The sequence below is a fragment of the Nesoenas mayeri genome, assembly GCF_963082525.1.
Source record: "Nesoenas mayeri genome assembly, chromosome: 8".
NCBI lineage: Eukaryota > Metazoa > Chordata > Aves > Columbiformes > Columbidae > Nesoenas > Nesoenas mayeri.
In genome coordinates, this window is record NC_137554.1 from 4,793,051 (window position 1) to 4,865,139 (window position 72,089).

Genomic DNA, 72,089 nt, shown 5'->3' on the forward strand with positions numbered 1-72,089 from the left:
GTTTCTATTTTAAGAGACGCCACTCGTGCAAGGAAATTTGAAACACAGCTTGACGATGGAGTTTTGGAAAGGCCGACAGAGCCAATGGTTATTAGTGAACTGGCAGTGACCAATTATTGACTTTTCAACCCCAAATTAGAGGAAATCTAACTGACACAAAGCAGAGGGGAATCCGGGCTTAAGCTCAGGTACATGTATTGTCTCTCTTACTAAATTTCATTCTCTTGTGTTTCCCATTCCACTTACGTTTCGAGACATGCCCAGTTTACACCAATTAAAAGCCCAACGATCGCCACGCTACGAGAAAGCAGCGTTTAGAGTTTTGTGAGAAAAAGAAGACGGTGGTGGACCCAACGATGACAGTCAAGATAAACTAATTCCATAGTTCTTAGAGTAAGGATAAGAGCATATTGAAATGTTTTCAACTCTTTTTTAGTTCTTAAAAAAAGAAGTACAAAATTATACTTAAACTCGCAAATCCACGGGGGGAAAGTGGATTCGCACAGCCCCGTTGGGGAGCAGTGACGCTCTGAGAATGTCTTTTTGCCTCCAGTTCTAAAGAGCCCGTGGCAGGAGCGGGACCTGCGCCGCGTCCTCTACGTCAGGTTGTTGTTCAGATGGGTCTTGTTGAAGAACCTCCGCGCTTCGACGCTGCTCAGCGACACGGAGCAGCGCGACGGGTTCTCTTTTCTGTACTCGATGCTCTCCATCATGGCTTGTTTGATCACCTGGAAAACAGGGAACAACCTCTCATTCAGGGAAAAATAACCATTTCATGATTTATTAACTGATAGAAAAGACCCTTTCGGCTATTAACTGTTGCTCCTGCTTTTATCACCGCTCCGTCACTGAACAAAGTGATTGCTGAGTATTAATACTCTTTTTTTGTCTGTATAAAGCAACAATTTTAATGTAGTTAATTAAGATACGACTGCATACCACCAATGTCTAAGAATATACATTATTTAAACCGAGTCCCAGAGAAATTCTGACGGGTGAATCAAAACACTGAGAAAATCCATACTTAATGGATCTTGAAAATAATTATCTTGAGAAAGAGTAAATCATCGCTGTGGTGTCTCTTGTCCTCAAGTAACAAGATTTGTTCACTAGCATTGACAAAAAGTCATTTCTTTATCTGGGATGATCATTGACACTTGTGAATGTGGCAACTCAATCTGTGGATGCTGGGATCATGGTCTTGTGTTACAGTGAGTTGGGTATCGAGTACATCGGTACATCATCGAGTTACGGTATCAATTTAAAAGAATTATTACTGACTTGATACAGACATTTACAGTGATGTTTTTAAAAAAAATTCAATTTTCCTTTTTTCCAGTTAGAAAACTGACATATATCAAGAACCGAGTATAAAATCCTGATCACAATGTCTCCATCCCGCACAGACTCCTTCGCTCAGTCACCCTGCAGAACTTTTGATGGTAAAACGACAAAAACACCCCAGGAACGCAACTAAAAAGAGAATGAATTGGAACGGATCCTAACAAGCAGAGGCTCAAACATGACGAAAAGCACACACGCTACACTCCAATAGTTCTGCCATTTGGAAATGGTCACAATATTATTATACATCAATCTTCTTAGTCCCTGAAATACTGTTGAGACTTTTTTCACCTCCAGTGTCTGGACTCTTCTTCCGAGGCTGGAAGGGCGCACGTTGACCACCCCGCAGTTTGTGTATGAAGAACCTACCTCAGGTACACTCCAGCTCTCATTAAAATAAAGCCGATTTTTTCCCCTGGCTATAACCTCAATTCTGAGAGCGTACGTACGTCTATGTTATTGAGGGTATTGAACTCCATCAGGTCATGAAGCCTCTTGAACGCCTCGTTGGGATATTGGAAGTTGAAGGTGGAGAACAGTGTATTTGGATCATCAAAAATGTCAAAGTCTGCAAAATCCTTCTCTTCCTGCGTTTCTCTCGGAACGCCTGCGTACAGAACAAATACAACAATACAATCTAAACGTGAGGTCTGAGGACTTACCATCTTGTTTTGGAATGGCCCTAACTACTACAGGTAAGCTAAAGAGTTATTTCAGAGAGAAAACATTCCTCGTAATCACCACGGCATTATAAAACTCCAAAGGAACTTCTGATTTAGCACCAGACACTGTGTGCGCACCTGGAGCTTTGTACTTGCGGAAGTTGATGTTGGCCAAAACAAAATGGATGATAGTTGGACAGTCTTTCTCCGAAGAGGTATCCTTTGGTTTGAAAACATAGCACTCCTTCAGGCCCTCTCGATCAAAGACATTCGGGTCGATTTTCGGGAAAGGAAGCTTGTTCATTTTGGCCCATTTTTCAGCAAGTAAAATTTCCTGGAAAGAGGACAAAGACTTAGAATCATCTGCTGCAAAGTGTGGTTGCTTTGTAGAGAGACACAGGTCAAATTGGTCACTGGAAGTAGTTTGATTAACTCACGCTTCGTTACGGCCCAAGGACCGATTAAGTCAATCGATCTGTGTACAGATGTGGCAAACTGGGCACCTAATCCAGCCTGCCCAGTCCCCCCCATTCGCGATGATTCACAGGAAGGCAAGAGCAGCTCTGGCGCATAAATCTCGGGGCAAATTTACTGAGCTGACAGCTCGAAAAAAACCGTCTGTGATTTTGGTTGCAAACTGAGTATGAGCGCTATGGAAACCAACGCGAGTTCATAAACACCAGGCCACGCGTTGTTATGTTCCCAGTCACATCACAGCGCAGCCCGGCATTTCAAAGCATGCTAAGGGAAGAATTAAGTCTGGAAAACAGGCTTTTTTTTGCCTCCTGACAACTCGGTAAACAAAATAATTTGTAAATAATGACTCAAAAGCGTGTAATAAGGGTGTGCGAGAGGGAAGGTCAATGTCTTTAATCTTGGTTTTGAATGAAACAGGACCCTTCTTTGGGCAACTGTTTTGGATACGCAGGAGATTGAAAGATAGTGGGTGTAAAACAACAAAACAAGAGCGGAGTCATTGACTCCAGCTGGCTGATCTCCCCATGTGCTGGAGTAACGAAACATATTCGAGTGCTCCCACAGACACAGGCCAGCTCCGGAACCGCTGTTTGCTTGTTGAAACCCAACCAGAACCAATGGGATTGCACGGACAGCGGACAAAACTGGTTTCTGTCCTTTAGGCCATGAGCACATGGCCTCAGCTTGTGGCCCATGCCCAGGCGTGAGCTGGAGCTACGTCACTCGTCATTATACACAGATTTGCGCATTGGAAATAATGAACCATTCCCTTCAACGGTGGCTTCACCAAAACCTAAAGCGCCATTTAATTTTCCCAGCGTTTTCTTCTTGCGTAAAAGGATTTTTGCCTTTTTGAAATTAGAGTTTATGGAAAAACCTTCAGGACACCACTTGACTTCCACTCAATCTCTCCATGTTGTGATACATGCGGTTCAGTCAATTCAGGGAAAACGAAGGACCTCAGCACTAGTCCAAGTCTTGCCAGCGCTCTCCACTTCCAGGTAGTCCCCAAGAAACCCAGACAGTACAGAACTTACTCCTCTTGCTTCTCCTGAAGCTTCGTTGTTGCTTTTGGCGTTTGCTTTGGTTTTTTTGCATTTGACAACACTGATCTAGAGCTCATTTTGCTACTGCTGTTATTTTGTAATATTGTTTTGGGATGTTGTCTTGATAGCACAAGGAAGGCAAAAAATACTACTTGTTCTAATTGAAATTTTTCTCCAAAGTAACAACGCTGATTGTTTCTCAAACGGGCAAGTTCTCTCAGTTTCCTTAAAACTTATTTTTTAAAACCCACAGGGGTTTCAAATAAATGTTGCCACTTTGCATACCTCTCAATAGCCTCCTAAGTGCTGCTTTTTTTGTGTTAGCTACCAAAATGGTCCAACATTAAACTTGTCTAGTTCATTGGGCATGCTTGTATAGGTTTGTATAGGATGCTTCCAACACCTGCTGGATCTCTCTGTGGTTGCTTTGCTCTTGCCTGAATAATTTAGGAATCCTACCGAAACCAGTACTGGGATTATCCCCGTAAGATGTAAATGAAGAGTTATATATTTAGTTACATATTTAGCAATACCGGAAGGACCGCGGCATTTCAAGATGACGACAGAAAACTATTCATTTCCATGACAGAAGAGAACAGCTGCACAGAGCACAATGGTAAATAACTGACTTAATTGTTTAATACTGACATAACATAAAACTCTGCAATTCAGTGTGAAAGCAGGACTTCCATCAAAACAACAGAGCTACTAGTTGAAATGAATTATTTTAGCCTTCTTTGTGTCAGTTGTCTCATGTGAGTCATGTAAACAGGAACCGAGTGCAATATTGGGCCTGGATGTGGAAACAAACTGCCCTTTGGAACCATGGGATGTGCCAATACAACCAAGTCAAATCGAATTCATGAACACAAAGAGAGGAATGGCCTCTCTCACTTACTTTGAAAGGAGGACTGGAATCACTTGGCCTTGCAGAAAAATCAAAAGAGATGATGAGATCGACACCTCTTTGAGGTCTCAAGATAAGCGGGTACGGCAGGTTGAAGGTGAGCCCGCTGTCCACTATATGGATCTTCTTGCTCTTCACATCTAGCGGCTCGTATATCCTCTCAAACTCATCAGGATCTGCGCAGGACAAATAAAACAAACCAAAAATTGCCATATCTGAATTCTAAGCATCGAGTGGAATTACGTATAAGCCCCTTACTGCTGTTACCATCGTGCTAAAGGACAAAATTATCTCCTGCCTCCAGTGCCCAAAATGAGGGCTGGAAAAGATTTGGTTTCCCCTTTGATATCCCTCGGTGAAGCTCAGGAAAGGCCGAGCAATCTGTCCCAAGTGTCTTTGCGCTTATCAAGTCTCTGGATTCTACTAAACAATCCCTGCAGAGCTCAGAACTTCTCTCCTGATGGTCTTTTTCTTGCTCTAGATCTTCACAATGTTTCCAGTGCATGTTTCTGGCCTTTTGATTAATGCTCGTATCTGTAGAGGGCAGTGTAATCTAAGGAATGCTGAACAGAATAATACATTTGTTATTGTATTTATATATCTATTTCTTTATTGTATACAATATTTATTGTATAATTAGATTTCTTAGCACCCACTTATTGGCGATGGACATAATTTGAAAAAAAAATATATTTTAATGTGAAGAAAATCCATTAAAATCATTCAAATTCTCGTTCCAATCGTTTCAAGATCCACGAGAAAAAAAAATTGCTCTGAGCAGCAAAAAAATCTCAGAGCAGATATTCTGACTTTTTATTTCTGTTGTTGTTGTTATTATTATTATTATTATTATTTCTTAGAGTGCACTGTGAAACGAAGCACAAGTTTTGTAACATTTGCCTTGATTTCGAAGGGAGAAAACACTTTCAAATCATTGCCTGCTGCTAAAGGGCCAAGTGTGTTTATAGACCTATTTTAGAACCAGTTTTATTTCATAAGCATGCATTGGCATAAAGCAATAAAAATCTGTTACTGGTAAAAAAAATACACTTACTACAGATCCTTTTAGCACGAGTAAACCGGTTTTGTATTATCTTATTTTATGAAATTTGAATTTTAAGTCAACGGTGATTCTTTAAACAAGAATCGTACCGCCTGTAATAATGTTTGCGATAGGAGTGTTACTGCACTTGCAAACTTCCTACCAAAAAGGCGTTGAAGAACAAGACAGTTCCTATTCTTAGAGCCTTCATGGCTCCATCATCAAATTGACCATAATAATTTTATATTATAGATGATAAAATATCATAACACCGTCAAAAAATTGTAATGACCGCATATATGTTTTTTCTGACTTGTGGTCTTCTGCAAACGCAGGAGAGACTCAACCTAAAGGTTTTGCTTTTTATTAGAATTCCTTTTAGAAGTACATGAACTTCCAACCCATCTCATGAAAGATTTGTCAGTATTAGGAGCAGCTTTCAGTCCATCAAAGAGATGCTGAAGAGCCCAGTTCTGCCTTAAAGCAGCGCAGATCTGTCTGATCTGCAGTAATTGGATCCACATTTGCTACTGACGCGTGTCTGCTATAGCGGAGTTTCCATAAATACTGAAATAAGGAAGCAGATTCTGAGTTATTTTTTCCCCTATTGTTATTCACTTGGCATTTTCTCCAGTGATTTCGGTGTGTTGTAACATCAAGGCACAGAAACAAAACATGATGAAATCACGCAAGGGCCGTAAAGTAGATTGGAGATCAATTAAGAAAACGCTCGGCAAAACCGGAATCTGTAGCAAAGCCAAGCCGAGTTTTACTCTCAGACCAAGCCACTGCGATCTAGGCAGAGCCTAAACTCCATCCTAAGGAACAGCTCTAACATGGGCGTAGCTCTGCCACGGCTCCGTCCCTGCAGCACAACGCGGGGCTCACAGAAGCTTTGACACAATTGGAGATGTAAAGGATTATTTAGATCCTTTCTGGTAAACTTTTGTCTTCTTCACAGCACCTGGTAATAAAGGAAAACTCCTAAAGCAATTCAGACTTCTCTCCGTACTCAAGCTGACAGTGGTAGGAATACATATGCAAAGCTTAAATGCATCTAGCGCCTTGGTAATATACAGTATTTTAAATTTACGCCAAAGTTTCCTTTCTATCTACTCCCCTGGGCTCCTAGGCAAAATTCACAGCATTAAAATGTGGATATACTTACCACGCTACCGAATGATTGAATTTCACATTAACTACTGAAATTTCAAGGGTTTTTAGCTATTCTTGCTCATAATATTGCAACTACTCGCGGCTGTTAGATTTGTTAGTTGAGGATTAGGAGCGTGGGCTTCAGCTAACGCTAAAAAAATCACAGTTATGTCAAATGTTTGCCAGACGTTTTACCCCAAGAAGTTTCAGCCACTGAAAAGTCATTGTCTCGGGGTGCAGGCTCGTTCTGTCAAACCAGCATTTTAGTGCAATTTAAATGAAAGCCCAGGAAGTTGAGAGTTGATTCTGAAGATTATCCACATGTCTTAATTATGCAAAATTCTCATCAACTGCCATTTTTTCCAACCATAAATTTACTACCCTCTTTCCTGCCTCTTTTACGACCACTATAAATATTAAGATTACCCAGCTGTAAACACCTCTGAGATGACAAAAATATTTAGAAAGTGGAGTACAGATGGAAATTGCTATAGAGGCACTCAAAGGGATTTGTTACACGGACAAATACACATCAGAGCGCGTCTGCTACTTAAGCTCTTAAACGACATCTGGTATTTACTGTTGCATAATGACCAGGCAGGACAATGTCTTTCCTCTGGATAGGGAATAAAGGCTGCAGGGACTCCTGTTATTGCGAGGGATGGTTGGCAGCGCTGTGCTGCTACACAACATCGGGGAGAAACACCATTGTCAGTGATTTGTAGCTCCTCCACTCGATGGATGGCAGGAATAATCCACAATAATCCAGAAGTTAGTTAGTTAGTTTGTATCAGACACTATACATGGAGGCTCCACCATGTGTGCATCTTCATTACGACGTAACTTTTCTATAGGGAAACTCACAGCCTTAACTCAGGGCTCTGTTGCCTACTGAGGAATTTAAAAAAAGCACCAGCGCTGGAAGAATACTAAGGAATACATTGGCTCTCATTAAGAAGATTGTCATGATTGTCTATAGCAAATCTTCAAAATACTACTTAAACATGAGTCCTAACTCTCTGCAGCTCCTGTCCCAGACACCTTAGACTTCATGGAGTAGGGGAAGACCCTGAACTTCTTTTGCAAATCAACGTTTTTCCCAGAATTCTAATTTTCTGCCCACATTCTTGCTTATGCCAATGTGACCTGCCCATCAGTCGCAATCGAGAGGTGGCTGCACCTGATGGAGCGGGGTCACTGGGAAGAACACGCTGTCAGCAAGCAAGGATCTATGAGTAAAGCAACGTGTGGCCTCCACAGGTCTTTCAGAGGAAGACGAGGGCAGCAGAAGAGCTGCCGCTCAATGGTCATGACTGCTACTACAGAAACATACAACAGCACATACCTGCAGGCAGGAGAAAGCCACATGGTTCACAGAATCACAGGGTAGTTTGGGTTGAAGGGCTGTTCCCAGCTCCCCCAGTTCCCCCCGCCATGAGCAGGGACATCTCCACCAGCTCAGGTTGCTCAGAGCCCCGTCCAGCCTGGTCTGGGATGTCTCCAGGGATGGTTCATCCACCACCTCTCTGGCCAACCTGGACCAGGCTCTCACCACCCTCAGGGCCAACAGTTCCTTCCTCATGTCCAGCCTGAATCTCCCTCCTTTAGTTTAAACCATCACCCCCTGTCCTGTCACAACAACAGCTGACATCACCACGCTGCAAACTCGCCGTTTCTAACCTGCAACGGCGGCATCGAGCTCGTCCTCCTCCACGGACTCCTGGGACAGGAGATCTGCCAGGGGAGAGAGCGGGTAGCAGCTGTTGAGGTTCAAGCCCAGCATGAAGTTGTGCACTTTTCCAGCGCGCCCTTCCCTGGTGTTGAAAAGGGCGCTGTCGCCCACCAGCGCCATCAGCATCCGCTGCACCCAGCTCTCCTGGCTGCTGTTCTGATACTCCTGATTCGCCTCAGTGTTTTCAGTGCCTGTAGAGGAAAATCAACATAATCCACGGTGAGACAGTTCATACGCAAATTGTAAAACCAAGATTTCTAGGTCTACTAAAATAAAGCATCTATTATAATAGATGACCTGAGCCAGACTTAATTGGTCCGGATGGCGAGGGCGATGAGGATACAGCTTTATCTGCACTAGTGACCAAAATGCAAACAATCCAGGCTCAGGGGACAGATTTGAGTCTCCAAGATGTACGTAGAGGTACATTCACCTGGCTGTGTATTGACACCCATCTCCATCCTTTACTGCCTGCTAGAAACCCAGCTTTCCTTAAGAAGGCAAAGTTAGTCTGCATAAAAGAGAATGCTACAGCATGGGAATTCTAAAATATCTCCAAATATCTTTTCAGTGAACTGTAGACTACAATTAATATCTGGTTTTAATTAACTAAAGAGTACAAAAGACTTAGATGTCTACTGCTAGATGTCGCAGTAAAAATGACTTGGACTGCTGTCAAAACTTAACTTTTTGGGGTATTTTATACAAGAGGATAATTCAAGTTCAGGCTTGATACTTTAACTCCAGCACTGAGATGTGCCTCTTTAAACCAGGCTTTAACAAAGCTGGATTTTATATAAGTAGAGAGCAAACAAGCATCAAACACCACCAAGTTTAGAGGCCCAACATCTGTACAATAATATTCTCTAGAAGTGCGAGGGATGACCAGGTGTTTACAAATGACAGATTTGTAGGCTGCCCACTATGGCTACAAACTATGAGAGAAATGCAGCGTTTCGTGCTGGCTGTAGTGCTTACACAGGAAATCCACAAACAAACACACAACTGTGCTATCACCCGCCCCCTATTATTTTACACAAGAAGAAGTAATCGTTTAACTGAGCTAATGACATAATTCATCGTCTCATCGCACAAGATCTTTTCTTCCTGGAGATCCCAAAATTCCCAAGAGCTGAATTCCCTTATTTGCTTTAGTTGTTAAAAATACCATCGATTTCTCCAGGTGAAAATCACTGTTGTCCCCAAAAGTATCATCAAATACAAAAGCATTATTAGGATGAAACACAGATCCTGACTAAAATCCCAGCAATCCCCAGGTGCTTTAGGTGCCTGAAGATTATTTTCAAGAGGATCTTTTCATCCCCCTGCCCCATGTTCCCCTTGTGGCTGCACCTTTTCTGGGAAACCGGATTTGGGCATTATTTAAAACACCGTGTAAAGGTGCTAGAAGTTACCTATGAATGCTGGAAGCACAAATTAATACTTGATCAAGGAAGCCCTGAAAACAATGGACATAATTGGCTGGGCTGACTGCAATTCGTCAGCAAAAGCTGATGAAAACAGTAAACTACGAAAGAAAATGTGAGCATTTCCTTACCTTTTGGATGCTGTGATTCATCTTCACTGTCTGAACTGTCGTTGCTTACGAGGTGCTTTAGCCTGATATTTTCTGTTGAAAGAAATAGAAAATGACTTTAAACAGCTGGGCTTTAATTAGCAGAAAAGCTAAGAATTTCAAGACAATCTGAGTCATAAACACTATCGTAGTCTTCATCATAGAAAAATCCAGCTGAAGAGATTCGAGCTGCTGGGGATCTATCTCTGTGTACAGAATCTGATCAGCATATACTTGCGTCCATCTGCAATTTTAACAAAGCTCCTGCGCTAAGGAGACTGAGCCAAAGGGCTGAGAAAACAAAATGTCATCCTATAGCAGGACCTACCGCTCACCTCTGCACCACACATCTGCCTCATTTCATTCACCGGGATTAAAATTTAGATGTATAGCTTCTCTTCGCCCAATAACTCCAAGTTAATTTCTATTAATTACCTGCTAATTGGCAAAAACAAATGCTGAACCTTATTCATCTATAAATGAGCACCACCCAAAGCAGTGGGGAGAAAACAAAATCCAAGATGGTTAGGGAAGTTCTACTGGATATGTGTGAAAAATAAAGGTCAATGCAGCTACACGGGTAGAAAAGACCATTTCTTCTCATAACGTTAAGTGAGAGAAATAAAGCAAGAAAGGAATTAACTTCTCTGGCAAAAATCGGAGCTTTGTGAAGGTCAACAGTTTTGTCCACAAACTCTTTGTTACCTGTTCATTGCTATCTCACGGAATTGTTTCAAATCAAAACGAGTACTGAAGAGCGACACCTTCCATCCCTTGAGTAAGCTTTGTAGTGGAGGTGAATACATGTAAAAATGGATTATAGGCTGACAACGTTATTTTCACTCATTATGGATGGCATAATTTATTGAAATATAACAGATTTGCAATGTTTTATGAGCGGCCTTATCTTGGAAGCGTAGAGCCTACAGGCAAGGGCATCCAAGAGAAGACTTTGGAAAACTAGCACTCTTTAGTGTATTGTATGCTGGGATTAATCTCTAATCGAAATCTGAAGCCAGTTAAAATAAACTTAATGAGGGTTGTTTCCTAATGAACTTGAACGTACTATAATAACTGTTTTTTCCATATAAAAATGAAAATACAATCTGACAGAAGGACAACATTGGTCTCCGGTGGCTCATCCCTGCCTTGGGTTGGTATTTCCCACAAATGCTGTGATTCCTACCCAATGCAGTAATTACAACGGCAATTACACTTGCCGCTTTTTGCTTAAGTCTAAATCCGAGAGAAAAGATTAATGAGAGAGTCTCTGTAATATCAAGTGTAAAAAAGCCCAGCTTTATTACTCTAGGTAATGAATGCTGGACTCAGGTGACCACCACTGTCACCTTGTTTCCACAAAGGAACATACAACACTGTAAAACCCCCACAGAAGCAGAAGAGCATAGTCATCACGTATTTTGCCTTAAGTACTTTTTCTCTTTAATACTCAGCAGGTCCTCAAATACCGTCAATGGACAAACATGCGCCAAAGACAAACACACACAAATTCTTTGGCGATGACATAGGAGACAGGTCAAAATAAAAAATAGTGACCAAAAAAGGAAGACAAAAACCCCCAATAAATCAAATTTTTGGACATCAAATCATCTCTTTAAAGCAAAATCTCTTCTTTACTGTTTCTAGGTGTGGTTTTCTATGTGCTCTGCGCACAGTGGCTTTTCCGATGTCCCCTGGAATTTTGTCATTGACTCTGGTGGTACCAAAGTTTCACTGGGACATCTACAGCTCTGGTGGTTCAAGTCACGTCACTATTTTCACATGTGATCCCACTTCAAAGCCTGTTTTTCTACATATCTGAAACGAGCCATGGATGAGAGCTACCATTCTGTGTCTCAGCATGTCCAAAAGCAATAAGAGACATTTCCACTATCAGATTTATTGACAGAGATCACAGAACCACAGAATCCCAGAATGTCAGGGGTTGGAAGGGCCCTGGAAAGCTCATCCAGTGCAATCCCCTCATGGAGCAGGAACACCCAGATGAGGTTACACAGGAAGGTGTCCAGGCGGGTTGGAATGTCTGCACAGAAGGAGACTTCACAACCCCCTGGGCAGCCTGGGCCAGGCTCTGACACCCTCACCAGGAACAAGTTTCTTCTCAAATTAAAATAGAACCTCCTGTGTTCCAGTTTGTACCCATTACCCCTTGTCCTGTCATTGGTTGTCACCCAGAAGAGCCTGGCTCCATCCTCCTGACACTCACCCTTTATATATCTGTAAACATGAATGAGTCCCCCCTCAGTGTCCTCTTGTCCAGCTCCAGAGCCCCAGCTCCCTCAGCCTTTCCTCACACGGGAGATGCTCCACTCCCTTCAGCATCTTGGTGGCTGCGCTGGACTCTCTGCAGCAGTTCCCTGTCCTGCTGGAACTGAGGGGCCACAACTGGACACAACATTCCAGGTGTGGTCTCCCCAGGGCAGAGCAGAGGGGCAGGAGAACCTCTCTGACCTACTGACCACCCCCTTCTAACCCACCCCAGGTCCCATTGGCTTCCTGGCCACAAGGGCCCAGTGCTGGCTCATGGTCACCCTGCTGTCCCCAGGACCCCCAGGTCCCTTTCCCCTACACTGCTCTCCAACAGCTCGTTCCCCAACTTACACTGGAACCTGGGGTTGTTCCTGCCCAGATTCAAGACTCTACACTTGCCCTTGTTATATTGCATTAAATGTTTCCCTGCCCAACTCTCCATCCTGTCCAGGTCTCTGATGGCAGCACAGCTTCCAGTGTCAGCCACTCCTCCCAGCTTGGTGTCACCAGCAAACTTGCTGACAGTCACTCTGTTCCCTTGTCCAAGTCATTGATGAATATATTGAATAACACCGGCCCCAGCACTGCCCCTGAGGCACTGCACTGGATACAGGCCTCAGCTGGACTCTGCTCATTGACCACGACTCTCTGGCTTCTTCCCATCAGTAGGTGTTAACACTCATGAGCTGTATCAGAAATCTGAACGTGGAGGCACAGGTCTCGTTTTCATCCATAAAAGTACATTTTCACACAGCTGAATGCCACCTATTAGGGGACTCAGACAGATAAGGGGCTTGGTTTTGTTGTTGCTGTTTTAAATCAACTCAATCTGCATTTTCTCTTTACGCTCTTCAGAAAAAATCTGACTGCCTAGTACAATTTATTTATTGGTTTTATACGTCCCTGTGTCCTGAATAGCAAAAAAAAAGTGTAAAAAACCCCTTCATTGTCAACTGCATTCTCAAATGAAACACAAAAAGTCTATCCAAACCAGCCCACGATGAATTCCTTACAGTCATTTTGCCATTTGCGCATTAGGAATGAAACCAAAATTATTAAGTAGTAAATAAAGGATCAGGCGATCTGTGGTTAGAATAGAACAACCTAACAATCTAGAGATGCTAAAATTTGATTTTACTAATCCCTTGAATAATACAGTTCAGTGACAAGAGGCCACACAGTATTTGTCGACTTCCCATCTCCAAAAACCTGCCTAACAACATAAGAAAGGGAACTGGACTCTCTTAACTGTGTGAAAAAAGCTGGATACACACAGGTGACTTACAGCACCTCAGATACTCATCAGAAACCAAAGTGAGAGAAAGAAAATCCAATTATGAATGTTCTTTCCCTGACCTCATTCAGCATTTAGCAATGTCAGCAACTACAGTGACTTCATTCCACATTCTTCAAATGACGACCACAAATGACTACCGTCCTTCCACAAGCCCTGCATCTTGCTCATAATTATTTTGCATAGCAGCAGAATTAGTTCTTAGTATTACCTAATTCTTCTTCCATGGTGGGACCTTTATTTTGAGAATTGGAGACGCCAAGCACTCTGTTAAATAATATAGAAAAGGCACTGCCCCAGACACCTGAAAGGGAAAAATAAACAGTGAATGGAGGTTGGTAGAAGAAAAAAACTCAAACATATACTGCGGTATTTAAGCAATTATTGGAGCACACCTCTGATTTTGGAACATGCTACGTCATATGCTCAAAAGCAACAAGGAAACAGGGAATGCCAACCCATGTCTGTGAAATCTTTCAAATGGATGTCTCCAAACAAACTGAGAACTCTGCTGCTTGTTGGACAATTTATGGGATTGCATTTAAAACCCCCCTGTGTTGTGGAGTCTCCTTCTGTGCAGACATTCCAACCCGCCTGGACACCTTCCTGTGTAACCTCATCTGGGTGTTCCTGCTCCATGGGGGGATTGCACTGGATGGGCTTTCCAGGGCCCTTCCAACCCCTGACATTCTGGGATTCCGCGAACTACCAAAATTAGATTTAATTTAAAGTCTCGGTCACATACTCACCCATCAAGAAATGCAGGGGATTTTCATTATACTTCTTCACCACTGTCCCCATAAAAAATTTGCTTCCAAACAAATCAGGAGACATGAAAGTGCCATACTTGGCCATACCAATCTCATAGGGACTGAATTCCACCCAGTCTGCAAAACAGGAAACGCATTTGATTTAATTAGCAATCTCAACCTGAATAGAAGCAGAGGATATTCATCCAGTGTATTTCATTCATAAATGAATGAAACCTCGGTCCAAACAGAGACATTTTAGTTACACAGGAAGGTAAATAACCAAAAGGAATATCTCTGAGGTTGTACAGAAGTCAGAATTGTTTTATTTCACATGACGGACAGTCTAATGTCACAGCAAAGAAGGAATTGTCATTCTCTCGTATCACAACAAACTATGGTGGAAGAACATGAGGCTGTAAAAACAGATGTCTAAAAGTAGCGATCGCGGAGGAGAAAAACAAAACGACATCTGGTTTCCATCTCACGCTTCGCTGTCACACGAAATGCCACGTGGGTCCAACTTCCAAGTTTCTTTCATTGTGATCCTACAACAATGTGGAGGGCAGAGAAAAAGGCGGCAGAAAAAATACTTAATAGCAGAAAAGTTGGGAAAGATTCTAGGAGAGTCATTTTGATTCCGCCAAAACCTGGAGTTTCTAGTGAAATCCAACTTGATAAGGCAAAGCTGGGAGGCACCTGAGAAACTTATTAGTACTAAATGACGCAAAATACATTTTAAAAGTACATGATTGAATAGAGAGCTCAATAAAAATATGGCATAAAATGTTCAAATGCATTCTATGACCTTAGCAGAACATTTCAGCAGTGATTTACATTCTGTGATGTATGTATTTTTTGAAAACGGATTTTAGCTGATTTTGAAATGTCTTCTTTGATTAGGGAATTCATTTCAAAAAGGGAGCAATGGCAAACAAAGAATACCCTATGTTGTTAGTATTTCACCCATTCATCTATTTGATGGTCTACATTTTTAGTAGCGATTGATTTGTGAACAAATCAGAAATAACTCTGAAATAGAAAGGTGAAAGAAACAGCTTTGAAAAATGCCCACAAGTGATGGGACACCATCCACTCCTCGAGATATTCGGTGTTTCTGTGGAAGCGTCAATACCAGCGTTAACCACTCGTCCTGAAAAGGAAAGGTTTAATCACGATCGCTGAGAGTTCCGTTTCACGGGGCAATGCTTATCTACACTAAGTCAAATAAAACATCCTATTTTCCAAATAAACCACCCACAGGTCTTCGCATTCATTGGAACAGACGGAAATTCCTTCCTTGGGGAAGACCCAGTCTAGGAATATAACAGTATTTCCCTTTAGATGCACAAAGAGGAACTGGCAGATAGGGATTCCAGAAGCATGTTGACGGCAAAATGGAATTTAGAATTAGAATTAATTTAATCTGTGATAAATGCCGGTGGCCGGGAAAACACGCAGAGCCTGAGGCACGAGAGCTCTGAGCAGCTGCAGGAAACCCTGCTCCAGCGCTCCCGGAAATTATCTGCTATCATTAATGCATTTCAACTTGCATCCACATGAAAGAGTTCATCTACAGCTGTCATCTAGTAAATAAGAAAGTGTAAATAGTCCTGTCCAAATCTTACTATGACTTTCACATCAAGCTGTTCCGTTCTAAAAGGAAAAGAAAACATACAAAAGAAAGGATCAAGATCTAGCTTCCTATATAATGATATAGATGACAGCCTCAAAAAGCAAAACCAAGATCCGCGGGTAGAGGTGATGCCTTTATTAGACCAATTGGTAAGGTCAGAGAAGTTATAGACCAGCCTTCAGGTACTTCTGGGTTCGCTTAGAGAACATCATTATTAATTAAAGATAATTTTATTTTTAAAATGGTAAGCAAGTACCTCAAATAAAACTTTTCATAAAACAGCAACTCATCAAAACCCCTAATACTTTCATTTTAAGCAAAAAGCTTTCCATTTCCTAAGGAGGAAAGTAGACTTTCTCCCATGAAAAACGTAACCTAATTTACACCCTCATTTTCCATTACAAACAAAGTTTTGACAGCAGCTTCTCCAAATAATCATTTTAGGAAATGTGGATACAATGCCTGACTTATAAACCTTGATCCTTACATTCTCAGTCTTGTATATAACTATATATATATATATAGTTATAGTTTTATATATATATATATATATATATCTCCTTTTTTTTCATACAGCATCTAGCACAATTGGACTCACTCTCAACTGAGGCTACTAGGTGGGATTAAAACCTACAGCATAAATAAAAGCAAACCCCCCTTTTGTGTTACTAACAGTACTTAAGACTCTGTACAAGTAAAAAAGAGGTAGTAGATCATCTTTGTTTAACTTTATTTTAACTCTTATTAAAAAGAGGGATACTTCTGTCTAACTGAAGACATTTTTTCCCTGTTTCATACACTAATGTTAAGCAGTTTTCTGCTGTTGGAGAAACAGCAGCTTTCTTGTTGTCTTGACTCAAGCAATGTACTTATTAATAGCTACTTCATGGAATAGCAATATTCTTCACAATGGGCAGGAAATAATCTTTTTGTCACATATACAGAATAAACCTTGGTTGCCACTTAATATTTCACAGCAACCTAAAGTGTTAGACTTATTTTCAGGAAAAAAAAAGAAAGGTTACAAAATAGTCTAAGAGTAAGTCTCCAAACCCAAGAAATAAAAGGCCATTGACCTATAATGAAGTGTGTCTTTCCATGGACAGGAAAAAATGCATCTTAAAAGCCTAAAATAGGCCATGAAAAATATGTCTGTACGATAGTTGATCTCCACAATCTTGATGCAAATACTGCACCAATTGTATAAATATGCACCTACTGAAGTATGTGATCCCTGAGTAACTTTGTGTTTTCAGAACCACCAAACACAAATGTGTCCCTTTCCCCATCACCTTTGAAAACCCCTTGGAAGTGCCCATTTGGTATCTCCTTCGACATGGTATCTCCCTTAACATGGTATATCCTCTGACATGGTATATCCTTCGACATGGTATCTCCCTTAACATGGTATATCCTCTGACATGGTATATCCTTCGACATGGTATCTCCCTTAACATGGTATATCCTCTGACATGGTATATCCTTCGACATGGTATCTCCCTTAACATGGTATATCCTCTGACATGGTATCTCCTCTGATATCACACATTCCTATTTTTGAAATAAATTCAAATCTCCCCATAACTCAGTTTATAACAACACCAATTCTGTTAAGCCCCGAAGAATGTTTTCATATCACAGCAAATTCTTTCCTAATCCTCACCATACGACTAATAACTTCAACGTGTCCCAAGTTGCAGGGTACAATTAGTCTCAGAAGTATTAAAAAAAACAATAAGAAGCTCTTTTTCAGCCACGCGCTGCTTTTCACAATTGACTCATCCACAGCTGGAAAACACACCTGCAAACATGAGCTCCGAGACATCTGGTTTGACGTGGAGACACGTGAAGAGTGGGAGAGCGCACTGGGCACGGTTGATTTTCTCTTTCATGTCGCTCAGGGTGGTGTCCATTCTCTGCACGAAAAGAAAGATGTTACGTCCAAACAGATCCTGCCCATGTCTGGGAAACTACCCACTGCTCGAAAATCCTCCAAGAGAAGGAAAATGGACAAGCTCAGTTACTGCCAAGAAAAACAGAAGAACTTGTAAAAGGAAGTAATTGACTTGAATATCTTCTAAGTGCACAATTCAGGAAGGAAGGAGTGGGAGTAGACATGATGTGAAGATGAAATAAGCATGAATGATATAAAAAATAATGTGACCAAAAAGCAAACAGCACTGCTGGATGAAGTAAGTTCTTTGCTACACTTAGAGGAAAACGCTCTTAGGCAGAACCACCATTGATCATAATGTATTATTTGTATTTAATCTGTGCTGCTTCTGGAAAGTCAACAAAGATCTTTAACATCCCTTCAGCATCAGAAACTCACCTTAGGGATCACAGTTACTAAAAGCTGCGTTGCCCGTTTTTCAGTATTTTAGAGCATTTAAACCTAACGGCATTGCGTAGTCATGAAAAATACAGGTGTAGAAAACACGTCTGTGAAATACAACAGTATGAAGCCCTCTTATGGTCTCTATTTTTCAGGAAAACATGTAATAATAAATAGAGATGTGGATATTTCACCTTGAAATTAGTATTTTGTTAAGCAAATGTTGCTTTTCTTATAGTAAAATGCACATGAAGAGGTGATACCATTCTGTAATTTTTGTTGCAATGGCTTGAGTGGTGATTTTAATGGATAATACACAATGTTAAGAGGCTGCTGCAAGTACCCAGCAGTTGAGTTCATTTCTGTTGCACACGAATGCACAGTGTTTTCCTGGCTCTTAAATAAATTAATACCATTCACAAACATGTCCCAGAGCAAGGAAAGCCTTTTAGAAGTGTCTTTTCCAGTATTTGTTCAGCTGTAACTTTAAACATTCCTATTGCTAAACAATGTCACCAAGGTAATGTAAAAAAAATAGTATCAGTGGTTATTATGCAATAGTTTCACAGCCCTAATTACCATCAAGAAATGAACTCACGTTATGGATAAGTGTTTCACCTATCAGCATTCCAAAGATATCGGTGAAGGTGACGGGCTGGCCCGAGCTTTTCTTATTCCACAGCGCTTCGATGTAGCGTTTGACTTTCTGAGGAGTGAGCAGCAGAAGTGGGTTGTGACTCACAGAGTTCATCAATTCTTGATTAATCTCCTTGGGTCCTTTCTCTGGAAAATCCGGGTGCGAATACAAAGTCGACATGTACCTGCAATGGAAAATTTGCTCTGTAAGTACCGAAGCCCAGTTCAAAGTCACCTGCCTGAAATGCACAATAAGTAATTTGATCCAATTACTGAATGAATCAGATTAATTCACTCACCATTTATACAGTAAATGGTCATGTCTTTTTCTCAAGACATAGAAAGCTAAACAACTCGTTCAAAATGTAAGCATACAGATACTCATAGATTTCCATAATGTGGATGATGTAAAAGATCAGAAAGTATTCCTCATATATTTATTTAAGGGAAAAGAACAGAATCATCATAAGCAGAAAAAGCAGCTGTCAGGGTGTAGGTACATTTTGCAGATGGGAGGTCCTGTAAATACACAGCTCTGTAACTCTTAAGATGTACCTCTCTCTGTCACTCTCCGGTTTATTATCACTATTCAAAAATCCCTAAAACATGAGAATACCGAGATGGCTCCATAATCAGATGAAGCACAATAACTACAGTGTGCGCAGAGATTTAATTGACTCTGGAGATTCAGGACAGGCAAGTCAGGCAAATCCTGGTTTTCCCACTAACTCTGGAAACTGCAGTTTTGTGTGCTCAGACACACCTGTGGACACGTGTGGTTCGCACTTGGTTGTCTCAAGTAACACGATGGGTAAAGACTCAAGATGGGCCGCTGAAATCTACTATTAGGTTGGTGCAAAACTGATTGCCATTTTTGCCTTGTTGAAATTTGCCATTTTGGAATACATTCTTAAAGAAATGTGGTTATGTTATACATCATTTTAATGCGCTTTTCTCACTTTATGTTTTTTTGCTGCTGACTTATCACTTTGTTTATTTTAGATTTATTTTAGGCTACGGAAGTGATGTGAGACAGAAAGAAAATTCGAGCAATGTTCTTATTCAAGATGGGTCACAAAGCAGTGGAGACAACTCGCAAGATGAACACGGCGTTTGGCCCAGGAGCTGCCTGGGCTCAGTGGTTCAGGAAGTTTCGCAAAGGAGATGAGGCCTTGAGGATGAGGAGCGGAGCGGCCGCCATTGGAAGGTGACAACGACCAACTGAGAGCGATCATGGGAGCTGGGCCTCTTACAGCTACACCAGAAGCTGCCGAAGACTCAACGTCAACCATTCTATGGTCGTTCGGCATTTGAAGCAAATTGGAAAGGTGGAAAAGCTCAATAAGTGGGTGCTTGGTGAGCTGACCGAAAAACAAAGAAATTATTGTTTGGAAGTGTCGTCTTCTACACAACAACAACGAACCATTGCCCGATCGGATTGTGATGTGTGACAAAATGTGGATTGTACACAACAACCAGCTCAGTGTGTGGACCGAGAAGAACCTCCAAAGCACTTCCCAAAGCCAAGCGTGCACCACAAAAAGGTCACGGTCACTGTTTGGTGCTGCCGCTCTGATCCGCTCCAGCTTCCTGAATCCCGGCAGAACCGTCATACCTGAGCCGTCTGCTCAGCAAACCGGTGAGATGCACCAAAACTGCAGCGCCGGCAGCGGCATCGCTCACCAGAGAGGGACGATTCTTCTCCACGACAAAGCCAGAGCGCACGTCGCACAAACAACGCTGCAAAAGCTGAACCAATTGGGGTATGAAGTTTTGCCTCATGTGCCACATTCCCCTGAGCTCCCCCAACCAACTCCACCTCTTCAAGCATCTCAACAGCTTTGTGCTTTCCAAGAGTTTGTCGAATCCCAAAGCATGGATTTTTACACTACAGGAATAACCAAACTTACTTCTCATTGGCAAAAATGTGTTGATCATAATGGTTCCTACTTTGATTGTGTTTGAGCCTTGTTACAATGGTTTAAAATCCATAGTCCAAAACCGCAATTACTTTTGCACCAACCTATTAGCTGCTAATTTCACTATTACTTATGCAATTAGCTGGCTCGGGTATACATACCACATTGCAGGCATAATGCTATAATTGCGCAGAGCGGTGAGGTACACGCTGCGTGAGCTCAGCCCTGAGATCACTGCCCGGCGCTTTGCTGGGCAGCATGACGAGCCCTGGCGCGGGGTGATGTAAGAACTTGACTCATGAGTCCGTGCGCAGCCGCTGGAGCCGAGCGCGCACGTCAGCCCGCGGGCGAAACGCACGGGGCAGCGGCTTCCAGGTGAGCGGAGAAAGGGAAACACAGGATGAAGAATTCAGTGCAAGGTTGAAGCCAGATGACAGAAACTATCGGAGAGGTCAATGCATTGCTCCAAGGTTAGGCATGCAGCTGGGCAAGTAAGCAAAAACCTGCCTCTGTCTCCAGAAAAGGAATTCTCCAGCCTTCAGGAAAGAAAAAGAAAAGAGCATTATTCCCAAGTATAGATTGCATGGAAAAAAAAAAAAGAAAAGAAAGGGAGTGCCAAAGTGTCAATTTATTTATTCATCAAGCACGGAAAGACTGAATAGGTGACATCACCAAGACAGCAAAAGCAAATTTGTTTAAATGCAACTGCTTCCAACATATGTTTCTGACTGAATCAGTTCAGATAATCTTGCTATTTTAATACCGATTTTATAGGTGTACATTACACCAACTACGTATTCACTCCTGGGCTTTCCCAATAAAAGGACGTTGTGGCCAGCTGACTGACATCTTTGCAGACCGTGGACTACACACCGTTCCCCAGGAACACAGTGGAGACTTTCCACACCGCATCGGGATACACTATTGGTCTTTATGCAGCCAAAACATACCTTCCACTTTGTGCCAATCGGACAAAAGCACATTCAGGTCTCTCAATAGACAGTGGTAAATCTGCCCCCAACAAGCACTACTGAGAGAAAACCCAGGTTCCAGGGATGCAAACTATTTAGAGCTACATCTGAACAAGAAATTTACTCTGGCTGATGAACGCTCACGGCATTTCAGAATCTTCTGGCATTCTGAAGGATTTCTGTCTAGTCCGGGAGAGGAGAAACAAGCCTCATACAAATCAAAAATAATTGAAAATAAACCACACAAGGAACAGAATAGATCATTATCTATTCCAAAAGACTTAACGACTTTGGGGTTAGAGTGTGTGGAATCAAAATTCATGTGCTTCCTTGGTTAAACCGGGGGATAAAACTCATCCACACAGATTCCCTGCTCATTTATATTTAGCTAGTCCAACAGAAGTCTTTTTCCCTTACTCTCGAAGAAATGAGACCTTCATTTAACCTTATAATTTAGACTGCAAGGAACCTCGAGCTCTCCAGCTGAAGTCAGACGAGGTTGCTCAGGGCTTTGTTCAGTCAAGTTCTGCTTTCACATGAAGAATTCACTGAGTCAGAGAAAGAGAACGACACCTCACCCAGTTAAACAAGGATGCGGTAACACATCCCAGAGCTTGACCACTCTCGCTGCAAAATCATTTCCCTAATAGCTAATCGAATGTCCCTTGCTGTAATTTAAGGCCATTACATCTCATCCTCTCGCTGCCCATCTCCAAAAAGAGGCTGTTACAAGTTTAAAAGTTCGACTGTAAAGTTAGTCTGTAATTTTTCACTCAATGAAAAAGAATGTAGTGTTAAGGATTCCAAACAGTTAAGAAATTTGGACTGAATTTGTCAGATGTCTTTGGCTGACGAAAATTACGCGGCTTTTAAATGCGTTACATCACGTCATCGAAGAAATATCAAGACAAATAGTTTCAATGTTTGTAGTAAGTGTGATTTGGGGCATTTTTTATCAAAGCCGAGAAGACAAAAGGTTATGGTTTCCCAGCACTGGGCAGGGAGAAACCCGCTCAGTCAGAAGAGTAAGTTGATGCAGCCACAATCCCGGGGTTCAAAGCGTTCTGCTGCCCACAAACGCTCAGCTCACAGCACTCAAAATGCCTTTCACACAGTGACATCACTCTGATTTTTCCCTGTTGATGCTGTTTCTCTCAATGGTTTGAGGCATCCATTGAATCAGACACGAGGACATCATCACTACCTGCTTAGGACATTCAAACTGAGATGTCTCTGTAAATCTTTTCTCCCATCTGACAGGGAGAACTGTTTGAAAAATCGATGTAATTTCTAAATTAAACAGTGACAATAGGAGCGATATGAGGCAACCCACAGCAGGACACTCTGCAGCATGGCAGTCCATCGATGTGCTTTCCTACAAGCTGAAACACACCTGCTCAAATCTCCTTACGCTAAGAAAGAATTAGTGAACAGGTCCTATACATCCCCAGTAAATCCACTAAGAAGGGGACTACTGAGTCTAAAACGGAGCAAAAGATCTTCCAGTGATGTTGAGAATCTCTGAAAAGTGCCTCAAAATAATATAATGCACTTTTGGTTGCACGAGGCATCATTTTCAAATCACAATGCTTTTCTAAATTTCATCAGGAAAATAAAAAATATGTTGCATTTATACCAGTGGCATGAAGTCTTTTTTTTTTTCTGGTTATCAAGATGAAAGAATCAGCTACAGAATACATAAAACATCAGCTGTTGATTCAGAAACGTGGGTGCATACGTGTAGCATCTTTTTTCATCCCCTCCTGCTGTCAGAACTCCTTGGAGATGACCTGGAGATGGAGCCATTCTGGACCACCCCAACCAGCAGACTTGCCCCACCAACCTGCTACGCTGCCGGGCAGCCGCTCCGTATGTCTCTGCTGCACTGATTGTGCATGCATAAAATTGTCTGTGAATTAGAAGCTTAGAAATAAGTCAAGTCTCACAAAAATTCCTTCTTGAACTGCCTGAAGAAACAGTGAAGAAAAACAAAGGGAAAAGCCCCTTACCACGTGGATCCCGAGAGACCAGCAACGTACGTTGCGCAGTCCAAAACTCCCGATTCGTAAAGCGCTTTCATGACGCCAGCAAAGCCGACCATGGCGCGAAATCCACCTCCTGAGCCCAGCACTGCGATCACTGGCACCTGCAGAGACGAGAAGAACGGCGTATCACCACATCAATGCTGATAAAGACTTAAAAGTACTAAATAAATGTTGTTCATCAACCCCCAGTCAAACATGCTTGTGCAATTCATAGGTGACCATCCCAAGATCCTCACAAAAAGACCTGTGCTTTTCCAAATCGGGGCACAAAAGCTCTAGCACGCCAAAAAGAAGGTATTCTGCAGTCTCGCAGTGGTATGTGTGTAAGAGACAACAAAGCACTTTAACAAAGCACTTTGAGATGCGACTTTTAAACAGTGTGCGTGGAATGGAACAGTACTGTAATCCCAGCCATGAAGTCACCTGTCCCCAAGAGTGACGCTCAGTATCGGTATGTCATTTACTCAGGCCTTTCTGCTTCACAAAGAGCTGGAAAAGGAAAAGGTTCTTCCCCCAGAGGTGCTGGACACTGAACAGGCTCCCCAGGGAGGTGTCACGGCCCCAACCTGACAGTGTTCAAGAAGAGACTGGACACCGTCCTCAGACACACGGGGTGACCTGTGGGGTGTCCTGTGCAGGGACAGGAGTTGGACTCCATGATCCTGTGGGTCCTTCCAACTCAGGACATTCTGTTATTCTCTGATTTTGGGCCTGCAGCGCGGGAGGAGAGCGCTGCCGACCACGAGCAAGAGACGCCAGAACCCACCGGCAGCACGAGAGGTCCTGTCTGCCGCGGTGGAAACCTCACGTTGGAGCAGAGCATGATTCCTTTCGGCTTCCTACTTATCTTATCCCTACGGACACCCAGGAGGTGAAACAGCACATAACAAAGCACCTAGCAGGCAGGGACATAAAGGGCACTTAAATGTTTCTAGATGGTTACTAGAGTTACCTGAAAGGAGGTTGGACCGAGCGAGGGTCGGTCTCTTCTCCCAAGTGATAAGACAAGAGGAAACGGCCTCAAGTTGCGCCAGGAGAGGCTGAGGTTGGATCTGGGAACAATTTCTTCCCCAAAGGGCTGTGGGGCATTGGAACAGGCTGCCCAGGGCAGTGCTGGAGTCACCATCCCTGGAGGGTTGGACAGACGGACATGAGGTTCTCAGGACATGGGGCAGTGCCAGGGGTGGGGTATGGGTGGAATCAATGATCTTAGAGGTCTTTTCCAACCAAAAAGACTCTGTGATTCTAAATGCACCTGGCTCCTGTGCAGGCAAGAGGAAGATCTGCCTGAGGCAACACGAGGGCAGGACAAAAGCAGGAATGCCCAAGAGAAGGGAGCTGCAAGATTGCTCCTGCTGGCAGTGACAGACACCTCCCACCTGCAGCTCTTGGCCTCAGTTCAGAGTTCTGATGACACAGGAGCAAACGCTGTCAGGGAGGATGTGGGACTGCTCAGCACTGCAGGCAGCAGTGACACAGGCAGGGGATACCCCCGCCAGATCCCCCTCAGAGCAAGAACGAGGGGCGCAGGCACCCCAGATTGCAGCCTTGTTCTTTCCAGTCTGAAAGAGGAACAGCTCCAGCAGATGCTATCAGGCTCAGGCAGTGTCACCAGTGAGACTCTTGGCTTCTTGCTCACGAAGCACTGCGTGCTCATGCAGACGGTCCGCAGGAGAAGAAAGAAACCACCAGGCCAACAGAGTGAGGAACACCTACATGAACGGACTTGCTAAACTAATGAGGAAGACTTCAGACAAACTTCAGTGACAAGGACCTAAGCGAGGAAAGGCTGCAAACGTTGTAAAGGCAGGAGGAACGCAGGGGAGAAAACGCTGGAAGTGAGATCTGTGTGTTCCTGCTCCAAATGAAACATCCTCCAGTGTCTCTAGACTGATGCACAAGAAAAATTGGAAGTTCAAGTGCAGCCACGGGCCTCTGACACAATCAGAACGTCCTAGATTTGGTGGGACAGCAGGGATGCTTGGGACGTTGACATGGATGGGTGGAGGAGGGAATGCAGGCAGGGAAAGCATACAAGGGGGCTGTGTTCTACGGGAAAGCAGCTCCTTGGTTGCACAGAACATCAGGATACAACCAGACACACGTCTTTTGGGAGTTTCTGGGCTGCGATCAGAAATAAAGCACTGCTGGGGATGTGGTGGCGCTGGGATTCAGACTGGGATGAGCCAGCCAGGGACTTCTCTGAAGACCAGAAGTGTCTCGATCCGGCTACGGTGCTCCCAGGGCATGTCAGCGCCCTGTCTACTAAAATAATGTGCAGAATTTCATGTTCAGTTCACTCGCACAGATCTGTGGCACCGCTGCAGACCTTAAAATACAACCAATAAGTCTCCATATCGGGCGAATAAACCGCGCCAGGTCTCAGCATTAGTAAGTGGTCGCCTCCGTGACGCCCTGTTACGCTGAACTCTAATTGCCTGGTATTTGAGGAATTAGAATTGATTTGAAGAAGTCACCGCTTGTAGCAAGATTTCTAAATAAAAATATACTCAGAATTTCTTTAGAATGCCTGTCCTTCTTATTCATAATCCCAGATATTAAATTTGGTTATTAAATAAACTAGTTAGTTACAAGACCACAAATTTTTAAAGCATTCCAAGCACCAAATGACAACTTTGTGACAGAGCCAAAAGCAGTACAAGTTACTAATCAGAACCAGAAGAGAGACAAATAATATTTTGGCTAGGAGTTTAAAAACACGTTTTCGAATAAAAATATGCTATTACTAGATAGCATGCAAACAGTCTCAAATTCAGAATAACCTTGCAAAAAACTACAGGAGAGGGAAGGAGAATTTATGTGTATCTGTGCAGCTACCAAGAGACAGTAAAGTGAGGAAAAGCAGGGCCAGTTATATGTGATGCCACATTGAAAATGTATCTACAGGGGGTTTATTTTACACTTCTTTCCTTCTTACTCCCCAGTCCTGACTTCAAAGCTGTTCCCTTCCACCGCACAGCTTCCCCAAGTATCTAGAAAGAAGACAAAATACAATCCAAATTCAGTCGCTACCATCATCAGAGCGTTTTAGACTCAGCAAAGCTCCCACCTGGTTCCCAGTTTCCGAAACCTACAAGAATTTTCCACTGTTGAGCAGTGATAAGGGAACAGCCTCTTGGTTGTTACGAAGCGTAAAAAGAATTACAGAGTCGTGCAGAAAGTCCCTATCTGATCAAACCGGTCATCAGTCAAAAATTTCACTGAAACGCAATTTAAGGTGCCAATAGATGGGATTAGTTATAAGAAAAGGACCGGTGTGGCTACTGAGTTGCGTTTCGTTCTGTGGACGCCATGTGCCAAGCCATGAAACTGCCCTGCGGACCGAAAACACAGTCACAGGGACATAATAACGCACGGTGACCAAATACGTTGAGACACTTCTCGCAAAAACTGCTTATTTGTTATGCGGTGAGATGATTTTATTATCTTCTTCATAAGCGTTAAGCTTTAGTAATAGAAACCATAGGTATTTCTGGCACTGGATTGCATCTCGCGCCTCAGAGATAGCTATCTATCAAAAAACGACAAAACAAAGGTAAAGATTTAGGACGTGCCTGTTTTGTTAAGCCAACGCCCCAATAACGGAGCAATGGCTTTGAACAGAAGAGCCGCATTACTAATCACGAAGTTCATAATGTACATCAGGCTTTGAAAGCTCTTTACAAACACTACCTAATTAACCTCCGTGGGCAAATCCCAACAGGACCGAGACTGGTTTGCAGGTGCAAGCCTGGAAAAAGTATGTGAGAGCAATTCCAAAGCACCCCTACTCAACAGCTCTATTCATCAGCAATGAACACAAGGGAAAATCTGAGTTTTCTTCAGGATGCAGAGGAATCTGTAGGGAGGATCAACAAAGACAGTCGAGAAGTCACGAGCATCCTGGCTGCAAACACGTATTTCATCCACAGGTGTACTGGCAATCACCGATCCATATACAGGAGGGCGAGTTTAACGGGAGGCCGGTGGATGTATAGTATAAGATCTCTTCTTTTCTTCTTGATAACAAAGCAAAGTACAGAGTTGCCATTGCTACCTTATTTCCAGGAATTCAATTCAACTAAAGAGCTCTTCCCGCAGGCTTCCTGCAGTAAAGAAAGCTTTTCAGCTATGAAAAAGGAACTGCAAACAATCATCTGCTGCGCATTTACCTTCATTTATCTCAGCCAACTGAACGCACGTTGACTTGCAGGCAAAAGCCGGGTGCGGAAGGTTGAGTTCTGAAGAGGGGAGCACATTTCCAAGTGGGCAGGTTTGTTAAAGCGGCCCTTTAGCTGCAATTCAGTTTCCAAAACGTTTAAGGACAAGAAATGGTAAAATGTGAAATGACGTCTATTTTACGAGTTGATGTCTAAGACAAACGGGATGGGGGGAAGAAGCTGCAGAGAGAGAAAGAACCAAGAAGCCGTTTCATGGCTAGAAAGAACAGAGCAAAGATGGGAGATGGAGGCGCGGAGACTTCTCCATCTGCACGGGCTCCGCTCTCGGGAGCTCTGAACCCAACAGCCTTCGTACAGAATTGATAAAACGGGGGCAGAGGTACTAAACCCATTCGAGCAGATTAGTAAACTCAGATCCAAAACCATTTTGAAGTGACTCACAAGATAACGATGTGGTGAGTCAACGGCCAAGATGGGAATTGAACACAAGGCTAAGGGACCCATGCTGGTTTTGGACAAAGCTGCTGAGATACCATTCCAGCTCCACTGAAGAGGATTTAATGGCGCAGACCAAGTGTTTTGTCAATATCTCTGTGCTGTTTCTCAGATCCATGGGGCGCCGCGCTGTGTGGACAAGCTCAGCACCATATGGGTCATCTCAACAAGTGCTTCATCACCAAACTGGGCATGAAAATGAAAAGGATTTGGGAAACGAGATACGTTTCAAGAAAAGCGAGCTCTGAAAAAAACAATCTCAATCGTAGTATTTTGCAGTATTTTGCAAAAAAAAAAGCAAAGCTAAAACATATTAAATCTTGTTTTGGGAACGAGTGGTGTAGGTGTTTTTATTCAGATGCCCTGGAAACACAGCACACAAAATCCAGACCTGTAGCACAAAACAAAATGCCATGGGGTACAGGGATGATTATTAAAAAGCGTTCTGCAAATGCAATCTTTGGGAATAGACGCTTACTTTAATTATGGCATTTTTAGAAATTTGTTTAAAGCAACAAAAATTATAGAAATAAGCTGAGCGGTAACACAGAGATGAGAAATCTCATCCTCTGTGTTTTCAGAAAGTGCCTCAAGATGAAGTAAGGAAATTTGGAAGTACTCACTTCCCCAGGCAGGGATGGATAATTATTTCACAGGTATTTAAGTTTCCCGGCATTCCTGCAAGGCACACGAGTTGCTCTTCACAGATGAAGAAACTTGGGTGAACTTTGAGCAAGTAAGCGACTTGTTTAAGATTAAACAATGACTCACAGGCAGCTAAGAATATTCACGTCTCCTGCCTTCTGATGCCATGTTAAGACTACAAACACCCTATAAATCCTCCCGCTATCTCTCATCTGTAGCAATAAAAGCAAAAATGATGGGCTCTAAGGATAAAACTGTATTTTAATTTGAACAAAAGGGTTTTCTTAATTGCTAGAGGCAGCTAAAAATTCTGACGAGTCAGCTTAAAAATACACACTCGGCGTATGAAAATGGAGAGGATGGCATTACCTCAGTCCTCAGATAAACCTGCAATTAGAGATTGCGGTCTGGTCTTGGAAGATGCAGTTGAACTGAGAAACCTTCAGTATTTGAGACAGCAAGGGATACGCAGGGAAAACGATGGGGAAAAGAGTAGGAAAGCTTGCCTAGCGTTTGCAATAATTCCTACACACATAGCAGCTGCACAGAACTGATTCTTTAGGCACCGAGTATCGCTCCGGTCCTCACTGCATCTGGGCAGAACATCTGTACCCTGAGAAAGGGACTATTCTGCTCTAGGAGATCAGCGCAGCGTCACATCCACAAATGTCTATTCTGATAAGATCTGCCTGTGTTAAGATTAAAATAACTGAACTGAAAACTAAAAAGCCTTGAAAATGTTCCTTCACAATATGGACGGCTTATATCTCTACAAATAAAATATGTACAATACTTGTCAAATTCTTTCATCTTCCTCAGAAAGTACACACATTTTACCAGGCAAGACAATTCCGAACTAGATGACAACAACACATTTACCCCCTGCTTTAAACTTCAGAGAAATTACAAAGGAATTCCTCAGTGTCGGTTCCAGTTTCTGCAAAAGAGCGTCATGTTCTGCTTATACTAAAAACACTCAAAAGGAATCAGTTTGGATTAATTCGCTGACTCTGTTCATGGCTTGACACCCCCACATACACATGGTCTTCCCATCACAATTCTGGGAGCAGAACAGGATGGGGAACAAGCAGGGAAGACAGAGGAGAATAGAAACGTACTCCAGAACCAGGGAATTTGTACCATGTGCATCCTTTTATGGTTGGACTTGATGATCTTAAGGGTCTCTTCCAACCAAAATGATTCTATGATTCTTAATTAACTCAAAATAACGTGGGGATTTAGGAAATCGCTGGAAAGATGGTGGGGTTCGGCTCCCTTCCTCGCTTTGATGTGACCCATCTTCATGCGCTGGCTTGGTCCAGAGCACTCGTCAGCCAACAAAAGCTGCATCTGTACACATTCTTGAAGAAATAAACTTCATAATTCTAACCATATAAAACAGGCCAAAGGAAAGGAAGGAAAGAAAATCATTTCTAAGCTGATGGTGTCATTAAACCAGCTCATTTTCTGCCTCCTCCCTCCAACACGAAGGCCAAGGCAGTTTCAGGAGGGGCAGAGCAGGCAGGGGCAGGTCCCGCAGCACCGCACGCGCCTCGTGCCGCCGATATTTCACGTACCCTCCGGGCATCCTGCGCATGACGAGCTCAGCTCAGAACCAGCGCCTTAACAGAGCACGCAATTCAGAACCAGAGCAAAAAGGAAAAGCGTGGATTTAGCTCCTTTACCCAATTTTAACCCAGGCACAGCCTGCAAAGGGTTCAACCAATAAAGAACCAAGTAAAAGTTACGGCAGTTTGTTTACCTCGCCAGTGCAAATGAACAGCTGTGATTTCTGTCCTACAGTGGCATTTACCTCATCTTGTCATTTGTATATGATGGATATATATAGTATTTAAGTGAATCACAGAATCACAGAATGGACTGGGTTGGAAAAGACCTCAGAGATCATCCAGTCCAACCCTTGGTCCAACTCCAGTCCATTGACTAGATCATGGCACTAAGTGCCATGTCCAATCTCAGTTGAAAAACCTCCAGGGCCGGTGAGTCCAGCACCTCCCTGGGCAGCCATTCCAATGCCTGACCACTCTCTCTGCACAGAATTGCTTTCTAATCTCCAGCCTAAATCTTCCCTGGCAGAGTTGAAGCCCATGGTCCCTTGTTCTATTGCTGACTGCCTGGGAGAAGAGACCAATCCCCCTCTGGCTAGAACTGCCCTTCAGGTAGTTCTAGAGAGTGCTGAGCTCACCTCTAAGCCTCCTCATCTCCAGACTAAACAAGCCCAGCTCCCTCAGCCTCTCCCCATAGGGCTTGTGCTCAAGTCCCTTCCCCAGTCTTGTTGCTCTTCTCTGGACCCGCTCCAGCACTTCAATCTCTTTCCTGAAAAGTGACACCAATCCTCTAGCCACTTGGTAATGAGTGAAGCTTTACTTTGGCACAGGATTTTGTCTCCTGAACTGTAAACTCAGAGCAAAACAAAAACTTATTGTCCATTCTAAACATTCGATGTGCGTAGAGGAAATTGTTCTGCTTCTGCCATCTGCCTTTCCATTGAACCCTTCTGCCGTTCAGAGACAAATGCAGAAGGTGATATTGATCTTAATGGGAACTTTTCAAACTTACATCACGGGAGCTGGTCAAGTTCTTGCTGTCTTCCTCTCCTAGAAATGATTTCATGCTGTGCATGATATTCTCTTTTCTCTGCTGCCGAAATTTCTTCTCCTCATCACACAGAGCCATGCTGAACCGGAGATCAGTCGAAGAGCTGTTTTGGAAAACAGACAGGCTTTAAAAAAAGGCTTAATTCCAAACACAGTTCAAGTATCACCCAGGGAAATGACTGGAAGTTAGAGTAAATTCCTCATTAACTTACATAAAACACAACAAAACCCAAAATAAAACAAAAGATGTTTCATGTAACGCAATTGCAACAGCTGATTCCACGGAGTGACGGACACAAAGAGCAATGGCAAGCTGCGTTTTTAAGGCATTTTATATAGAAACCTCATTGTTCACATAGTACTGAAAACAAAACCTGCAGTTTAAAGTGGTCTGTTTTGTGGCCTAAAATAAATATGAGAATATAGCAAGTGGGTTCACGACTCACATACAATTATACATTTCCACAGTCTAGAAATTTGAATTCTCTGCTAATCCACGGAACAAAGGACTGCAATGAAAAATGTGCATACATTTTTACTAACATTTATTCTTCCTAAGCTACAGGTTTGTGTTAAGGGAGGAGAGAGTAATTTTGCCTCTACATCCATTCCATCTTAGAGTCAAAAACTGTGTGTATCTCAGCACTAATTGTACTGGCTGGCCAGAGGAAAAACTATTTTCTCTAGCTTTTTCCCCACAATGTGTGATCAAAAATGTACATAGGGCTGCATAAAGACCCCAATACTGTACTTAAACAAAAGCTACAACTTCACCTCATTTGGACTTGTTAACTCATGGAGCCCGTATGTCGTTCCAAGGGGTTGTAATGTCAGAGAAATAAAAGTACAAGCCCTGCGTGATCTAGGAGTGGTCTCAGGACCACCCACATATACATCTCTATTAGTACAGAAAGATAAGCAGGAATGATCCCTGGGGGATGTTTGGCAGTCTGCAGAGTCATTATTAAAGAGTTCTACATTTACAGTGCTCAGCGCTGCTATTTATAGTTACACATTAAAAAAACAAACCCAACAACAAAACTTTTAATGCCTTGTTCTCAGTAATTCATTTTTAGGATGAAAAGAGATTTTTCTGATGATGCCTCAAGGTGATTTTTGGCCTTTCACCGAGACAGGTTGAGAAAGCAATGTGGAGATGGTGAAATCCTGGCCCTGCTGAGACCTTCGCCTTTGGCTTCAGTACCGTGTGGTACCAACACTCTGTTGGTACCAATCTTCTGTTTCAGGGGCAGCTTTGTAATGAGCACCCACACACGCTGAATGTGAACGTGAGGCACAAAGCTACCACAGAAGGTAAAATAATGAGGAGAACAGCTGAACCCAATCGGTATGAGTTTATTAAAGAAAAAGCCCTTAAAAAGTAAAGCACTTAATATAAACCAGGATGAGAAATTCAGATACGTTGGCCTCGCTCCTGCAAACATTTGGAAAGGGCACAGCTCTTAGTACAAGCAATGGCGTTTAAGTCCATGACAGAATATCCCTCCATTTTAAAGTCTCCTGACTTTACAGCAGTTGGTATTTCTTTGCTAAAACAAGCAATTTTTGCACTATAAGTGACATGTTTTTAAGAAAATTCTAATGCAGTAAAATAAAAAATATCTTTGCTGCTAATCCACCTTACACCCTTTTCTTTTCAATAGGAGATACTCACCATACTTCAAGAGACAATTCCAAGGTCATTTCTGTGACCTAAACAAGAAATATTTAAATATGGTTACACCACTTAGGAAGGGGAAAAAAAACCAACACACCCGAACATAAAATATTGCTGTCAGGAGTTTTCTTTAAATCACTGTTTTAAAAAAGAGGACATTTCTGAGATATATGAATGTGTTTCTTTTCTACAGAAAAGCACACAGTGTGATTCCAAAACACACCACCAGCACTGAGCGCAGTAGAAAACGCTGCTGGGTGCTGCTTGGTCCTGACTTTCATTCACCAGATCCCATTTTCTTGGCTTTCTTCCATGGACTTTCAGCCAGTGTTATTCATCTTTGGCCTGAAGGGATCTCATTATCTTCATGCCATTATGATCCTCCTGCCAGCCACGGTCTATCTGCCATTTCCTTCTCAGTTCGCCGGGTAAACTTCAGACTCAGCTTGTGCCTAAATCAAAGACTTGTAAGGGAACGGCTGCTCCACATGAGCCACCGAGTGCCCTAACACAGCTAAATACGTTGAAATTATCAAGCAGGAAGAGCAATCGCTTACTAGTTTCTGAAAGATGCAAGTAATTTATTAATAATGGCACTACATCATGATTTCACTCGCAGGCCACAGAGAATGACCTGAGCCATAAGCGATGGGTTGGCCTCCTCTGCCTTTCACTTAAAGGGGTCGCCTGAAGGGAGATAGTTAAAAAAATTATGGTTATAGCACCAATAGCATTTGTTAGGCAAAATGTGAGAGTACGAAGTTGCTACCACTAAGAACAGACAGGCGTTTTCATCTCCCCGAGCTCGCTCTCATGCAATGGCCACCAACATATCGGTACAGCCTGGTAGGTGTGGAACAGTCTCACACGGTGTCGCCTCACTCTGCCTCTGCCTATAAACAGCTTATCATAGAATTATAGAACAGTTTGGGTTGGAGGGACTGTCCTGGTTTTGTTAAAAACAAGTTTCTCTTTCAGTGAATTTGCCTGTCAGCTAAAGCTTCATATGAGCTGCATTTTCCTGGAGAACCAGACACATGTTTTGGTAAATATAGCAATGGAATGTGAACTTATTGATAAGCACGGATGGACATCTCACGAGAGGGGCGACGAGAAACAAGTGACCAAGAAACTGACCAACTGTGTATAACATTCCATTCACGCGAATACTTCATATCAAAGTGGGAGATCACGAGGATCTCGTCCCTTTTTTCCCTATGGCCGACATTAGGAGAGGACCTTGCGAGTCGTCCTTGCGAACTGAGGCCAGTGATAGACTGAATCCAGCTCCGGTTGGCTGCAGAGTCCAGTCCAGGACTTTGGGTGCCGGCTCTGCAGTTGCTGAGACTTTCAAGATTGGTTTTGTATATTTTGTATTATTTTCTCTATTCTTATTAGTAGCATTAGTAAAACATCTTTAATTTTTTCCAACTCTCTTCTCTCTGTCCTTCTTTCCCTCCCGATCGCCTGTCCTGAGTGGGAAGGGGCGAGAGGGAGGGGCAAAAGGGGGAACTGGGGGGGAGAGGGGATTAACAATACATCTGCCAGGGTTTTATTGTCACCCCACAATCTAACACTCGACAGGGACCTTCCCAGCTCCCCCAGTGCCCCCTGCCATGACAGGGACATCTTCAGCAGCTCAGGTTGCTCAGAGCCCCGTCCAGCCTGGCCTGGGATGTCTCCAGGGATGGTTCAGCCACCACCTCTCTGGCCAACCTGGGCCAGGCTCTCACCACCCTCAGGGCCAACAATTCCTTCCTCATGTCCAGCCTGAATCTCCCTCCTTTAGTTTAAAACCATCATCCCTTGTCCTGTCACAACAAGCCCTGCTCAAAAGTCCGTCCCCATCTTTCTTATCGACCTCTTTTAAGGCCAGAAGGGCCATGCTAAGGTCTCCCGGAGCTTTTCTTCTCCAGCTGAAGACCCCAGCTCTCTCAGCCTGTCCCCCAGCAGAGCTGTTCCAGCCTCGCATCATTTCTGTGACTCCTCTGGCCCCTGTCCACGTCCCTGGCAAAACCCCGTACCCCGCTCCTCCCCTCCGAAACGGGAGTTGTGCATGAGGGGGTGGGAGACAGAAAAGGCAAAGAAATAACAAAGGGAGAACATGAAGAAACAGAGTGAAGAGTCACTTACAGAAATACTTCAAAGGCAGGGCAGTAATTACATTATTCCCGCACCTGATATTACTAATTTAGAAAGCACTTTGGAAACCACGCAGCGATCCAGTGGTTGAAAAAAAAATGTATGCGCATGGTATTAAATAAACCCTTGGAATGAAGTGTTCCAATCGGGAACCAGCAGGGCATTTTCTATACCTTATACAGACTGCCACTGTATGAGCTTTGCAAACTGGGTGATAAAAAAGGTACTGCTCTTTCTCAGTACCTCCCGTCGTGTCGGCAGAACCAGGCACCAGCAGTCAGTCTGTGCTCTGGAAGCCCACGAGCTGTTAAAGCACTCAATGAAATAAGCAGAAACTTCAAAAAATGCAGTAAATTTGAAAAAAAAGGAAAAAAAATAAGGAGGGTATCAAAATTCCAATTTCCCTAAGGCTATGAAATGCTAAATCTTACATATGGAACTGTCTGATTTGCAACTAATAGGCCTTAAGCAGTTATTTGTTGTAGCCACGCTTTTAAAGTTAAACTACACGGAAAACAGTAGGCACAAGTCCTTGATCATACAATAAACTATACCCCAAACAGAAATACAGACAGTATTTATACATACATTATAAGCATTTTATATATATGCATATAAATAAAAAGATAACCAGATGTGATAGATACACTTACAAATACAGAATTATGTTCAGAATGGCCTGTGACATGTTACTCTAATAAATGACAGCTATTTTAATACGTGCAGACCAAGTTCAATTACATACATTTTAACAACAATTCCCAGGAGTTAGCGTGCAGGCAGACAATCCCCATTAAACCAACAACTCCATCCGTTTTGTATTATATTTAAAGAGAATGATCCAATTCATCTGCCTTTTATTTGGAGCGTTCACACGAATGCATTATTGCATGTCAACTAGGGCTGTGTTACAACAAGCCATTTACTGAAAGGGAAACATATAATGACAAAAGAATTTCTGTTAGCTTTCCGGGAGCCACAGGCACCAGGTAATACACTGAGCAGCATATTCCAATCCCTTCTGGAATTCAAAACTTCACTCTATATTAAGAACTTTCCCTCATGTTCAAAGCTGCACCAACAAAGGCAAAGCCGTGAACGTTGCAACTTACGTCGTTGAAAGTTAACTGGACCTCCTTCTTCTCTCCCAGTTTCAGAGAAGATATAGGAAATGTGGATGTGCCAAGAGTCTCATCCATCACGTAGTTGGCATCCATCAAAGTAACCTAGAAAAGATACAGGGGTATTCAATTCTGTTTCAATAAATCTCTTTTAAATTCCATACAGCCTATGCCTTAAGTAAAAAAAATATATATTTTTTAATGGAAAAGGAATAGGAGCGGTTGAGGGACCTGGAGAACAGGAGCTGAGGGGAGACCTTCTGATCTCTGAACTGCCTGAAAGGAGCTTGGAGCCAGGGGGGTCGGGCTCTGCTCCCCAGGAACAAGCGCCAGGAGCAGAGGAAACGGCCTCAAGTTGCGCCAGGGGAGGTTGAGGTTGGATCTGGGAACAATTTCTTCCCCAAAGGGCTGTGGGGCATTGGAACAGGCTGCCCAGGGCAGTGCTGGAGTCACCATCCCTGGAGGGCTGGACAGACGGACATGAGGTTCTCAGGGACATGGCGCAGTGTTGGGTTAATGGTTGGACTCGGTGATCTTAAAGGTCTTTTCCAACATAAGTGATTCCATGATTCTATGATTTACAAAAGGTTTTCCATCTGAGCACCTCTCTGTCACTAAACCCCAACATCTTTTTAAGCAGATATTGTAACTTCTAAATATACATATAAAATATACAATTATTTCACATTTCCAGTTAGTAAAACTTCTCTATGGAGAAACTTATGTAGTTTAAAACGTGATACACCAAAAAACACACAGCGACTTTTCAGTGAAGACAGAATCCACACATCCTAGCCTTGTATCTACAGACTGAGATTTTTATAGCAATGAGTTGGCAAAATGTGCAGCATTCCAAATGACACAGAGCTTTTCTCTGTGTCCAGATGGATCTTCAAGTCTCTTCTCATACTCCCCATGTCAGAGCATATACCTTTGCAAAATGCGATGCTATCCAAAGCTGTACATGGATACCGCAGAGCAGCGTTCCACCTTTTTCCTCCTACATCTAGGAGTCTTTTTTCTCAGCGTCAGCCTTTCAAGCTCTCAAGCAAGATATTCAGAAAGAATTTCATATTACCATTTACATAGCTTCTATTAAATCAGTTCTCCAAACTCTTTTGGCTTAGGAACTTTTCCCACTTTGTGGAACTGTATATTCTAAAACATATGTTTGCGGCTTGGATCATATATCTTTTGCATAAAACAAAAGGAATGAAGATGCAATCACTTGAATAACTAGTTGCTACATCTGGGTTCAGCCTCTTCTCAGCTATAAAGAATCCTCTTTATCCTGTGCCACAAGCAACTCTTTGAAATGATGAGCAAAACTCATTGTTTTAAAGGCATCTCCTGGCAGAACTTTATGTCCATTGCTGCAATCTCCGAGGGCTGCCCTTTAAAACCAATATTAACAGCAACAACTTCTCAATGAGATTTTGGAGAGCTTCTTACAACTCCGAGTGAAACCCGCACTCGGGCCAGAGTTAAAGATTTAGATTAAAATAAGCTGAGTTGAGTGGATTGTGGAGTCTGTACTTTGTAGCGAATGCATAAAACCAGGCTGAAAACTGAGAAACATCGTACAAAATGTTAGTCAAATTATCCAAGATGCTTTGGTAACGGGGGGTTCTCGGCCTGGTGGGAAATGAGCCAGTCACATTTTTACTGCAGAAGGAAGCGAATGACCCACATGTTCACAAGTGCCTGAGATCGTGTAACAGTAAGAAACCGATGGCTCGCCAGCATCTCAACTTCTTCACATCAAAATGCATACATTTTGCAGAGTATAGGAGGCGGTACTGTTCCCAAGAAGGCAACAAGTAAGTCAACGGCTGCTGCTGTTTGTGACTTCAATAATTTATCCTTTAAAAAAGCCCTTGAAGCAAACTTCGTACTCAACAAACTCCCACATTACCAGGGAAGCCGCCCAAGTGTAACTCCAAGCAGAATCTGGCCCAGTCTTTACACAATGCCAGTGAAACCAAAGGAGCACATTTTAACTATTATTTCCTATTCCTCAGTTTACCATTCCACTCATCTTTTGAAGATCACGAGAGATACCACAGATCACCACAATTATTTAGCCAGCCATAGCTCCTGCAGATCTGCCACAAAAGCACAGGATCTGCAAAGAGATAGGCAAAACTCTGCCCCCGGAATCCACAAAGGCTTTATCAGGCCAAATTCAAACCATTTTTGTTTCCAATACTGCAACAAGGGTAGGTTGATGAACCCAAGTTCTTCTTTTCTTCTTCCTGTTGCAACAAACGCTTTCTCACGAAGAAACCAGAAGCGCCCCATTCCTCTTTCCAATTCCTGATCCCTATTTGCATGACTTGTCATTAGAAAGCGAGAACTAAGCCAGAGATTTCGAACTTCTCTCAAGGTTCTTGCGGTTGGTTTGCATGTCTACGACCAAAAGGTTTGGCAAGAACCAGCTCAGGTGACTGTTGCACCAGCCCAGCCGGTGGAAGCTGTTTTGGGTACTTGTTTTCTGCAGAGCTGAGTGAGGCTGTAGTGAACTCCCTACTGCTGTCTCTTGTGCAGGACGCGTATGATGGTTCTTCATGTTCTATGGAGGTGACTGTGGGATCTTTCCTCCCCAAAATGTAGAACCTGCCCCTGTCCCCAGGAACACAGGGAGCCTTGGAGGAAGCGCAATTCAATTTTCAGATCTGGAACAGTTTAGCCCCAAGAAATTATGGTTACTAGCTTAACGAAAAGCTTCACAGGCCTCTGTCCCAGTTGGCCAATTTAGTCTGAAACTCCGTAAGTCAGAAGACTTCACGTATTAGGTCATTTCCTACAAAGAACCAAGCTAACAAAGGACGATATATCACCTTAAATGCTTGCCATGCCCACTTACAAAATAGTTACGCTTAACACTCACCTTCTGTACACAATCTGGCAAGGTTTAACATATTAAGACTTAACGGTGGCTCAGTCAATAAGCCTGTGTATGGAACAAGAGCACCCAAAGCATCGCTGCGGGCTGCTCAGCCCTTGGCTCCAGGCACAGGGGAGACAGGATCACGTTTCTGCTTTCTGTCTCCTCAGGGAGAAGCAGGGAATGGGCAGAGACTTGACTTTACCCCCAGCTATTCACTGTTCGGAAGAGTTCAATCAGTGGAGGAACAGACAATAATTTACGGCTGATGTGAAGAGCAGTAAACTCCTAATTCTCAAAGCCAGTCCAAGAGGTGACTCAGAATCAGATCTCACTATGACTCTCAAGGCTACTCCTTGAATAATACAATTTATACAGCGCCTCTAGCTTCGCACCATGCCTAAAGGCAAAAAACGGCCTTTAATGTTTAATAAAGAAGTGCCATCTTGAGACTAACAGATGCCATACACACACAAGCTACTGTTATTTTAACCTTCCAGACGTTGTACAACTCAGACATGAGATTTACCTCAAGAATGTTGTCTTGGTTGGGGTCCAAAATGAACTCAAAGGTCTCGTCCCACACGGGATTGACATTGTTATTGAAATGTTTGGTTCTCTTCCTGCAGTCAGGGGCGGATGGGATGAACAGCTCCACATAGGGATCCGGAGTGTCAACTGCAGAGCAAAACACATGTTCCACTCAGATAAAACTCAAGTTTGGGTTGTAATCATCAACACAGTCAAGCTCATGGTCTTGACTTCACAGTCTATGACAAAGAACATTCAACTATATAAATTACATTAATATAATGACACAATACAATGATATTGACAATCTCCCAAAAAGAAACAGACACGATGCTTCTAAGAGGGAAGGAGAAAAAAGCCTTGAACAAACAGACCAGCATTGGGACTGATTCAATTTTATTGGAAATACGTATTCCTTTAACAGTGTAAGGAGAGCTGCTCCCATTGGAAGCCCCTGAGCTATGTGGGGGTCACCAACACAGTGTATTTGAATAACAACCACACAGAACACTCACCAAAAATATAGAAACGTTATGCCAACTATAATAGACGATAGTTGATAAATGATGATAGATGAGGTTCTTAGGGACGGGGGTTAGAGGTGGACTTGTCAGTGCTTGGTTATGGTTGGACCCAATGATCTTCAAGGTCTTTTCCAACCAAAACTTTATTCTGTCCAAGGAGGTTTTTACTGCCCAGTTGGAATTTCCTTTCTCTCAAACTGGGCCAAGTCCTTCACAGATTTCTCTAAAACATCACTCAGATGCTTCACAGGAAAGCAAGCAAAGTTATTTCAGTGGATTTGGTGATCACGAGAAGCCACCTGCTCTGCTGTGGTAGAACACATACATCTTTCCAGCTTCCCCTCTTCAAAGCGCCTCCTCTGCTCTAGTGAAACATCTTCAAGCAAATACAATACCTGCCATAAACAAGAAGCGTTTTCCTAAAGTCTCTTTTTCAAAGAGGTTAAACCCCGTTACAAGGTAAAACAGGTCTGAACGTTCCTCCTTGGACATGCTTTATGTCTAACAAACCTTTTTTAGCAGCGAATATTTTTAGAGACTCTTGGATTTCAATGTAATGCTGTCAGAGAGATTGCTGAGGCTTAGAACCATATGGGCATTTCAGTGGGGAGAAAGGGGAAAAGAGCAAAACAGAACAAAGGTTGATAGTGTCAAATGGGAATTGATCATCTTTGAGGATGAAAAGAGGAAAAACCTCCACTCCAGAGGTTCTGTATGTGCACCAGGGCCACCCAGCAATTCTGGAGAACGTCAGCCAGACCTAAAGCACCTTCCGATGCCATCGCCAAACACAAGAAATCCTGAATTTACCCACAGAGCACCCCAGATACCTCTGAAGATACAGAATATCACGCAAGGGTCACGCTGCAAATTAAATATTCCTCTAACTAGGGAAGCTTTAGGGACAGTAAAACAACCTCCTGCTAGACTAAGGCTCCCTCAATTAAAATTTTGGATGTAAATAGACTTTACGATTCAACGATTTCACCGTGTGAGAGTTTCCTTGAACTGCTCCAACCCTCCCCAGACCTTCTCGGGGAGTTTTACACAGGATCTACAGGGCTTTGCTAATTGCAGGTCGTGCTGTCACACAGGTAATTAAGAAGGAGCTATTTAAAGTCGGGGATCCATGCGGAAAACCTTTAAATAGCAACCTTAATTAGCTCCGAAGAATTCACGTCTGATCTTGTCTCTTCTTTTAAAGTCAGGGGAGTGGGGTGATCAAGCCCCAAGTACCTTTTCCATCTGTTTTTCTCAAGCTGATTGCTTTTACTGAATACATTAGTGCTCTTGAATTCTTACCCAAAAATGTGCCAGAAATAAGGGAATCGAGCCTCCTTGAAACTAAACAGCAAAATACCTGCCCAAATCAGCAGCAACAAGATCTCACCTGGTAAGCCTGGCCATTATTTGTCAATAAACACCACAGACTTGCTCAGCCAAGAGACCGAACCTGACCGCAAAAGCTTGGTTTTTTAACCAAAAATACCGGCGCTAAACAGTGTTCTGCGCAAAACGTCAACACGTCCCTTTCCATTCAATTCTGTATGTGATCAGCTCTAACAATAAGATATAAAAGCCTATTGTTTTGGTTTGAACGCAGGCAGCGAATGGTTTGGTGTGTCCGAGGGCTCCTGGCTGGCACGCCGATGCCATCGCTCACTTCCCATCAGACACACTCAAACAAGTGTTGAAATAGAAACTAAACCCAAGGCCTGGAACAACTAAACTTAGCAAACTCACTCCTTGCAAGCGGGTATTGCCAAGCCGCCCCCGCACTCCCTGCCTTTATTATCTTTTCTAACCCGCGGCAATGAGTTAATCATCCGCCCTTTCATGTTTGAAAGTTTACTTTGCGCTATTTTCAATGATGGAAATTAAAATCTATTCTTCTATAACTTCCTTCTTCCTCAGAAGAGGAAAAATACTGGAAGACTGTGTGTTCTGATTAAGATATTGCTATAAGCTATACTATGTTCATCAAAATCTTATGCCTTGTTGTTGGTTGGGGACCAAAAACTCTGGCAAGTAAAACAAAAGCATTCACTTAACGTGTTTCAAAATATTATCAAACAGAGATAAAATAGATGGTGTGTATCCTTCTGTGTGGATGTATTTATTACCGTTTGCTAGTTGGTTTGCCAGGTATGTTTAAAAAAAAAACTAATCTGAAAATGTAAGTGAAAAAGTAACTTGACCCCTGCTGCTATTTGTGATCTGGAGTAGAGGGATAAATATTCCATTAGTATTTATCACGAAATAATGAACGTGAAGCGACAATTAAGTATAAGCTTATCTAAAACCCGAGCTTTACGCTAAACAAAGTGTCAGCATTGATGCCAATGGAACTAACAGAGGGTCCTGCAACTAGCAGTTTATAGCCAGATGAGTTATAAAAGTAATTAACAAAATGTTCATAATAATCCTTTCAGAAGATTGACAAGATACATCAGGGCTGAAGACCAATAACAACAGCAGAGTCGGCATCTCAACTGTTATTTCCACACACGCTGGCTGAAGAAATGGGTGAGAGGTAGAAGTGAGGATGCAATGACTTTTTCCTCGTTTGATTTATCTCCTGGTCAAGTAATTGCCATAGAATTCTCTCCGTGCGTTACATTATGAATCACGAAGCGAAACACACAACGGACAGTAATTAGGATCAATCATTTTCACATTAAAAATGAGTAATGCTTTAAGCAATCTGTTAAAGAAACCTCTACAATTTTATACAATGACTGGAAACCATTTGATCTTGTGTTACTGATTTGGTGAGATGACTGTCATCAGGCCTCCATATTAATATAATTAATTTATCAGGCATATAATTTATATTTCAATCATTGCAACCTCAATTATTTCAATAGCGTAAGAGTCACAGAGAAAGCCTGTTGAAATACAAAGTACCAAGGATGAAGCCACTACCATCATACATTAAAATCTATCTCATTTGTCCATCAAAAACTGAAAGAAACGCAAAGTTCTCCAAGTATTCCAAAATCTGGTTTGCTACCAAAAAATCCTGCACTGTAAGAATTTGAGGGGTTATCTTTCCATGTGAGCACATCCTAAACACTTATGTCCATAATGGATGTTAAATAAAACTATATTAACTTTAATTTCAGTTAATATACTCATCACCATTATAGAAAGTCAATTTTAATTCAGAGATTTTGGACCCATGATCTCCAGATACCATGTGCATGCAATTATAGGAATACTCCAGCAAATACATAGCAGAACTTCTTTAAAGAATGACATTGGTTTGGTTCATTGAAGTGTTTTGCCTTCTGATTAACCAACACCCTTCACCATTAGGTACAACGCCATTCATAAAACCTTACTAGACCTCAAATTACCATCTTCGTCTACTTTCCAGTAGGTTGAACGTTAACTGGTATCGATCACAGCGAAGGTATTGATCACAGCAAACCAGCATGGCGTGAGCTGCGTGAACCTCCTTCTAGGCCAAAAACCTAGTTCTGATATGTGTTTAAAAACAATCACCGAATTTGTCAAAAATCAATGATTCCCCGCAGAGGTTGAGCGCGGGAATGCCAGGAGCAGAACCGCACGTACCAACACACCTCGTCACCCTCCTGGGTCACCTTTGCGTTCAAAACCCAGCGGGGCCGCACGCCCGTAAGCCCCCCCACCAGCACCAAAACCACCGCGACAGCCAACAGCAACACAGCCACCTCTTCATCTTCTTAGATCTGTTCCGAATTTCCATCTTCGGAGGACTGCAGCTGAGTCCGCTACAAATGTAGGCCTCCCATTTATTTGGACATGATACTTGAAAGCCTTCAAATGGATAAATTGAGTTTAGCAGCGCTACAGATTCTAGACTAAGAGCCTGGAGACACGCCAAAGGGCCACAGGGAACCTAAAATAGCCAGGAGTACACAGAGTAGGTGCCTTTGCTCAAGGTGCTATAGGGAACGTTAGAGCTTTTGACTTCTAAGAGGGATTTTACAAGGGGGATGATGCGGTGTGAGGTTTCACGAGTGGAAGGTGACTATGAGTGAAGGAAGGCAGCTCCCAAAGCGGCAGCTACGCTATGAGAAATCCTGTGACTTGGTAGTGTGCTTATTAGAGATTACTAGTGCCTTTTATTACAGTGCTTTTCATCTCCGGCCTTACTTAAGCGACGAACTGAAGTTCCATGCACTACTGCCCAGTTTACGGGGCCAGGACACCACTAGTAGTTTTGCTGATCCAGCCCTGACAGGAACAAAAAAACCCAAACAAATCAACAGAATCCTTCAGTAGGTTCAAACTCAATTGGTAGAGGTGCCAACATGAAAAAAATCTTCACTTCTCCAGGTTATTTATACAGTTCCATTTGCAGACGGCAGTGAAAAGCAACTAAAAAATTAGCTTGCAGTAGCTCAGAGAAAAATCTGCTTTTCTAGCAGATACCAGAATCAAAGGGGTTTGGGGCTTTTTTAATTAATTGAAATGCCTATTTCCAAAGAGCTTTTTCAGTGTTGAACCTGTGGAACATTTCTGTGCCAACAGACACTGGCAGGAGAGGAGGAGCGGGAGTCCAGGTAACGCCAGATCCGGGCAGTGATAATTCAGTCTGGAGTAGGTTCAGGCACATCATCACATTCCTGGCCCATTACTCAAAGCCTACAATCTGACTTTTATTCCAGATTCATGTTAGCTGATGGAGTACAGATTACTCCTAGTCTGGCAGAAAGGTTGCTAATGCGAATTTAAACTGGCAGTGTTTCCTGAAGCCGCAGAACACGTTTACACTGGATCCGTGTTTGGTATCATAGGGCGTTAGAGGTTTTGGTCCCAGAGCTTGATTTACTGTAGTGCTAAACTGCAGCCTCCAGGGCCTGGAGGGAGAAGAGGCTCTTCTCTTGATTTTTTAATTCAGACAGTTGTCAGGAACGTTTTAAAAACCTGGAGCTGTCCCAGCTGGGGAGAACCATAGCTAAGTATAGGTTGGATATGTAAACATGACATGCTGGTAAAACCTTCAACATTGCTACTACAAGCAACTACAGGAAATTGAGAAGTGAAGCGACACCTGGGAATTGTTTCCTTGCTGTTCGGTCGGGTTGTTACAGGCATTTCCCCGAGGGGCCCAAAGAAGAGATTGCAGAGCACTGAGTCAGCGACGGTAACAGATGCACCGAGGGAATGGGATGATTGTGCATGTGAATTTATCTGTCACAGCATTGAGCAGGTGGGCCCTGGGTGGCACCTGTCCTGTAACTTGGATAGCGTTGGTTATGGTGACAGGCTTTACAAATGCATTCCTTTTTGCGCCAATGAAGATAAGGAAGGTCAATGAGGGTGGGTTTTTTTCCTCCTTTTCAGAACATGATCAGTCAGACATACATAAATGAACACATTTAGTTATTTTCAAGAACTTTCTTTGGTATAGAATGATACTTGGGACAGCTTCACAGATTCACAGAATGTCAGGGGTTGGAAGGGCCCTGGAAAGCTCATCCAGTGCAATCCCCCCATGGAGCAGGAACACCCAGATGAGGTTACACAGGAAGGTGTCCAGGCGGGTTGGAATGTCTGCAGAGAAGGAGACTCCACAACCCCCCTGGGCAGCCTGGGCCAGGCTCTGACACCCTCACCACGAACAAGTTTCTTCTCAAATTTAAGTGGAACCTCTTGTGTTCTAGTTTGTGCCCATTGCCCCTTGTCCTATCACTGGCTGTCACTCAGAAGAGCCTGGCTCCATCCTCCTGACACTCACCCTTTATATATCTGTAAACATGAATGAGTCCCCCCTCAGTGTCCTCTTGTCCAGCTCCAGAGCCCCAGCTCCCTCAGCCTTTCCTCACACGGGAGATGCTCCACTCCCTGCAGCATCTTGGTGGCTGCGCTGGACTCTCTCCAGCAGTTCCCTGTCCTGCTGGAACTGAGAGGCCACAGCTGGACACAAGATTCCAGGTGTGGTCTCCCCAGGGCAGAGCAGAGGGGCAGGAGAACCTCTCTGACCTACTGACCACCCCCTTCTAACCCACCCCAGGTACCATTGGCTTCCTGGCCACAAGGGCCCAGTGCTGGCTCATGGTCACCCTGCTGTCCCCAGGACCCCCAGGTCCCTTTCCCCTACACTGCTCTCCAACAGGTCATTCCCCAACTTACACTGGAACCTGGGCTTGTTCCTAGCATCCTGCTAGCATCCTGCAAAAGGCAAGACAGTAACCAGAGGATGCTTCAAATCACACTATAAAAAAAATTCACAACAAATTAAAAGTCTTATTTATGCAGTAAATAGCAGGCTGCAAAACTCCTTATCAAAAGTGCAATGGGTGAGAAGACTTCTGTGGATTCAAGGAAAACCAGTGACATTTATGCCAGAGAAACTCAGCAAGGGCTGCTAAGGGTATGAGAAGCACATGCAGCCCTGATTGAAGGCAGCCGAGCGCTTGGAGAGGATCAGAGGAAAGCAACACATGCTCACCCTGCTCATGTTTTCCCTTTATATCTGACTATGACTGATGTTCTTCTTGATTCTCCCTCAGAAAGAGGCGTTAGCCCAGCCCTAGCACAACTTCAAAGCCCTTCCTGGGAATGGGGAGGAGAGGGAAAGGAGAAAAAATTTTAAAAAATAAAAATAAAGACAGGAAAAAATCAAATTATACAGAGGACAAATGGATTAAAAGGAGGGAGATGGCTCAAATTGGGGGAACAGGGGTGGGCACAGCTCCCTGGAGGAGACAGCCCCACCACCAAGTTCTGCCTGGAGACACCACAGCATATGAAACAGGAGCAGTTCCCAGGGAGGTTCTTCAACCAGAACACTGGGCAAGACTGATCCGTGGCCTAGGCCAGCATGACTGCTTTGATGTTATCGTGTAATGGACTAAGAGAAGAGCCTTCCCCCGGGATGACAAGAAGTTCTCATTAACATTACACAGAAACAGTCCCTCTCTCAATAACTACAGGGCAAGTACTTGGTTCTCATCAAAAAGCTATTTTTGCAACTGGAAAGAGCAGCAGTTTCACTGCAGAACACAGGAGCCTGTTTCCAACACGACTTCCACCTCCCAGCACTGCTGCTGGCTCACCCAACACCACATGTGGCCAGGAACCTGAAATCATGTCTATAGCTGCCTCAACATTAGACTGAGATTTGCAGTAGACATTTCATGAGCAGTTGTTACTCATACTGTTCATTTTTTAAGACGCACAGATTTTAAGGAGGTGTATTTCCGTACCAGCAGCTGAGGCTGGTGATGGAGCATGGACCAGCACAGGGCTGTTGGGAAGAGAAATCCAAAGGAGCTGCTGAAGCCCACGGAGCTTGGCCACCCTGGGACTCACCCCGGCACAGCCTGCAGCAGTATGGCCCAAAGGGGAATATTTCTACCTCCTTCCTACCAGACAGCCCCAGTGTTGGCCTCTGGCTCCTGGCCACGTGAAGATCTACGCATGCAGCCCGGAGGACCTGGAAGATTGGCCAACTCCGACCTACTTTCTCCCGATTGTTAGGCTGACAAAGGGGAGGAGTATGGCTTGGTTTTCCTCCCTTGCAAAAAGCAGGTCCTGCTTCAGGGCCTTGCAGGAACAGCATTATCTGATGACGCTCCGAGACTGAAATCAAGCCTGCTGTAACTAAGTCAGAGCACAAGACTGGCCAGCTGTGCTAACAGACCAGATGGATTAGTCCTGGATGAGCTCCTTGTGTCCCTGCTCTAATACAAGCACACAAGACTCCAATTCCTCCCCTTTTAACTAGCCCAGGTTAAACAGAACATGTGCACATGTAGGCTGCTGTGACTGGGCTTAAATAAGCCAGTTTAACACCAAGAGGCACAGCTCATAGCAAGCACAACCCCAGGGCAAGGGCCTACAAAGAGAGAAATAGTGACTGCAACAACAGACTTGATGTAATTCTTGCCATGTCACCACATCAGCAACACCACCACAGCTGAAGAACATCTCCTTGTCCTGCAGGGAACGGCTGCTGCTGTTTGCAGAAGCTGTTTTCCACCTCTGCATTCGCAGGTTTTGCAGCCGGGGCTGAGCTCTGTTGACACTTGTAACGTTTATCTGAGCAGCTGAACTACAGTGGAAATGCACCATTAATTCCAACCAGATGGACAGAAACCGGGATAAAAGCTGAGTGCCCATGCCACAAACTATCCAAACTTTAAATGCTTCAAAGAAAAGACTTTGCCTTAAAATGCCTGGAATTACACTGTTTATTATCATACCATTGAAAGTAGATGAGGCAAATAAAAGCTGCAAAACCAAAACAGGATTAAGTGAGATTAGTGATCATTAAAAGCAGAGTTACACAACTGGTTTTCTCTGTAGATGCTACCAAGTGTTTTGAAAGATGGTACTCTTGTAAAATTTGTCTATCTGTAAAGAGCTATTTTTTTCAATGCTTTATTTGGCCCAGTTTCTCACCAACCCTCCTGAAAATCCAGAAGGGGGCAGATCCTACGGAAAGGATTTGAAAGCATTTCTCTTCCAGAATGCTGCAGTTTGGGATTCTAGTCCTTTTCTCCAAGTTCTTGTACTGCCATGGGAAGGCTCTACAGTACAGTGCGGTACCTGGAATAGATTCAAAACTAAATATCTGCTATATAAGAACTCTGGAGTACTGCTATATAAGACTGGAGACAAGATCTCTTCCAAAAGCTTGGGGCGAAGAAGTGATTTTGCAAGAGCTGTTGACTCCTGCAAGCAGCAGAAAGCTAAGCTATTAAGATAAATCCTGGCCAAAAATGTGCAGATTTTGAGACAGTCCATCTTATCTTGGTCTTATGTGGCAGGTTTTGGGCAGCAGGGCTGCAGGGGTGGCTTCTATGAGAAGACATCAGATAGAGGGACCAGCTGCTGGCCAAGGCTGAGCCCATCAGCTCAGTGGTACCTGTGATAACGTATTTAAGGAAAAGGTAAAAAACCCAGCGCAGCAGCCACAAAAGAAGGAGAAAACACCAGAGAAGCAACTATGCAGACACCAAGTCAGTGAAGGAGGAGGAGGTGGTTCCCGGTGCCAGAGCAGAGGTTCCCCCATAGTGACACAGATTGGCCCCTGCAGCCCATGGAGGACCACGGTGGAGCAGAGATCCACTGAAGCCCATGGAGGACCATGGTGGAGCAGAGGTCCACAGAAGACCTGAAGGAAACCACAGCCTGTTGTCCTGGTTTTGTTAAAAACAAGTTTCTCTTTCAGTGAATTTGCCTGTCAGCTAAAGCTTCACATGAGCTGCATTTTCCTGGAGAACCAGGTACTTGTTTTGGTAAACATAGCAATGGAATGCAAACTTATTGATAAGCATGGATGGACATCTCATGAGAGAGGCAACAAGAAACAGATGACCAAAAAACTGACCAACTGAAGTATTCCATCCCACTCACGTCATACTTCATATAAAAGTGGGAGATCACGAGGAACTCGTACCTTTTTTCTTATGACTGACATTAGGAGAGGACCTTGCGAGTAATCCCTGCGAACTGAGGCCTAGTGACAGACTGAATCCAGTTCCAGTTGGCTGCAGAATCCAGCCCAGGACTTCAGGTGCTGGCCCATCATCTGCCAGAGCAGTTGCCGGGACTTTCAAGATTGGTTTTGTATATTTTGTATTATTTTTCTCTATTCTTATTAGTAGCATTTGGAAAAATTAAAAGTGTTTTACTACTCTCTTCTCTCTGTCGTCCTTTCCCTCCCGATCGCCTTTGCTTAGTGGGAAGAGGGGAGGGGCTGAAGGGGGAAGGAGAAGCGGTTAACAATACATCTGCCACGGTTTTGTTGTCACCCCACAATCAAAACCTCGACATCTGTGTAGAGCCCACACAGGAGAAGATCCCTTGGCAGGAGCTGCAGCCTGTGGAGAGGAGCCCACGCAGGAGCAGATTTTGCTGGCAGGAAGTGTGGTCCATGGGCGATCCATGTTGGAACAGTATATTCCTGAAGGGCTCTATCCTATGGGAAGCACCCATGCTGGAACAGCTGTTGAAGGGCTGCAGCCCATGGGAAGGACCCACATTGGAGGTCATGAAGGACTTCATGCTGCAGGACTCCACGCTGGAGCAGGGAAAAGCGTGAGGAAGAAGATGCAGCAGAGACAACACGTTAAGAACTGACCACAACCCCCACTGCACATCCCCTGCCCCACCTGGAGGAGGTTGTAGAAGAGTCAGGAGTGAAATTGAGCCTGGGAGGAGGGAAGGTGGTTTTAGTTCTATTTCTAACTACCCTACTCTGTTACAATCAATCGGCAACAAATTAAAGTAATTGAGTCTGTTTGGCCTGTGATGATAACAGGTAAGTGATCTCCCTGTTCTCTTGACCTGTGAGAGATTTTCATCCTATTTCTCCGCAGCCCTGCAGATGGAAGGGGAGTGATGGAGCAGCTTGGTGGGCACCTGGCAGCCAGGTCAACCCACCACACAGCTCCTGCAGCTGCTCATCGCATTAAACTTCCAGCCCATAAAAAGACTTGTCCACAAGAGCTCAGCCCAGTTATCAGAGCAGCAGCCACTAAAACAGAATATAAATCTTTCATAAAGATAAGGCTCAATTGATTGGATGTTGATAGGACAGTATCTAGAGTGTGAGAATCACCTGGAAAGGGACATCGTAAAATTAAACCAAGTCAAAACAGTAAAGGAAATATTCCTATACAAAGGCAATGGTAAACGAGCAGATACTCGAGACAAGGAGGTGCTTGAATATACTCCTGAGTCTACCCTCAAAACTTTTACCCCCCTCCCAAACATCCTGGGTCATCCTTTCTTACAGGAAATCTCATTTATCATCCCCACACACACTCACGGAATGATAAACCGGTGTAAGTAGATTAACTTCATATAAAAAAAGCATTTGCATGGAAAATTTCTATGATGCAACTAGTGTCATTTTTGTTTATTTTGATGTATCATTGAAAAATGAAAGCAGCTGCTGTAGCTCCTCAGATCCTGGTATGACCCAGCTTCAAATGTGATCACTCGTCTTTGTCAGATCTCTCTACAAACATTTTAAAGCTTGCAGAGACAATGGGAAACCTCAGCCAAATAAAATCAGAACTGAGGGCTGGAAGCTATCCTAGCTGTTCCAGCCACCCAGTACACCAAAAATATGGCTTGAATCAGCAGTGATGTGTGTGTGAGCTGTTCGCTCGAGGAAACACATCACCTATAGCAATCACAGTGCAGTGGGCACCTCTTACCTAGTTTTAAGGATGACACAGCCATTTGTGCACTTCATTAATGAGGAGCTCAAGAAACCTTGAAAAACTTGCTTAAAATTCTGCATATCTCCCCAGCCTGGGCTTGAGGAGACAGAATTGTGGGTAACTATGGCAGAGAAGTCAGGCCCTCCATGCACACCAGACCTCTCACCTAAAACTCCTTGAGCAGAGGCAGAACTCAAATCCTTCAGGTGAAAGAATATCACACAAACAGCAAAATTATAAGCACTTCCACATATTTAATAAACTTAGATTTACTCTGATCTCCTGCAGCTCTTCCAGAAAGTCTTGGCAAGACTGATATGAAGAGAAAAAAAAAGAAAAACCACACAAAAATCTCTCATGTTCCCCAGGACCTCCATCATCACCACAATGTAAAATTACCTCCACTGCCCACAGAGCACTCATTGTCTATACAAACTAGAGCAACAACAGCAGAATCAATTAGGAGAAACCCACCAGAAGAGTCACCAGCTTGGTAGTGCCCACCATGGGAGAGCAACACCCACGTACCCAGCCCAACCAAGGCTTCTTACATTGTGTATCGCAACCACGCTCCGTGGAAGTGAATCTTATCCTTGCGGTCAGAAACCCAATGCAAAAGTTTAGAAATTGCTTCAACAAGTTACAGTTTTGGCAAATAAAATTGAAAAAATAATAATAAAAAAATGTATATATATGTGTGTGTGTATATATATAGGCTCAACTGTACAGACCCTCCACCACTCACAGCTTCCTGTATCTTTAAGTAATTCCCATGATTACTGATTTGATGAAATAGCTTCCAGGCTCCAACACACCGAGCTTTGTATATACCTGGGAAATAAAAACATTTTTCATTTTCCCAAAATAAAACCAGAAGCAATGAGCTGTTTGTTTCACTCGGGGGGATTTGCCAGGACTCCAGGAACAAGCCCCAGACCGCAGGTGCCTCGGGCTATGGGGCACTGGCAGCTGCCTGACAGGAAACCGAGCAGGTTCCACTGGCCTTGAGCACAGTCCTGTCAGGTTTGATGGAAATAAAAAGCTCTTCCTGAGTAGCTGTTTGGTTTTGATGGTTTGGCGAGATAAGAGTTTGGTCTGGAAAAAAAATTCCAATTATACTGATGGGTAATATTTGGAATTTATACTACAGGGCCATACTTGTCCTGTGGTGGGGAGGGAATGCCACGGTCTTCTGGCTTTCTTCTTCCTTTAATATCATATTATGGGGTCCCCATTGCGACCGCTTTTCTCCCCTTCCCGTGTTCCCCACACGGCCTCTGTGTCTTTCATTTAACCCATTTTCTTACACACGCAAATGTGCAGGCCCTTTGTACTCTTTACAACTGAGGTCTTTTCCTGGGCTCTTCTTATGCAAAGACCCTCTTGGGGACCATCAGGATAACATCCCACTGCATCTTCCGTGTACTCCTTTCCTTCATCACACAGCAGAGGCTAAATAGATGCCAAATTCCTTGTTCCCCATCTGCCAGGGCTCTGCTCATACTTGCAATGGGAATGTTCAGGAGCCCCAACTGTCCCTCCCATTTACCCCCAAGTTTAATATCAACAGTAGACACTAATTATGTAAAAAACCAAAAAAGTTAAGCCACATAAGCAAAGCTGTGTGTGTCAGAGCAGCTGCTGTAGCTTGACCTGCAGCAGTTTCCAGGAACGTGCTGGGAGCGAGCTAATTGCATGTCAAACGAGCCTGATGAGCAAGCAGGAGCGAGGCACCATGCTCACCCCCAGCCCCAGCTGCAAGTTCTCTCCTTATTCCCCCCTTACAAGCAGACAAGAGTTTTCACGGGTCACTCCTGCTTGTGGTTTCCTGCTCAGCTACTAAGTCTGGAGGCTCAGAAGCATCAGAAAGGCAAAGAAGTGCTGGTGTCCTATATATACTTCCACCATGACATCTGCTTATCCATTTTAGGCTTTTTTTTTTCTTCTTCTTACTGCATTGACTCAGCAGAGCTCTGCACTTTTCTTCTTACGTGTTCCCACCACCAAACCACAGCCTTTTGAAGGCTGCCAGTTTCACTACACTCAGAACAGCACTTCCGACTGAGCCAAAAAACTAAGTGTAGGTGTTGCTTGCTTGTAGGCAAATTGTTTACAACTCGCTCAGCTTTTCCGGATCAATGGAAAGAAGGAGCGGCAGATTGGCTTTCTGAGTTGGAGTTGAGTGAGCAATGAAATGGGTACGTCGCCCCAGCTTTAACAAGCGAGACATACACAAAATAAAAAACCACCAACCCACTAACAATCATTTAACGCGTGACAAGCTCGATGTGTCACCTCCCCCTGCCTGTGGCAACAGTCTCCGAAAAGAAAGAGGCAAAGTATAAAGAGAAATACTCACGCATGTCACCAAATGCTCCCTTCGTGACATTTGTGGCTTTCCTGACTGTCACAGTGAATATGTGTGAATACTGGTGTTCCACCTGGAAGTCAGAGAGTTAGAGGTGATTAAGCTCCAGAACCAAAAACCACCTATCAAAACAGGTTTCGTTTTGTCCAAAAACCGAGAGAGAGAAATCACCCAGTCAAAATATAAGAGAAACTCATACTGGATAGAGCATCTTAAAGCTGAACTGCGCCCTGTAGCTTTGCTGAAAGGTCAGAGACTTCATATAAGGGTTACTTGATTTTCCTGCAGCCACACCTACTCATCTCAATGAATAACACTCCTCCTCTCCACAGAACCTGCTCTAAGGCATTTAGTCAGGCAGGGGCAACTTGGTACACTAAGAAAAAAATTAAGAGGGGACTATTTTACAGTGCGCTCGTCTTTGTAATTATCTTTCCCCAGTAAAAACAATGGCTGCAATTATTTCCAAGTATACGTTCTAGAACAGATGTATGCATACTGCACATGCAAGGGATAGAGTTAGTAATGCCTGGAATACACCGGTTTAGTGCACAGCAATATTCAAAGTGCAAGTGTCCTTAAGGCAATGGAGAGAAGGGTGGAAAGCGAGCTGTTAAAACATTCGCAGCCAAATTTCGTGAGGTTTCTGGAGGTTCCTGCTCCCTGCAAAGCCCAGCACACAGCAGGAGCTGCCTTTCTAAGAGCAGGTCTGTCCTGAGCAAAACAGGCACGTAGGAATAGGCATGAAATTAGGCAACAAAACTAAAACCATAATTAAGAGGTCAGTAACTCACACCTGTTTTTACTTTATCTGCATGTAACTTTGACCAACCTACTGAGTTCCATTGTGAGGATCGGCACTGCATACGGCAAGGCACAAAAACTAAATATTAAGTATTCTAATCAGAAGGAAAAGGGGAAAAGACCAGAATCAGGAAATCCATTGAAGTTTATTTAAAATGATAGACAATTCTCTTTATATCGGACACTAGACATCCTTAATTCAGTCTGTGCCTCACGCTGCCTTCATATGTTTTCATCTGGATAGTTCCATTTTTCCTTTTTTAAAGCTCTTTTTAAAGGAACAGAAAAGCCAACAATACATAGTTTAGTTTCCAACAGTGGCACATGCCTCCATTTGAGCTACTGCTGCTTTAACTGCTAGATCCCTAACTGCCTGCAGGTCATTCTCATTTCAATTTCAGAACTGGTTGCTTCAGCCAAGCCTCATTATTGCGCATCTACAACATGCTTACACCCAGAGACTAGAAACAAACTGGATCTCTAATATAAAAACAAAATGGTGGCAGTTTCTTATAGGTAATATATCATTTTCTAAATTAATAATAAAAGAGGGGGAGCCAAAAACAATCCCCTAAAAAACATTCACAAGCACTTTTGCTGTTAAGTCAGAACACATTAAGTAACTCTGCAAATGATCCCAACACAAAGTCCTTCCCAAGTGTGTGCTCCAGGTGTCTGCAAGGGCACAGCCACATCACCGCGGCAAAAATAACCGGGACAAAACGGCCACGGCGATACCGAGGGAATGACTTCACTGCAGACACGGGCTGGCCCAGACACCGCATGGTTGCATCTTCATTAAGGCTGGAATCACCCACATGTGACGGCTCATTTCACCATAGTCCACCCAGCAGCAAATTCCAGCTCTGTAATTTTGCCCCTGTAAGCTGTAGGAGTCGTCTGGTTCGCAGACCACGTAAGCAGGCAGGGGGAAAGCTGTGGCCAAGTCAACTGTCACCTTACAAGTGGCACACTGGAATCAGCGCTGCACAGCAAGTGCTTCACCAGCCGCAGGAAAACAGAACCCAGACTGTTACCTCAGACCCATCAACCCCAAGAAAAAGGGCTTAGATGTGGGAATTTGAAGAAGTTAAAAAGCAACGTGTGTCTGGTGCTGACATGAAGACATAGGAATGATTTGGTGACATCCACCACCTTTTGCATTGTAGCCTCCAAGAGTGGACAGACAGATGGATGGGAAGGAAGGTGGGAGATCTCCCTGACAAACTTCTGCCTCGGCCACATGGCAAAAAGAAGAAAAATGTCCATAGTTTTCCATCCCAGCAAACAGGGATGGGTATCTGGGAACAGCTGGTACAACTGTAACACAGCTACACAAAGTTACCCCAGCCACACCATCTACCCTGCTTCAAAAAACTTCACAAGCTGTGAATCTCCAGAAAACGATGACTGTGACTGTCCCTCATTTTCAGTTCGCTTCTTGCAAGCGCTCGAAGCTGTTTTATCGGTGTGTGCCACACTTCACACGCTGAAGCGGTGGTTTCGCAACACGGCGCTGGCCTCAGTTTGCTCACACAGACTGCTGCAGCTCCTCTGTCATACAGAACCTTGTAATTAAGAGAAACAGCCCACAGTACAAACACACTGCCCTTCTCCTCAGCTGTTAAGAAAGAGCCTATTCCTCACTGGACACTACACATCAGGGAACACTGAGCATTTAGCAACGGAGAAAAGGATGGAGTTATAATTAAGTTACAAGCACGGGACACAGACTTAGTTCTCAGCTGCTCTGTGGAACTCGTTGCCCCAGAGTTCTGGCTGTAAAATGGGGACATGACAAGATGCTCACTGACAAAAAGCACTGCTGTAATTTTCTTGCATCCCCTAGTCCTACAGTTGAATCTCGCAAGCTTAACTAAAATGCCTACCTTCAAACCACCACTTATTAGTGTATTCTCATTACAGCAGCACAGAGATCATCACTACTCTATTATCAAGTCCACAACTGTTTTGCTAATACCACCACAAGAATTGCTTTTTATTGACTTAAGCAGCAAACCCCATCACTCCAGCTGTTGTTCTGCCAAGGGAGTTAAGTCTGGCTTAAGATCTGGTATCCTCTGAAATGAGTGCAAGCACATAGAGGTCTGGCAAAACAAAAATATTATCTTATTCCCCCACGCCTCACCCAAAATAATATACTGAAGCTTATAATTACGAAGTTAATATTTGGCCATAATCACATGTTTGGAAGAAATTTGCAGCAGAATGGTACTAAAATAAATTATCTCCCTCTTAGTTAAAAAAAAATACACAGAGAAACACAGGAAGCTCACAAGTCTAGATCTTTTCTTACCCCAAAACCAAATGTTTTTCATGCAACTTAAGTGCAATCGGAAATTGAGGCAATTTTCCACTTAGGATCCAGTTTCTAAGGGAATTAAGAGGCCTAAACGTCTACATCAACAGCTAACACAACTTTCAGAAGCATTTCTTGGTTAGTTTTTTGGAAGAGTGAGTTCTACAGAATTCAGATACCCACTGCAAATACCACAAGAAATCTATTGACTCTAAATACCTCCCTAAATCCAGCCCTTGCTGCTTTAGATGACTAAGCTGCATTTTCTAAAGTGACTTATGTTCACCGTAAGTCTTGATAAACATCTGTACATTGCCAACTCCTCAATCACTTCTGAAAAAGAGACAATGTATTATATAAATCACTTAAACATTGCAACAGTGAGTGGAGCAACACCTGCATACCTTTAAAAATCTAAGCCAGGTTGAAGGTTTCAGAAGCTCATCATTAACTCAGAAAACTAAATCCTATCATCCCACAGTGACCTAGCTTGACATATGTGCTTCATTTCACTTCCTACTTCCCCATAAATTTAGAAAACAAAGGAGATTTTAAAAGTTTTCAATATGGCCTCTCTGACCATGGATTTTCTGCATTATGGGAACTCCTGCGGACAGTATTGACTCTGCGGGTCCCATCCACCCCTTGTAGATCCACCCACAAGTTTTCCCAAGGCTCCTCATGATTCAAGATGTCCTGTTTTCACACCACAGCCTTCCAACTCCTCCTCCTTTCTCCTTTGTTCTCCTCCCACCTTTGCTCTTTTTCCTTCCAGTAAAATTTCCCTCATTATCCGATTTCCTCTGTTTTAAATATTAATGCATTCGTATGTACACATCGCCTTCCCACTTCGGGACCGGGAAACAGAAGAACACGCCAAGATCTCCTGTAACACTATCAGGTTTTACCCACAAACTTTCCATGCTTGCTGGGATTTGCATGCATTGAATATAATATATTTCCTATCCCAGAATGCTGAGTCACAAAAGGTAACTCAATCAGGAGATATACTCGCACACAAAATACCCCTCAGGAAGCTCTGGTATAGATAAATTGTGCAATTGTGTATTACTTTTACTTCCTTGGCATCAAGTACACTTGAGTTGATGACTGGGTGGAGAAATGAAGATGTTTGCCTGTTTTCTTAAGTAACAGCTTTTCATATAATCCATGTTCTTCTTTCACAGAGTATTAAAATTATGATAAACATCTGTGCTCTCACACACGAATTTTATCTTGAAGTGATTCTTCCCATTGTTATAATATTTATCCCCCATATCAGTGTAATTGAAGATGTATTACACACTTTAACTCTTTATTCTCCGAATCTAAAAAGCGTTTTGGAACAGTCGGTTCTGTCTGTACGTGGAGTAACTTTGTGAATTGGAAAACAAATCATAGCTAACAGAAGGGCTGCTGGAATATGCAGAATTCTTTTGAGTCTTTTAATGTCAAATATTAAACAATTCTACATTTTTGCATTGATATTAACCTGCTACCCTTGACTTATACATTTTCATACAACTTTCCATACAATTTCAGTGTTTCAATTAAGAAACCTCAAGGACATCCATTCACTTTTCAAGCAATTATAGGATCAGCTCTCTCCTTTCCTGCATCAGCAGCATTCCTAGAGAAGCAGTTCAGGACTGTAACTACACCTATTTATAATGTTGCATTTTGTTCATTATGGAATATACATCTGTATATAAAAAGATCTTATATGAATGATTTGATGAAATACAAGTGACTGCCTTATTCTTCCATAAAGGTACAGACCAGTTCCAGCATTCCATCCAGGAGAGGGCACTGATGCAGAAAGCAGTTAACATATTATTCTGACAGCATTAAACACAGACATCAACCCCAAATTTGCCTTCACAGCAGCGCTCATGGAACTACAGAGCGAGTGAAACACAAGTTTGACATCTGCTGGCTGCAGACTCATGTGAAGGATGTGACTGTGTGGGGTAGAAACCACAGAATTGATAAGAGATCATTTCAAGGAAGCACACGCTGTATTTTTAGCAATGTAAAAGTTCAACACCATAAGCATAGGGTAACTACCTCCAAGCACATATCACTGTTCCTGCCATGAGATTCTGGGACTGTTACGAAAACGGCTTGATAGGAACACACCCAGCTTGTTTCAAGACTTCAGCTTGAGGAGGAATTGCCATTTCAGTGTTTACTTTGGAAAGTCACTGCAGCAAAGATCCATGTGAATGTTACAGCCGGCAGCCAGCGCCGAATGAGCTGCTGAGCCGCTCCACTGCCTTGCTATACAAATGGAAGCTTTTCTTCCCTCACCCCTGCTTTCTGCTTTACAGGCTGTGCTCACATGTTGTCCCCTTCCCTTGCGCTCACTCCAGCCCCATGGTTTGATGGCTGGTACAAGGGACACAGCAATAACGCTGGAACAAAGAGGGAAGGAGGGAGCAGGAGTTCTTGGCAGCTGTGTGTAGCTGAGCGGCACGGAACACGGACCTTCACGTAGAATTCGGAGGCTATATTCCAAAGATTCTCTTTGAATCAACACCACTGACACACACTAGTTCAAGATCTAAATTTGCAAAAATTGCCAACTTATCCCTTTATCTACAACTATGAAAAGGGGGGAAAAAAAAAATCATTATTCAGCAAGTAGAATTGTACAAAAACCAAATTATGCCATAAAGGAGAGAGCTAAACACGTGATTTTACTGTTGTAGGCTACAGTTTGACAATCAGCATGTGGAAAAGCTTGTATGAAATAGTCAACTCCAGGCACTTCGAGGAAGCACTTTGAACAGGCAAGTCCTTTATAACAAAGCCCCACAATATCACACCCATGAGGCTGTTAGGAGCCCGGATTCCATTGTGACTTACACATGAGCAACTACACTCCAAGCCATGACATGCTCTTGAAAACCTAACCTGAATCTCCCAAATTCTATTCAAATACATTTCTGAAGGAGTTTGCTCTAACCACACTTACCACTTCTTTAAGGAATGAACAAAAACTCTAATGCTGCATACTCAGAGTAACTTCTAACAGGATACATTACACAAGACAAATAATATACACAATGGTATACACAGAAGATTCAAAATGACTTACCACAATGTGTTGATAGGGATCTATGATGGACATTTTTGCCTTATTTTTTCTTCAAGACAACTGTCAAATGTCTCCTTCAATTCTACACAGAAGAGGCTTCTCAGTTTTTCAAAGCAGAGTTCAGTATGACGGATCCTTTAACTGTTAAACGAAGAAAAAAATATAATTAGAATCATAAAAATCACAGAATAAAAATTCGTATGTTCCTTTTGAACTATGTTTTGTAACAGAGCAAATTAGTCCCTCCACTTTAGGAAGGCTCCCACACTTCACTTGTTTACCAAGAACTTAATTTCATATAAGTTATAGAGGTATAGCTATTTACTTGCCTGAACTAGAGAAATTTCTTGTGCTTATATCTTCTACCATAGTGTAAGAGTATGCACTAAGTATCTTGAATTCCAGTCATTCAAGTGTTTCTAGCAGCTCTACAGATAAACAAAAGAATCAAGCAATCACATTTATCTATTACATCCAATCAAATGTATACGCTTCTATGCATTACATTAGTTAAAAATTAATAATCAGTGTTCAGGTAACAGCCTTTTTACTGTAGTGATAAATTCTTGGTTCCGATGCTAACACAATGAGGAAAAGACAGAGATGAAGCTCCTTTTTGTATCCCCTTCCCACACAAGGTGAGGTCCATGGATATATCCTGCATTCATACCAAGGGATGTGAAGTTTAGAACTGAAAAGCCATAAATGAGCAGCAATTAGTGCCCTCTGTAATGTGGGAAGGGAATTCCAGCCCAAGCTGTGGGTAACCCCCCCAAGTTGTCCACACAGATCCAGGAGAGGCTTCGGTGGGCAAACTGCAAACCAGAGGCCAGGATTTATACACACGTCACTGTTTTCTGAACACTTTGTGAGGGTTTCCACTCAAATCAGGGGACTTAAACTGCAGAATCATTTCCAACCACCAAAGTAAAACATATTAGGAGAGATTATTCCTTTCTGCATCTCTAAAGACCCAAGGAAACTGCTGGATAGGACCTGTTCTCAGATTCAGCTGGACCACAGTCAGACCTGAACCATCAGCAGAAGCTCCAGAGTGAAAAGACAAAAAGCACCACGTGTGGGTTTGGTCTCAAGGAAACGATTCCTGATCCCCCAATTTTGAATAAGCCCTCAAGAATGATGCCATATGTCACTCCCAAAACCCTTGCTCTTGTGCAATTATGTGCAGGTATTTCCATTAAAATTTTGTTTCGTTATGATCACTAGAACATTACAATATCCCTTCTTTGATCCTCCCAACCCTAACAATAGCTTGAGGCTAGAAGTTACCCTGGGCTTATTTATTAATCTGAGGAAGTCTGAATAAGAAGGGCTTGAACATACATTCAGTTCACAGTTTTCATTCAGTGCCACCTTTGTCACAGAAAGCAAGTAGCTTTTCAGATTTAAAGGAAGATCTCCAAGCCACCATTATTTCTCCTGCTGTAATAATAATTGCAAAGATTTATTTGTATTAAAATTTTATTAGCCAAACCGAGTAGTGGTGTAAACAAGCAGATAGAAGGGAAGTAGCATTGTGTTTACACACATTGTATAGCTGGCTTGTTACATTCAGGTTTATTCTACCTTGTGTCCTGTTTAAAGTATGACATTGGAGAACCTTGGTAAACAAGCCCTGCTGTATCAGTTTGAGGAAATACTGCCAACATCAAAGGCAATCAAAAAAAGGGAACAGTGAGCGTTATCCAGTCGCTGTAATGAAGAGGAAATTTAAGTTGCAAACCAGCAAATACACTGTTTCCCCCCTAACTGCACAGTCAGTTCCTCTGGTCATTTTGAGAAATCACATGAAATTAAGCTGAGGATACTGCTTTATCTGCAGAAATAAGAAAATGGGTTAGGCCTAGGACAAGAAGCCTAATTTGAGTTATTAGGCCAGTGTCTTGGAGGCAGAGTTCCAGTTCTCCAGATAATCACTCCAATGGTCGACTGGCTGAGACATGAGATCATCTTCTCTTCTGCGATCGCCCCCACCTCATTTGTCTCAACATCTGCAGGAAACACGTTTGTGATCCTGCAAACAAGAGTCTCTTTGAGTACAGAGCCCTAATGAATCCCTGAGCGCCGGCTGTCCTGCACGTTGAACGAGGCAAGGATCATGCAGACAGATAAATATGCAATCACGTAATTAACAGCTGGATCACACACACAACCTGCAAGCTAAGGACACGCAGGCAGAGTCGCTGAATATTGAGGAAAAATGGCCAAGGATACCTACCAGAGGCCAGCAGGACATCTGAAGTAGTAGCAGACATTTAAGTGACTTGAATACTTATGTCCTTTACAGTGGGTTTAATTCCAATCAGAGTTACTCGACCCTAACATAATGACAGCACACCCTTTGCAAGCTTGCAGTACATTGTCAGTGGAATTTGGGTTAAGCACACCAATATATTTCTAGATCTAAAATCTCAGTATGGCAGAGAAGCCAAACATAGCACTAAGACAAGCTGCCTACTACACTTATCAAGAGCCACAAAGGCTTGAAGAACATTTAATTCAAACATCTGCACCAAATAGAGCCGTGAACCCAAAATTATCTCCCTTAATGCCGCCGCTACGCACTCTTCAGCCCATAAAGCCCAATGTAAAAATCATCAGCTAATGAAGGACTGCATCACAAGCGCATATAAAGAAACTCGAGCTGAAGCTGGTGCCAGACCAACGCTTGGATTGCAGGGGAAGCTGCGCCTCTGAGCCCATCTTCAAGGACACTTTTGTATCATAAGCATGTCTTGTTTTGGTTCCCTGCTATCTGCTGGTATCGCGTGGTCTGTGAACTGAGCCATTCCAGCACCTCTGCAGCAACACCAGCATCAATTCTGTCAATTCAGACAGTATCACCAACGTTAACTCAGCTGGCCAGACTAACTGACAATATACTCCGTGGTGGTTTATTGACTAATTGTCCCAAGTTTACAGAACACCATAGCGAACTGTGGAACAGCCCACAGTTTAGCTCAGTCGTGTAATACAGAGACAGCTGCTGAATTCCTAAATCTCACCCAAAAACCAACTATTTCTGTCAGCCCAAAGGCATTTAATTATTAGGCACAGTTTCAGACATCAAAAGTAACAAGCTATTAATGGAAAGGTGTTTCGTTGTTTAAATGAAGACTCTTCTGCAATCTTAGCTCATTTTCACTTGAGGTGACACAGTGAAATGGGATTATTGTCTCTAAAGACCGACAATAACAAAGCAATTCCACAAAAATGTTCACACACACAAGGGCAGAGATTATTACTGGAACATTTTCCTTCTCAGTGTTGATCCAGTAAATTCCTAGAGATAACTCTGTTTTACAGGATATGTCGAGGACAAAGGAAAAGAAGAATAATGAGATTTTCTTATTTCACGCTGAGCATGAACTTACTCCACAGTCGGTCTCTCTGAATGGAAAAGCTCCTGAAAATGAGTAAAGCAGAACACTGTAAATATCACCACCGTAATACATCCGCAATATTATAAGAAAAATCATCAGAGGGAGACTGTTTATATTAAGCTGGCCAATTCTTATTAAAAATTAAAGACACAGACTATCAAGAAGTGAGTGAATAATTGCGAGTCACCAGTACAGTCATTAATGCTCAATCTAATATGATAAGAGTAAGGTTACAGAATAAGCTAAGAATCGACTCAGGCTTTTGGTATGAATGTCACCGGCCATTTTTATCACATCAGATTACAGGATTTTATTTGGTTACAGATTGATCCTGCGATTGTATAACAGAACTAACAAATAATCTCTTTCTACATGATTTTGCCCAGCATCCTGGAAAATCACTGTAATGTTATTTCTCAATGTAGGTCTTCCCACACAAGAAGTTTACCTCTTGCTCTGCGTAGAGCACCCATCACTCCATTTTCATTACAAATTTCAAAGTATTTGCTTTGCTGACATGCAACAACTGTTCTTCCCATGCCTTGCTAGGAAAGCACGGGTAGAAGGAAGGATTCCAAGTAGAAAAGCAAAAAGCTTGACCTTTGTGCCACATTTTTGGAGGATGCTCCAGGGTGAAGTTCGGCAAGGAAGTTGACAAGGCAAAAATAGCTAGACAGGAGATTTTAAGATTGAGAAACCACATTTGACTTCCTGCTAAAGAGGACGTAACAAATGAAAGAGACCGTGAATCTCTTTCTGAAAGATGACCTGTCAGGCTGAAAGCAATGACTGAAATTAAAATGACACAGAGTAATTAAGATTTCCTTTCAATGGAAGGAGCGTTATAAAACAGCCTAGCAGGGCCGAAACTCTGGAAATGGCACAGAAATCTTGAGCAAGGCAAACTTACACCTTACCTAGTGCTGGTGGCTACTTTAGAGCCTAAAAGCAAGGAAGACAGAGGTGGTAAGATAATCACACAGCTGCCCAGCAGCTGTTGGAGAAACACATGTCAGTCACCTCCTGTAAGCGGAGGCAAGGCTTGGTGAGTCAGGGGAAATCAGATGTGCTCCCGGAACCAACTTAATTGAGCTGGACTTTGTTCAAGAGAAAGAAAAACCAAAAAAGCTCCCTCTCTTACATTTTTACAAGCAGTGACCGTACCAACAGAAATACTCGAGAAGCATTTCTGCCTGAACACCCGCACCTATTTCACACCGCTCGTGGAACTCCCCAGAATGCTTCCTACCCAGCCACGCGTCGTATTGTCACCATGAGCACTAACTACAGGCTGAAGAGGCAGCTGATTCAGGGCACCGTGGTTTATCTTGCAGTTATACTGCTTACACACAGGAGAGTTAACTAGAAACATTCACCCCAACGGTTTGCGAGAGGTTACGGAAAAAATCCACGGCATCATACATGATTTTACTGTCTGGCCAACTTACAGAAACACTAGAAAGCGGAAGTGCGTAAATTCAAAGTAACGAGTCAATTTATTCTGAGAATGACACTGTTACTTGAGCTAATAACTTTATTTCCCAATGTCCTGTATTTTACTTCAATTGAAATTGCACTAGAATAAGAAACAGCCTCAGTAGAGGGACTCTAAGTACATTCTTGAAAAATGGCAAAGATCACTGTGTTTTTCTACAGCAAACCAAGCCACAATACAGATAGTTTAGATGGCAGAGCCTAAAAATGTGTCAAAAAACCTCAAGCAGCATGTTAGCAATCCCTGCTGTGTAGATTAGATGCTCTGCAGCTTATGTGGGAACCAGCTAGCTTGTTTTTCCAGCAAGAAGGCCAAAATACAAAGAAGAATGTGAAAAATCCCATGGAAGTTCCATGAAAAAGAAGATTTATTAGGGTATATTCCCCAGGAAAACTTGACAGTATACCAGTCAAGTCCACCTATTATTTGAATCATTTCAAGATCATCTATGAAGGCTGTTATACGCATACTAATTAATAAAAAAGCAAGATTAAAATATGGCCAGCATTCCTGTACATGAGGATTTCAGAATTCAGCTATTCCGCAAATAAACTTTTTATATATTATATTCATTTAAGTGTGTTCTCACTTTTCAAGCCAAATTTAAGGCAGCAGAGAAGGAAAACCTCACATTTCAAACTACTGGGTGCCCCAAGGACCCGGCATGGTTGAGATGTCCAGCCAGGCTCTCCAAAATGGAAAAGCCTTAATCCCAGTGGGAGGTTTAAAAGTGATGCCAAAGATGCAAGCACTTAAATAATAACTTCTAAAATGAAGTGACATACATGGCAAGTGCAATACCTTGACTGGACAGAGTTGCTTTCTGAACATATTCCTTTAAAACTTGGGTGAAGGGGAAAACCAAAATAAAACCAACTACCCTACATCTCATTCTTGCCTGGACCTTTGTCAAAACTTTCCATTTTGCCAAAACCTCCAGGAACCTCCTTTAAAACCTTCCAGGAACACCCTTAAAAACCCACACTGGTACTGCAGAAAGAACTGGTGCCAAATGTTTTAGAGCACCAGAACTACACTCCAAAGGGCTTAATCCAAATCCATCACTCTCCTTGGTGACAACAGGGATGCCATCCAACTTCTTAATATTTCTAGGCCAACGCCTTTTAAAGATGATTAAAATAACAAGAGTTTGGCTCATGTATCTTTAACTTATCTACACCTTCTTTCGCTTCCCTGCCGTGAAATAGGGATGGTTTAAAATGAAAAACTTCAAGGAAAATATTAGGATAAGTTTTTATTTAAGTATTTGACTGAATTTTTGGGAAAGTGACAAGTATGCAAAGCTGCTGATCCTTTCAGGCTTCAATTGTGGATGACAATCCTTCTGCATTACAGTTACGCAGTGGTTACACATGGACTACCACAGTAACAGCTAAACATTCAAGGAGCTGGTAAAATTAACAGCTGGCTTCTGCTCAGGAAAGCATTTCCTTTCAATATATATTTTAATTCTTTTTCAATTCAACTAGAAAGTTATCCAAGCTGCTCTTTTTTTCTGAATTTCCTGGCGTTTCAGCACAAATATAACACCAGGCGGCACACGCAACACAGGCGACTGTCACGCTGGCGCTGCGGGATGGAGAAAGGACCGCACACATGAGGCTGTTTCGTCATCTCACCTCACCGTGTCTGTACAACATGACTCAATGTTACAACTTTCGTGTTCTGGTTTTGGACTCTTTCCTCAAAATATGAGCTTGGTCACTGTATGCAATGAAGGGGACAATTGTGCTGCATTTCCTTTGGTCATAACTTCAAAAGCATGACAAAGCGCTTAGAGTGAAACAAGGAAATTTGTCAGGACTTTCTAGTAGAACTAATCATGAATAAGCTTCTGACGCTGGGATTTTTCAGGCTCTTTTAAATGATGAGAGGAAAATTTATATGGAAATATGTTATGACTATTTCCAAGCTGGAGTTTGAGTAAGTAACATAAACATATGTTTTACACACAAGCAGACAGACACGCAAGCAAATGTAGACATTCCTACTCCATATGGGGTGACGGTTTTCAACTAAAGGAGGGAGATTTGGGCCAGACATGGGGAAGAAATTGTTCACCTGAGCTGGTGAAGATGTCCCTGCTCATGGCAGGGGTGTCACTGGGGGAGCTGGGAAGGGCCCTTCCAACCCAAACTAAACCATGATTCTATGATATATTCTTAAGGGGAAAGACTAAGCGGTAAACTTATACAATGAAAGATTTCTTCGCATATTTCACATAGAAATAATTTTATAATCAACTGATTTACTAATCTATACTAGCCCCAGCAGGCTAGCCCAAGTGCCCTAGACATTTTCTTGAGAAGTCTGTGGTGGGACGCTTTCGCAACAGAAACTGCATCCATACCTGCGGACTGATCTGGTATCTTACCCTCAGCGTCCCCACAAACCCAAACAGCTGGGACAGAGCAAGATCTTTACTTCATGATCTGAGCAGTTACCAAAACCAAACCAACCATCACGAGTGACCAGGTTGTGTTAGAAGCCAAGCTCACACCGGCAAAGCACAGACCCAGGGCTTTTGATTTTCTCTACAAACTCACACAAGATGTTGTGGCTCCTCCACAGGAGCTTGTCTTCCTTGCTCAGCTTCCCTTTCCGTACCGTGCCTCTCATAGCTTCTCTGGAGCTCTTGGGGCATCTCAGCCAACAAGCACCTCTTTTCTTGGGGCTACAGCAGCAGAATGCTTTGAGTTTTCTGCTCCACCATTTCAGATGACTTCAGAGTAACAACAGCAAAAATGCCAAGAGCCTCAGTGCAACTTCTCTGTTGATTTAGGAAGAAAGCTTTGAATCGGGTGACACTCACTTTATTTTTAGACAGCTACCTCAAGCGCTACCACGCTACACCACAGCCAAGCCTCAGGGAGGATGAGGGGAAGGGTCTAAGCCACTATAAATGAATGCACAATACTAACAACAAAGGCTTTGGAGATGGGCTAAAACTGAAAATAACATTTGGATTTAATATAATTATTGGAATTTTTTCTATTTATCATAAGCAAGAAGAGACGTCAAACCTTACTGTAATCTGATTCTACCGGCACCAAAAGGCTACACCAATGGTTACACAAAGCAAACAAAACACAAAACTAACCGAAAAGCAGTAACCGCCAGCTACCCAGCCCTGAAATGTGGCCTTCAGGAATGTGATACAAACAATCCAATTCACTAAGGAGCCACAAAACATGACTCAAGAAGTAAACAGACAGCAATCAAAGTCAGGAAGAAACTCTACATTTACATATTCCCTTGTTAAAACAGCTTTGCAAAATTAGGGACACGAGGGGGACTTTCACAAGCCACAAAGCATCGGTCAGCCAGAGAAAGTTCGGCTAAACTTCAATAGACTGTGACTACTCTCTTACCAAATTGTCTAAGCTTTTAATTTACCTATTTCTTAAGACACCAAGGACTTACCACCTCCCTTGGCAACTCCAGCTTTCAGCATATTAAACCACGGTTCGTGTGCCTGCTCTGTAAGTTATTGCCACACATCACAGGACAGATGAACACGCAGTGGAAATGTCCACGCGCTTTTCAACAGCAGTTTTTGTGCAGAAAAATGTCAATCTGCCAAAGCAAAAAGCTGTTGTTAGAGAGTTTATCCTGTCTATACTCAAAACTGAAGTTAATTCAAGACAGCCAAGCTGCATGTGGCCAGGTCACCATAAAAATCACCATAATTATAGTGGTCATTTTTTTCATACACTGTGGATTTAGGAGGGGATCATGTCAAAGGTGAGACTGTAAGACATGGTTTCAGGTTTTGATACATGGTTTTGATTCAGATTTGACTAAACAGCTGGAAAGAAGCTACTTCATTTCAAAAGCACCCTTATCAAAATTAAAGCTGTATTCACTAGGCCACAGGACAGTTGAAGAGCTTGTTAAATTCATACATTTGGGACTCTTGGAAAAAGGAATTTAAGTATAACAATAATACTTGGCAGTAAGCCACAGTTAAATGTAATCAGTCACTTACCAAGAAGGTCTGTGTGAGCACGTGCTATTCAAAGTGGAAAGTGCCAGAGAGATGCAAGAATTTGGAAGATTGTGAAATCAGAAATGTCAGCACAGACATCACACCGACTTCCTACAGGAACCTTAACTACTTGGTAAAAAGTCTGTAGGTATCATCACTGAACACACACAAACACATACAAACAAAGTGGATATAAGAAAAGCCCAAACTTGCTTCCTAGCATCTTCCTCTTGTTGCACAAGCTGCTATTCTTATCTGTATGGAGTTTTTTCACTACCACTGTCCTTGATTCATAGCTGCAGGGTTTTCATTACATGAAAAATATATACTTTAACACATAAGACAACAGTCACAAACAACTATGGTTGTGAAAACTTAGATTCACGCCTTTATCGAAAGAGAAAAGGGTGTTGAGCTTAGTGCTATAGTTAGAAACTCGTTATCAACTCTTTGGATGGAGAGGAGAAAGGATTCAAACAAAACAGCAGCGTAAGAATGGTTATTTTATAGAAATTGCCTAGGTCGAGATATGATCATTATTGCAGATGTTCATTTAAGCAGGCATACATATCACTGAAACTTTCAAAATTAGAAGTGCCTCAAAAGTGCATTATCTTTTACAGTTCTCTATTACAGGTTATTTTTAAAAGATGGTACATAAGAATAACAACCAGGAAATTTCTAATTAGTTACATTCCAAGGGTCTACACAATCAGCTTCTCCCCAAAATTCTTTGTTAGGCAGCAGCTGCTGATTTTGCATAGAATTACACCTTTGCATATTGAGTACAAAGGCACAATTCTTCTGACAGAGCATGCAAATAATGGCCCAGGCCACAGCAACAGCTTCTCCCTGACTGGTACAACAATTGCCCACAAGCATTGCTCATTTTCCTGAGGATATTAACAGGAATTGGAACAGTCCAAAATGAATGCTCTACTTTGGGGCATTTCTTTTTAGCATCCAGTTGGTAACACAGTAAGTTAAATGCATGAGAAATACAGTTCTAGGAGTCAAGTCCCATTTACAATCTATATGCTGGAAATACAGACATGCTAATTGGGAGGGGAAATAAAAATCATATATATATATATAATATAAATCCTCTACACTTAGCCTATAAGGCTTCCCAAAATCCAGATCTTGTTCCACCATCTCCATCACAGTATCACAGTATGTTTGGGATTGGAAGGGACCTCAAAAGATCATCCAGTCCAATGCCCCTGCTGGAGCAGGAACACCCAGGTGAGGTCGCATAGGAACATGTCCAGGCGGGTTTTGAATGTCTCCAGAGAAGGAGACTCCACAACGCCCCTGGGCAGCCTGGGCCAGGCTCCGCCATCCTCACTGAGAAGAAGATTTTTCTCAAATTTAAGTGGAACCTCTTGTGTTCCAGCTTGATCCCATTACCCCTTGTCCTATCATTGTTTGCCACCGAGAAGAGCCTGGCTCCATCCTCATGGCACTCACCCTTTATATATTTATAAACATTAATGAGGTCACCCCTCAGTCTCCTCTTCTCCAAGCTAAAGAGCCCCAGCTCCCTCAGCCTTTCCTCACACGGGAGATGCTCCACTCCCTTAATCATCTTTGTTGCCCTACGCTGGACCCTCTCCAGCAGTTCCCTGTCCTGCTGGAACTGAGGGGCCCAGAACTGGACACAATATTCCAGATGTGGTCTCCCCAGGGCAGAGCAGAGGGGCAGGAGAACCTCTCTGACCTACTGACCACTCCCTTCTAACCCACCCCAGGTACCATTGGCTTCCTGGCCACAAGGGCCCAGTGCTGGCTCATGGTCATCCTGTTGTTCACCAGGACCCCCAGGTCCCTTTCCCCTACACTGCTCTCTAATATGTAATTTCCCAATCTACACTGGAACCTGGGACTGTTCCTGCCCAGATGCAGGACTCTACACTTGCCCTTGTTAAATTTCATTAGGTTATTCCCCGCTCAACTCTCCATCCTGTCCAGGTCTCTGATGGCAGCACAGCTTCCAGTGTCACCCACTGCTCCCAGCTTGGTGTCATCAGCAAACTTGCTGATAGTCACTCTATTCCCTCGTCTAAATCGTTAATGAATATATTGAATAATACAGGCCCCAGTACTGCCCCCTGAGGCACTGCACTAGATACTGGCCTCCAACTAGACTCTGCACCACTGACCACCACTCTCTGGCTTCTCTCCTTAAGCCAGTTTGCAACTCACCTCACCACTCTATTGTCTAGACCACACCTCCTCAACTTAGCAACTAGGATGCTGTGGGAGACTGTGTCAAAGGCTTTACTGAAGCCAAGGTAGATCACATCCACTGCTCTGCCATCATCCATCCACCTTGTTGCATTCTCATAAAAGGCATCTACCCCAACATTCCACATATCAGTCTTGTTCTTCACACATCTTCTAAAATGCAATCCCTTGGGGGCTGTGATTGCCACTTATTACAATAAATACATATTTGTACAGATCTCATAATATGTATTTGTATACACACACAACTTTTCAATAACTGTAAATATATAATTTGTTATAAAACTGCACATTCCTACAGATCTTGGCTATGGATAGAAGCGCTGTTGTAACTGTCTGATAATACCAGTAGGAAAAGAAATAAAAGTTCTAATGAGTTATGCTGAGATCATTTTACGGAAAAATATTTGATAAGTATCAAAGATGAGTCAGTTTAATGGTTTTATTATCGGATAACCACAAAAACACAAATGTTACAAATGTGTAGTTCTGAAGTTGTGTACATGGAGGCTTTTCACCTCAAACTCCTATCATGTAGATGTCTTCATC

The 72,089-nt window shown here is 42.9% G+C and overlaps 1 protein-coding gene across 2 annotated transcripts; it reads right to left on the minus strand.

Annotated features, from left to right (window-relative positions):
• Positions 1-349: 349 nt before the first annotated feature.
• On the minus strand, positions 350-60,418 carry PLA2G4A (phospholipase A2 group IVA; the record flags this gene model as incomplete). Of its 2 annotated transcripts, XM_080348567.1 has the most annotated exons (17): positions 350-728; positions 1,794-1,951; positions 2,145-2,340; positions 4,428-4,612; positions 8,314-8,556; positions 9,924-9,995; positions 13,718-13,810; positions 14,256-14,393; positions 17,693-17,807; positions 18,825-19,047; positions 23,762-23,898; positions 31,699-31,840; positions 33,412-33,449; positions 36,669-36,782; positions 40,094-40,242; positions 54,153-54,234; positions 60,386-60,418. In XM_080348567.1, the coding sequence occupies 17 exons, from the start codon at positions 60,416-60,418 to the stop codon at positions 597-599; spliced, it is 2,250 nt and encodes a 749-aa protein (XP_080204693.1). In that variant the 3' UTR covers positions 350-596. The 2 variants fall into 2 exon arrangements, with proteins under 2 accessions (XP_080204693.1, XP_080204694.1); XM_080348568.1 differs by lacking the exons at positions 31,699-31,840; positions 33,412-33,449.
• Between the last annotated feature and the right edge of the window lie 11,671 nt (positions 60,419-72,089).